The 62,076-nt window shown below is 37.1% G+C and overlaps 2 protein-coding genes across 7 annotated transcripts; one reads left to right on the top strand and one right to left on the bottom strand.

Moving 5' to 3' along the window:
• Nucleotides 1-1,918: 1,918 nt before the first annotated feature.
• LOC104609349 (P-loop containing nucleoside triphosphate hydrolases superfamily protein) lies at nucleotides 1,919-34,171 on the bottom strand. 3 transcript variants are annotated; one of them, XR_016077309.1, is made up of 14 exons: nucleotides 33,905-34,170; nucleotides 31,096-31,180; nucleotides 25,325-25,392; nucleotides 22,956-23,032; nucleotides 21,147-21,327; nucleotides 20,853-20,909; nucleotides 13,697-13,771; nucleotides 12,869-12,988; nucleotides 9,375-9,545; nucleotides 8,953-9,066; nucleotides 8,674-8,844; nucleotides 8,415-8,438; nucleotides 2,280-2,445; nucleotides 1,919-2,151 (listed from the first exon to the last, which is right to left on the bottom strand). XR_016077309.1 is itself a non-coding variant. In XM_088889624.1 (13 exons), the coding sequence occupies exons 2-13, from the start codon at nucleotides 31,163-31,165 to the stop codon at nucleotides 2,350-2,352; spliced, it is 1,224 nt and encodes a 407-aa protein (XP_088745750.1). In that variant the 5' UTR covers nucleotides 31,166-31,180; nucleotides 33,905-34,170; the 3' UTR covers nucleotides 1,919-2,349. The 3 variants fall into 3 exon arrangements, 2 of the variants coding, with proteins under 2 accessions (XP_088745750.1, XP_010273942.1); XM_088889624.1 differs by having other exon boundaries at nucleotides 1,919-2,445; XM_010275640.3 differs by lacking the exon at nucleotides 8,415-8,438 and having other exon boundaries at nucleotides 1,919-2,445; nucleotides 33,905-34,171.
• A 7,860-nt stretch (nucleotides 34,172-42,031) lies between these two features.
• LOC104609347 (mechanosensitive ion channel protein 10) lies at nucleotides 42,032-57,197 on the top strand. 4 transcript variants are annotated; one of them, XM_019199783.2, is made up of 8 exons: nucleotides 42,032-43,311; nucleotides 43,394-44,963; nucleotides 45,050-45,173; nucleotides 49,887-49,946; nucleotides 50,061-50,180; nucleotides 50,260-50,462; nucleotides 52,167-52,482; nucleotides 56,919-57,197. In XM_019199783.2, exons 2-7 carry the CDS (start codon nucleotides 43,429-43,431, stop codon nucleotides 52,435-52,437), a joined length of 2,313 nt encoding a protein of 770 aa, XP_019055328.1. In that variant the 5' UTR covers nucleotides 42,032-43,311; nucleotides 43,394-43,428; the 3' UTR covers nucleotides 52,438-52,482; nucleotides 56,919-57,197. The 4 variants fall into 4 exon arrangements, with proteins under 4 accessions (XP_019055328.1, XP_010273941.1, XP_088745287.1 ...); XM_010275639.3 differs by having other exon boundaries at nucleotides 42,034-43,311; nucleotides 49,887-50,180; nucleotides 56,961-57,197; XM_088889161.1 differs by having other exon boundaries at nucleotides 42,035-43,311; nucleotides 43,400-44,963; nucleotides 49,887-50,180.
• Nucleotides 57,198-62,076: the final 4,879 nt, after the last annotated feature.

Below are 62,076 nucleotides of genomic sequence, written 5' to 3'. Positions count from 1 at the left end.
AGGAATATGGAGATTTCAAGATGGAGACATGAGAATGGCTGGAAATGTCCTCGCCAGACGTCTGCATCTGCTGCACCTATTTGCACTGCACTTGTCGTGAATTTGCATTATTCAGTCTGTGACAGGTTTCTCATTACACGTGTCCAGTTGCTAATTTGTTGTTTTCCCTTCTGGGTTTGGGAGAGGAGGGTCACACAAGAACAGACTCTACACACTGCTAAAAAAATTACCTTCAAACTTTTCTTGATGGCACAACTGTTTTTTTTTTTTTTTCTTACCTCCTTTTTGACAACTCGCCAACTTGTTTTTTTAGATTCGGCTTTGGTCAGGAAAGCGTTCAAATTCAATTATTGGGAATAATTTTAAAACTCAAAATTTTGTTGATCAGGGAGTTTTTTAAAATGGATGCTTTCCCTTCCAAAAAAAAAATTGTAAGTTATGCTCATCTGATATTACATTTTATATTCATGTTAAATTTTTAAATCCTCATAAGTCATAATCACGTTGGTAAAATTCCATGATAAGTTATTATGTGTCATACATAGATAATATGGAGAGGTTAAATGAACAGAGGTCCGATTATGGCACCAAAAAAGGCATGGTACCTAAAAAACGGATAACCGATCAACGGATATCATCCAATTTGTAACCAATCAACTTGAATTCATTCAAGGTCATGTTGGCTTCTGATTGTTTAAAGTTTTTCGGGTACCATGCCTTTTCTAGTCGCATAGGATCAAGAGTAACCATGTTAGGATACTATATATCTGATTAACAATCCCTAGAGCCTTCACTTGTGATTGGGCTACATAGCATGTTGCACATGCTTTCCTTTCTACTAGTAGAAAGACCTAACCTTTGACTTTTTTTGCATAAAAAGTGACCACTCTCAAGCTTGAACCCGTGTTATCATGTTGGCAGTTCAAGATTTTACCACTTGGTAGATATTAAGGCTATGTTTGGTTTGAAGGAAAAGGTAGGGAAAGGAAGGGAAAGACAGGGAAACCAATACAAAGTTTGTAAAGATTTCCCTACCTTTCCCTTTCTTTCCCTACATTTTCCTTCAAACCAAACATAGCCTAAAAGATTAGTTATAAGCAATGGAATTAAACTAGTTAATTGCAATTATATCTTATTATATGACAAAGCCAGTCATTTATTTACAAAAGGGGTGACTTTTTTTAACCCATACAAAGCAAAAGCCACGAGAACACTCTGAAAGTATGGCATCTAGTCACAAATCGGGAATATCTACTATACAATGTTAAATTTTTTGGGAGATGTTTCTGATGCATGGCTGGTTCTTTTCTTTCAGGAGATCCCCATCTCAGTTGCAGGCTTACATAGATCAAGCGTTGCATGGACGCTCAATGGAACTTCCCTCCCAAACCATTTTCATACTTTTTCATTCATTTGCCTTCGGTTCTTCTTCAGAACATTCCTGATTTCCTGTCGTTATCCCTATTCGGTACAATTTTAACGTAGAGATCATCCCAGAGAAGGCTTACTCAGCCTTATCTTATCATCAAAATAAAATAAAAAAAAAAACTCAGCCTCTATCCTATATTCATTCCTATGGTATAGATGTTGCCTTTTAAAAGGTTAACTTCCCCACCCTCTTTGTTGGTAAGTTTTCCGCCTGAGTTCGTAAAAGAAAATTTTTGACCTCTTAAGCCAATAAAGATCCAAATCCCAGAGGGGGCATAAATGAAGTTTACGGTAAAATTGAGTTATCATAGCATACGAGCACTCGGTATGACCGATAGGAGGGCCGGTTAAGAGAAGGAATCAACAAAACCATGCGCATAAAGCGAAGGACCTCCCACACTACGCCTCTGTAGAAGCTGAATACTTATTAAGTATTGACGTTTTCATGGCTTTCATACTGTATACCATTCTAGACTAGACCAGCACATGCAACTCATTTGACAGTTAATACAACAAAAGGATCAACATCAATAATAACATAGGAATAAAGAACTTCACCCCAAACTACACCTCTGTAGAAGCTAGTAGCTGTCTTGAAGGACTCAGTAATAACAATTTCTCTACAAAAATATCATATCTGTAGAAGTTGACTGAAATTCAACCTATTTGATACAACATGTGGACCAAAATATCATATCTGATAGACCCATTTTCCATCTACCCCTACAGAAACACGACTAGATAACCTGAGATGTACTCTTCAGTTTTAATCATTGTCAATCTTGAGATAAGACGGCATATAGCATGCAGGAAAAAGTTGCATGACATTACCCTATGCAAATAAATTATACCTTTTAGCCACTCATATTCTTCTACACCAATCAGAATGCTAGCAATTGCAGACCTCATTAACCGGCGTACTCAAGTCTTCAATGGTGCCTTCTTTTCTCTGTCAGATATTCGTGCTGGGGCTGTTGAATGGGACTTGAACCGACCTCTCCCCCCTTCTTCCTTCTCCTGAAGGATATAAACATTAGCTTTCTTAGTGAGCATAGACATGAATAGGAAATGCCAATCAACAGAACAATAGTTGGATTTCTCCAATAAATAGTTCAAAACTTGCTAGCCTGAAGGAATAACTCTCCTTGTTCCAAGCAAGGCTTCATTCAATATATTGAATGGCATATCTATAATTATCTCATCTTCACTACCCCATTTGATTTGTACACGCTATTACATCACAACTTTTTCCCAGCAATGGTTAGACTACGAATCTAAGATACACTACGGGTTCAGAAGTACAACTTCTGAAGCCTCCCAATCAATAGCAAGTTGATTAGCAGTTTCCAGTCTACACCATGACAGCTTCGTTGGGATTCCAAAAAAAAAAAAAGACTCATGCCCCCTTTATTTGATATTCATTCGTGGGCTAAGAATCAAAAGTCCCAGCTTCCTGGGAGGCCCAAACTATACGTCTTTTTTTGGGCTTTCATTAAATGGAGTCGAATTAAGGTATGTATTACCACACCTACTTTTTCCATCCTTTCCAATGAAGCATCATGTGGAAATTTTAAAATCTCTAGGAACCTAAGCAAGGTGCCCTCATTCCACTTTAATTGTGTTATGGAAGAACAGGCAGTTGAAGGGGGGTTCATTCAGGGCTTTAAAGCATGTGACAATATGGAGCAAGTTCCTATACTTCAATTTGCAGATGATACTATATATTTCCGTGATGGTTCAGCTGACCAACCTGGGTTACAATCTAAGGTGGTTTGAAGCTGTGTCAGGCCCGTAGCTGTCAAGGAAATAAGGCCCTCATGGAGGGTCACCTTGCTTTATCACCAAGATACTTTTTACACAATGCTCTTGGATACTTCTATATTCTTAACTTTTTTGAGATGATAATAATAAAATAGATATTATTAAACTAATTCAGTTTAAGTTAAAATACTAGTTTCTTTTATTATTTTTCTCATTTGTTAGGGTTCAATCAACATGTATACTTGAACCCTCGAAGGACTCAAAACTTATCCAATCAACACATTATCATCATTGTCTTCTTCTTCTTTCACCCTCTCTTTTCTTTTCTTCTTTTCCTAAGACAGAAATAGAAGCACAGCCCCTCTATTTTCTGAATTTCCTCTTCTTTCTTCCATTTTTCCATGAATATGTTGAATTTCTGTGTTTCAAATAAAGCTTATACATTTATGAAGATTATAAACAATTAATAGCAAAAGATGGTTGCTTCTTGCTATAGAACCTAGGGAATTACCCTAGGATTCATGGTTTTATTCAAAAAAATCCCATCATGTAGGCAACTAGGCGATAATTAATAGTGAACGATGGGTTTTTTATTCAATAAAAAAAACCACCACCCACCTAGCCTCACCTCAACACTTTGAAAACTATGCCTCTAGGGTCCATTGCCTTACTTTGACAATTAAGAAATACAAAGATACCTTAACATGTGTAGTAATGAGTTCACATGTGATGGTCACAACACTTTCTTTTGATCCTCTAATAAAGTGTGACATGCCATAAACCAAATCACTCAGTGAGTACCACTGAATGACTACTTACCTGGGTGATTCGATTTCAATGTGTTGACATGGTCACAGCACTTGTGACCCTTTAATAAAGCATAGACATGCTATTAATCAAACGAAAAACCAAACTATCAAATGAGTGCATCCTACTGTTTCTACCCCAGATGACACACTAACAACTCGTTAACATATGAAAAACTAGAGATTGTAGAGTGTATGACCTTACTATGAAAATTTAGAAATATAGAGTGGTTATTTCAAATGACTACAACATTTTCATGCAACCCCACAATAAAACACAAACATGCCATCAATCAAATGAAAAAACAAATCACCCAGCGAGTGCATGCCTGGATGATTTGGTTCCGATGAGTTTACATGGTCACAACACTTTCTTGCAACCCTACAATAAAACACGAAAATCATAACAATCAAATCACCTGATGAGTGCATGCCTTTTCCCACCTCAAATGATACAAAGACAACCTGCTAACATATGAAAAAATAGAGATTACTTCAAAACTAGAACTGGTAACTCAAAATTTTGCCCGATCAACACATATTGATTATTTTCTTCTTATTCTTCCTTTTTCATCCTTTTCTTTTCTTCCTTCCCTAGGCCGAAAATAGAGGCTCAACCCATATTTCTTTTTACATTTCTCCAGAATTTTACCTAATGGCCATCTCCAATCTTAAATCTTACTCTCTTTATAAAAGGGTCGTATGCTTTCCTTATACCCCTCCAAATGGAGCACCACCCACAAGACTGATTTGACACCCCGGGCTCCCAACCCACAGGGTTCTGCCCATATTTGGCAGTTATTACCCTTTTCCATAGGCCTCCTTGGCTCTCACCAAACCTCCAAAACCACTTTCCCAAAAGGGTTGTGTTAACATCCTTCACTCTCCGAACACCCAATCCCCCTTTAAGTTAAGATTTACATACCTTTTTCCAACTTACCAAGTTGTATTTCTTCTCATATCTCCACCCTCCCCATAAAAAATCTCTCATTTTCTTTTCTAATGCATTTGCTACTCCAGTTGGAATTGGATATAAAGATAGCAAATAAATAGTTAGAGAAGACAATACACTCTTCAATAAAGTAACTTTTCCTCCAAAAGAAAGGTATTTGGCTTTCCAAGAGGTCAGCCTCTTATAAAATCTCTCCACAATGGGTTCCCACACTGATTTGGAGTTGCATTTTGTGGCTAGTAGCATCCCTAGATATTTCAAAGGCAGGCTTCCTGATCTACACCCCCACTCGTCTGACCAACTTTTTAAGTTTTGTACCTCCCCCACCATGACCAGCTCGCTTTTGTGCAGATTTATGTGTAAACACGACACAACCTCAAACCACCAAAGAACAGCCATTGCATAGTTAAGCTGCTCGAGAGAAGTATCACAAAATAAAAGTGTATCATCAGCATACTGCAGCACGGAAAACTCTACCCTTTCATCTCCCACTACAAAGCATTCTATAAAACCTCCTGAGGTGGCCCTTTTCATCAATCCCTACCCTTTCATCTCCCACTACAAAGCCTTTTATAAAACCTCCAGAGGTGGCCCTTTTCATCAATCTACTCAAAGCTTCTGTCACACAAATAAAAAAAGGGGGGAAGTGGATCTCCTTGCCTCAGTCCCCTTGTGCTCTTAAAACGTCCACAAGAAGCACCATTCACCAAGACAGAGAAAGATTATAAACAATTAATAGTGAAAGATTGTTACTTGCCATGGAACCTAGGGAATTGTCCTAGGATTCATGGTTTTATTCAAAAAAAAAGGCCATTGCCTTGGCTACTAGGCAATAAGGTACCCCATCACCTATTCTCACCTTGATGCCTTGAAAGGCATGCCTCTAGGGTCTTGTGGCCCTCTAATAAAGCATAACATGCTATCAACCAAATCATCCAATGAGTGCTTGCCTAGGTGATTTGGTTTCAATATGTTCACATGGCCAAAATACATACTTGTGGCCCTCTAATAAAACACAGCCATGCTATAAATCAAACGAAAAACCAAATTATCCAATGAGAGCATCTTCTTATTGTTATCCCAAATGACACACTAACAACCCACTATCATATGAAAAAATAGAGATTGCCTCTAGGGTCTACTACCTTACTATGACAATTTAGAAATACTAAGGCAACCTAACATTTTGAACAATGAGTTCACACGGCCAGAACACTTTCATGTGACCCTCCAATGAAACACAAGCATGCTATCAATGCATGCTATCAATCAAATAAAAAACCAAATCACTAAATGAGTGCATGATTGGGTGGTTTGGTTTCAATGAGTTCATATGGTCACAACACTTTCTTGCATCCTACAGTAAAAGACAGACATGCTAACAATCAAATGAAAAGCCAAATCACCCAACAAGTGCATGCTTTTTCTTATCCCAAATAATACAAAAATGACCCACTAACATGAAAAAATAGAGGCTACTTCTAAGGTCTACTACCTTACTATGACAATCAAGAAGTGCCAAGGTAGCCTAACGTGTGTTATAATGTGTCCACATGGACACAGTACTTTCTTGTGGCCTTCCAATAAAACACTAACATGCCATCAATCAAAAGAAACACCAAATCACCTTAGTGATTGCATGCCTAGGTGATTTGATTTCGATGAGTTTACATGGTTACAACAATTTCTTGTGAGCCTCCAATAAGTCACAAACATGCTAATAATCAAATTTAAAACCAAATCACCTTATGAGTGCATGCCTAGGTAATTTGGTTTCTATTAGTACACATGGTAACAACACCTTTTTGCAATCCTCCAATAAAACACAAGCATTCTATCAATCAAATGAAGGACAAAAATACCTAATGAGTGCATGCTTGTTGTTGCTACCCCAAGTAATACATGAACTACCTGCTACCGTATGATATGGACACTACCTACCTTACTAGGAATATCAACAAATATGAAGGTAGCCTAACATGTTGAGGGATGAGTTCACATAATGATTAACACTTCCTTGTAGCTTCTAAAAAACCTTAACATGCTATAAGTAAAAGGATAAACCAAATCACTCAGTGAATGCATACTTGGGTGATTTGGTTTTCATGAGTTCACATAGTTAAAACAATTTCTTATGACCATCCAATAAAACACAAATGTGTTGCTATCAATCAAATGAAAAACCAAATAACTTGGCAAGGGCATGTCTTCTATTGCTACACCAAATGATGTAACAACAATCCACCATAATATAAAATAAAGACTACCTCTAGGATATACTACATAACTATGACAATCAGATAATACCAAAGTAGATTAACATGTAGAGTGATGCCTAGACAATAAGGAGCTCATGGAGGGTCGCCTCATTTAATTAGAACATTATTAGCTGTTGTTCAAAGAAGAAAAAAGAGGATATTCGATCTATTTTCTTTCTTTCTCTTGAATTTCTCAAACAGTTTGAGTGATTTTTCTGTAAAAATCACTAGAACAGATCTGCTAGACCTGTTCTCCTGCATTAGACCCTGGTCCTGCTTTGTCCCCCATGGGTTGTGCAGTTTGGAGTGATATTCAAAAAGTCCTTACTGATTTTCAAAAAGGAATGATGTATAAGTTGAGAAAATGGCAACATGATCAGAGATGGTGTGGAGATTTCACTCTACAAGAAATATTCCCTTCACCTTTTTTATCAAACCCAAGATAAAGATGCTGTGGTAACTGATAAAGAGTGCTACTGTGAAGTATGAACAGGCAATGATGAGATGATCTAGAGTTTTTCCTTTAGAAGGAAACTAAAAGTTTGGAAATCAATCCAATATCTGGGCTGCTAAATCTGATTCAAAGCAAAAAAAAAAAAAAAAAAACTAATACCAAGGTGGATGATGAAAAGAATTTGGTCATGGGAAAATTTAGGCAAGTTGAGTTCAGTCTTTTTATAACAAATTGACTGTCCAGAAGGAAAATGTTTTTTCCCTTGGGCTAGAATGGACTGCATCCCATCAAAAATAGCTTTCCTAGCATGGACTGCATCTCTTGAAAGGTGCCTGGTAAGAAGAGGGAGCCTATGAATAGTGCTTTATATTCTCTATGCAATGACATCCCAGAATCCCCAAACAATCTATTCATCAATTGCAAATTCACATAGGAAATGACAATGTCTTGTTTTGGAGCACAATTTTTTGAAAAAGGTATAGAAATCAGCACATTCTTTGGGGCAAATACACTGAAATAGAGGAAATATATAGAAATATCAAAGGAATATTTTATTCTTGGTTAGGTGTACAGAGGAACTAAGTCTCCAACTTAGTTCTTTTTTGGAAGTTGGGCCTTTCTTTGGATTGCTCTTCATATGTTTCTTTTTGTATATTCCCAATGTACAACAGTCTCTCAATGTACATTGGATGATGTATTTCCTTATTACCATATTAATATAATACAATATAATATAATGTAATGTAATACTTTACCTTCTTCAAAAAGAAAAATATCACCTGGGAAAAACCCAATAAACAGTGTGAGTATAGGATAGACATGGATTGAAGAAGTAAATGCATGACCAATCCAAAGGATCCCCTATCTGATGGACAGATTGGATTGGTTCCATATCTATCAATGTGGCAGAAATAGGGTATAAGTGTTGCAAAATTAGGTTAAAACAATTTGATCCAAAGTTAACAAGAAAAAGGAAAAACAAGGAAATCAACTGACAAAAACTAGTCCATGTACCTTTTTCTTTACAATCTGAATGACATCCTCATCATGGAGAGAATGAGCAAGACCACAATGTTGTGGGTAGTGCCTTGCACTTGTTCCCCATACCAGCGCATATTTTAAATCCTTCACCAGACTCCTGTGTATGTGATTACACATGGCTTCTATCGTGCAACCACCTCTATCCTAAAACCAGACACCACAGAAAACCAATACCAACAGAAGTAAAGACTCCAAGATGAAATGCTTACCTACCAAATCATAAATACTTAAAAGGACATGACAGGAACCTACCGCAGAAAGAACTGCAGGATCAGTGAAATCAGGTTGCTGCCCCTGAGGCTTTGTATAAACTCTTACAAGCCCCATTTCTTCCCACATTTTTGCAAGAAGTCTGTCTAAATTCAACTGTTAACAGATCAAACAATCGTTTTAATGATACTTAGCTGAAGCACATAGAAAATGGAAAATCCCATCTAGATATGCCAGAAATTTTGAGTTTGAACACCAGAAGAAGATTCATCCCCATCTTGATTAGCACCCCCAAAAGTGATTTGTGTAAGCAAGTAGCAAAGTTACCGGAAACTTCATACAATGGAGTCAACTTGACTCCATAATCACCTTTAGTAATTACCCAAGTCATGCATCAAAACCAAGTTTTAATTCCTTTTGTCTTCGTACACAACTTAAAAGAGAAAAAAAGGTGTAGAACCTGCCTTCAGATTGCAGCTAATGACAACAGAATTTAGCTGACGGGCTAGTCTGTCCACATCGTCAATACCAATAACATCAATTTTGTTGTAGACATATATGCACTTCATATATTTGCGATTGCCCTCAATAACATCTATGAGATCATCCACTGTGGCATCCTCACGAAATAATACCTATAAGAGAATTTATCAGCATATAACTCACTTTATAGTACAAAGAATGAAAAATTGGATTCAAATTATAACATCCAGGATATTGCCAAATTAAATGGAGCAGGTTCAGAATGCCCTTTCATATAGGGATTCCATTTGCTATATCTTCAATATTACGTTTTTATCTTCAAAAGTTCATTTTACCCACAAGACACTTCATAAAAGAAAGACTTATTAAACCTGTGAAAGGGTTTCACATAGCTGTCCCACTGTACTAGTCTACAGCAGTAGCACTATGTCATTTGTTTTCTTTCTTTTTCTTTTTTCTTTCTTTCTTTTTTCCTTTTTTTTTGTATAGTCTTTTATTGATTGTGATAGATTTTTGTTGTCTTTCTATTTTCTTCTTACTTGTCCAAAAGTAAATTCTCGTAATTTTATATATAAGCCTCTCTAAATTAGTTCAATCTTTGGGGATGGAGGTTGATAAATTCTAGACATCCATTTAGCCTTGTTTTCTTTGTTCTTGGTCTGAACTTGGAACCCTAAAGTAGTTTTGATCCACTTATGGTGATATGGTATCGGAACAAGGTTAAAAAGAATTACGGATAGCTTTACTTATGTTTTTGGGTGTCTACTAATTAAATCTGGAGTTTCCTGATGGAGAATCTGTGATATGCATATCCGATAGAAAGGTGAAATTGAAGTTTGCGACAAAGTATTGAAAAAAGTGATTAATATCATGTTTCGTTTGATAGAAAATAAGATAGAAACAAAAAGTTGAGGGGAAGATCTTGAGGATTTTTGTGAAATTCCTTAAGAACTTACCCTTGTCTTTCTGTTTCTCTTTTATTTTCTAGAAAATCAAACATAGCCTAAAGATTAGGTTCTTTGGTTGACTTTTTTTTTAATTGGTAAAGTTCCTTGGTTGATTTCTATGTAATTTTTTTTATAAATGAGAATAGTTTTATAAATTCAAATAATAACAATACAGTCAGCCTTGGAGGAGGCACGAGGTGTTACCACCCCCCTAGGACTGAACCATAACCACTGAACATACACCAGCCTGAAGCATAATTATAAATTGGCCCAAAACAGATCTCCCCTTGACACCCCTTGCTTGGCCAGAGAATCAGCCATTACATTTGCTGATCTGCTGGCACACTGAAACCTGACTGACATGTTTCTTGTCAGCCATTTAACTTTCTTTAACAGATCCCTGTAGCCCCAACAAGCTGTTTCTGGACTTGTCAACCAGCCCACTACTACCTTGGAATCCCCTTCTACTATCAAATTATTCACTCCAAGATGACAATATCTTTTTTTAAACGTTCAGAGAAATTTTAATTCTGTATAATTATCCAAAAAAAAATTTTGTATTGGCCATTTCTAGGTTGTTACAAAGGGCCATTGCCCAATGTTGGTCCCAGGGGTATTGGGAAGGGTGAACTGGATATAGACCTAAGCTTTGACATTATCTTGCACAAAGTGGCCATTCTCAGGCTCAAACTTGCATTGTCATACCAACTGAGTGGTGGCCAGTTGGTATGTTAGCTGGGTAGTCCCAGCGGATATGCGGATTCGAGTCCTGCTATTACCACCTACGGTTGAGAGTTACTTGCATTGTCATGCTTTTCAGCCAGAGATTTTACCAATTCCAGATTGTTGCAATTGTTAAAAATTGTTGAGGCCAGATTTCAATCTGGACCACTGATCTCTTTCAATGTTGGGACATCTATCTTGGTTCCTGAAAACTGAACCACCCAATACTGTTTTCATCACAGAAAAGTTTGATTTGAGATCTAGGTTAGTACTAGAATGTGCTACTTTAGCCAACACATCTATTTGGGATGCCAAAGAGTCCTGTTTTCAATTAGTTTTCTGTAGCAGCACTTTGGAAGTTTGATTAAAATCCCATTTAAGTTCTGGCCTTCTGGGTGGCTGACAATAAAGCACCAAGGGACTCGTGCATTTTGACAAAGAAAACCCTAAGTTCTAGGTTAAATTTTAAAAACACCAAAACCCTTAATAAATAAGATTAAATTTGATACCAAACCATGATAGATCCTTGTATTTAAAAAGACAAATCACTTTAAACCTATTAATTTCAATATTTCGAAGATAATAATACAATATAAATAGTATATAATAGAGAAATTGCATGTTGAAAAACTATTAGCAACTAAAATGGTTATAATTTCCTACTAATAAAATATTAGAGATACAGATAAGGGAGGGAGAGGGAGAGAGAGAGAGAGAATAAATGGGGGAAGGGGAGACTAAGGGACGATAACAAAAAGGACAATGTCAACCCAGGTTACTTGACAAGTTACCACAGATCAGATTGGGTAAACTTAAATGAGGTCCAGATTGGTTCGCTGAGTATAAGTACAATGGTAAAGTCTTAATAGATTCCCATGTGGATGATCAGTTCTCCTAGTCAAATCAGAGCTATGTTCCTTCTTTGAACATTCATTCCTCTGGAGGCCTAGGTGATAGAAATCAACCCAAGGCCAAAAAAAGATGCAGGTTTATAGTCAGGTACCCAACTAAAACACAAGTTTCAGGTTGGTAGTTATGGGACAACATGAGTTGTTTTGCTCTGAGATGGGATTTTGAAGGATTCCTGGACCACAGAGACTTGTTAATGTTGAGCAATAATCAAAGCAGCTCTGGTTATATTTATTGACTCTTTAAAAGGTATTAATCTATTCTTACTAATCATAGGTCAGGTAATAGAAAACATTGGAAAATATACTCTTTCTTTTCGCAAGTTACTTCTAGTAATCTTAGTTTCTTTCTAATCTGTAAAGATCAAAGGCAATACTGTAAATGCATGGTGAATCGTCCCCTCTTATTTCTATGAAGAGGATAAACTGTTACACCAAATTAACGTTATGATTCTTGTCTTCTTCAAAAATACTATCTTGCTTGCTAAAAATTAATATCATACAGTGGTAGCAGCTCCATCAAGGCCTTCAGTTGAAAATTGATGACCTAAAAGACACCTAGGCTGAAGCACTTTAACACTCATTTCTCTTTACCTCTCCTTTAGATAAGACCACACCATTAGGTCAACTACGGATTCGCAGTTAGACTACCTAAAATGATTTTAGCACCATGTTTCATATAGTTGACTGGGCTTTCCTGTGTGACAGCACCTTTGGCTCCACCTCACCCCTTCAATAACTTACTAATCCATCTCAAATGCTGCTCGACTTCATCTTTTTTATGGGTAGCCCACCATAAATAGTTGGGTTTAAGGCAAGTTAAGTATATTCTTATAAGCCATTTTATTAAATTTCAGGCACTTACAAATGTAGCAGAATTCAAATATAGGAGGATACCTCTGCATTGTGAATCTTGTACTCATGTAGAATTTGATAGCAAAGCTTCTCATCTACATGTGTCAGAGGAACTGTGCTGTTAAAAGAAATGCCCCCAGTCTTTTTCTTTTTGAAGTATATCTGCACATGGGAAAAGAAAAATATAAAAGTTAACAGAATTCTCAAGATCCTTACAACCTACAAAGTGATATAATATTTCACATACAGATATCTCTGCTTGGTGTCCAGGAGATTGAACTTGAACCAAAAATTAATTACCAAAATGCCAAGTTTTATCTGTCAAAAATCTAGTAAAAACTCAACAAATGTTGTGTTGAGTGAACTGGAGAAAACCAGTTACTCCCTATTCAACTCCCATATATGATCCAACAGTAGATGGAAAACTAATAGGAACCAAGTGCATCAGGCAAATTGTCTAGAAAACCACCTCCTTAGGTCAAAGAAAATCTGAAGCCCAAACAAAGCCCTCTCCCCCCAAGAAAAATCTTTCCATAAGCTTATTCTTATGGAAGGAGTACACTGACAGATGTATCTTCAAATAGTTTTATACTTTCCCTAGACACATGGGTTAAAAACTGGATAACCAGTGATGGTTAATGGGTGCTCATATGCAGATGCCTGCAAAAAATGTTAAAAAGATATCTGCAAGAATATACAAGTATAAATACAGATAAATAAAGATATGGATATAAATATATATCACCACCACAGAGATGAGATTGCATACGCAAAGGTATAAAATCAGATAAATGAGAACGCTGAAAGCCATGAACATCCCTTATTTTTTATAATTTACAGTCATAAACATCCTTGAAAGAATAGTCTTACTTGAGGAGGCTTCTTGTTCAAACGTAGGCCCACAGCTTCCAGCTCTCTTGTCAATATTTGACGATGACCCTCACTCTGACACATTTTTCAATCAGTATTTATAAGGAATGAAAAAGAAGAAAATACCCAAAGCTTGAAATACTAACACAAAATAAAAGGTCCAAAAATATACTCTCAAGCAACAGCCAACTCTTACACCATCTAAGTTGCTGGGAATAATTGCAAAAAAGGCTAAAGACAAGGATTTGGATTTTGGTTGACATGTAGTGTTACTTGAAATTAAAGAATTTTGAATCATAAAACTCATAAAATTCGGTTGAACTTTGAGAAGTTCAAATCTTCAAAATCTAACTGCTACACTTGCAGTAAAAAAATAATAATAAAAGTTAAGTTTTTTTTTTTATAAGTTCTGGTTAAACATGGAGAATTCACCAATTTTCAATCTCTTCAATGATGCCCTCATTAGAAATCAGGTAGAGCATTCTATTGTTAGTATATAGAAATTATATTCCTCCAAGAATTAAAGCATTTGCTTGTCTTCTATCCTTAGATAGAAACTATAGAGCTTAGATGGTTGATATTCTAAAGAAGACAGCAAGCGAAGACATTATGTGCAACAAGGAAGACGACAATGCCATACACTTAATTCTCAAGTGTCAAGTGGTGATTAGAGCTTAGAACTTTTGTTTCCCAAAGTGACAAGGAAGAAGAGAATGTCATACACTTATTCCTTGGTGCAAATCAGCTTTGGAAATATTAGCCCAAGTTTTCAGGAGGCGCCCAAGCTATGATATTGATAGAATGAAATTCGTTTTGCTATTGTTGGGAACCTGGAAAGGCAGATTAAGCTCCAAATAGCTGGACTGGGAGCAAATCATTGGAGTGCCAAATGTAAAAAGCTCCAAAGTGTCAGTGCATTTATCGAACACATGTTTATATACATTAGTGCCCAGAACTGCCTATAGGAGAGAACGGATTTGAATCACAGATTCACAATTCATGTGATTTTGGCACAATGATTTATATGAATCACAATTAAAAATATCTGAAACATGGTTGTCTAAATAGGGAAAACAATTCAAATTCATTTCATGTTGGTCCATTGTTCATCTTTGTTGATATTAATTCCACTTTTTCTTCCTCATATCATCATTCCCCCTATCCTGCCTTTTTGCACCTTCTCATAATGTGGTACATGGAACAATTATAGCATATTTACCTGCTACCTTTTCTACCTTGAAAAAAAAAAAGATTTATACTATAGATTAAAGGTAGAATGGAATTGTTAATTATAATAATTATATTACCATACTTACTAAAATAATAACAATTATATTGCTAGCTTTCATAAGAAGAAACAATTTTTATTCTTGGCACTTTTGTCCTGTTAGAATCAACTAGTCAGGATTATTTTGGTCTTTTTGTTTTTTTTTTATCATCAAAGGAAACTTTTATTTGAAATTAGATTTAAGAAGTTTTACAACTTTGTGTATGGAACTAGAAGTCCCATACGATTACGTATTTCCGTCCCTTTTACAATGCAGCCCAAAACAATTGTTGCCTCAAAACCCCTTGTTTAGCAAGATGATCAGCTAGCCCATTTGCACTCCTAACCCATTTGAATTCTGCCACTACCTCCCTTGCAACCTTTTCCACTTCTTTTATCACTTGTTTGAAGGTCCACGGAGTAGTTCTATTGTTATTAGCCCAAGAGATGATCACCTTGGAATCCCCTTCAACCTCAATTTGCCTCATTCCAAGTTGCTTGGCTATCTTCAATCCTTGTAGCAAAGCCATTACCTCAGCTTTTAGAGAGTTGCCCATGCCAATAGGTCCAGAGAATAATGCTAATATCCTCCCTTCAGAATTTCTGATTACTCCCCCGATACCTGACAATCCCAGATTTCCAAATGAACTTCCATCAAAATTTAGTTTAATTCTATTACCATCTGGGGGTTTCCATTCCGTCCTTACTCTCTCTTTCACTCTTGAAGATTGTGCTACTTCTGTCCAGGATCTTATAATGTCTGTAGCTGAGAACTCTTGGAAGATATGCAAAGAGCTTACCCGATGGGCTACTTTAATTTTGATTTTTTCAATCACCTCCTCCGTGGTTTTACTCTTTTCTAAGAATATTCTATTATTCCTTTCTTCCCATATCACCCAACAAATAGCTGCCTTTGTTGCTTTCCACACAACCTTCCCTCTTTTCTTTGGTTGCCTCAAAAAATCTCGGTTAAAAAGACCTGCCACATCTTGAGGAGAAACCCACCTACAACCAAAGAGAAGACAAAAAGAATCCCAAACAAGATGCACAAAAGAACAAGATAAAAATAGGTGTGTCAAGGTCTCACCACTTTTTTCCTTACAAAGGGAGCACATGTGAGGAGAAAGGCAAGCAAAAGGCCTTCTTTTCTGCAACATATCACACGTATTAACTTACCAAGGAAAAATTCCCAACAAAAGGCTTGAATTTTTGGGGGGATAGGCTTACTCCAAATTTCTTTTATAGGGAAGTCCCCATCCGGGCTGCTAGGTGAGGCAAGAACATTAAAGAAAGAGGAACAAGAGAATAGGCCATCTGTGAAGCCTTTCCAAATTCTGGAATCTTCCAAGGACGGGTCCAAAAGAATTTGTCCTAGAAGATCCAGCAAGTGAATTAAGGATGCACATTCATTTTCCCTCAGGCCCCTTCTGAAACCCATATTCCAATTGACCCCACTTGGGCTAGGATTACCCAAAAAACTTATTCTTTTCCCTTTGAAGTTTGACAAAGTGTAAAGGTCAAGGAAAAGGTCTTTATGTTCTTATTTATTGAGTTGTGATTTGACCTTTTTATCTTACTTTAAGTTACATGTCCTCATACTTAAGTAGGGGCATGATAGTCATTGTACATGTCTTGCAAACCTATATAATAAATAGGTTGACTGGGTAAGAGATCATTCTCTCCAGTTTTGACTATTCATTCTATCCTCTTTTTTCTCCTTTTTCTTCTTGACCTAGTGTTGCAACTACAAGAAGCCAAACCATTATAACATGGTTACTCATAGTTGCATGGAGTGGACTATATGAAAACCTTCTCTCCTGTTGCCAAAATTGGTTCAATTCATGTATTGATCTCTCTAGCAATTATATATGATTGGCCCTTATTTCAGCTCAGCATCAAAATTGCCTTCTTACATGGTGATCTCCTTAAAGAAGTCTATATGTAGGCTTAAGAAGGCAATTTACGGGCTGAAATAGTCTATGTTTGCTTGGATTGGTAGATTCAATGAAGTGGTAAAAGAATTTGGGATGAAGTAGTGTCAAGTTGATCATTCAATATTCAACCATGACACTAACATTGGGAAAATTCTATTGGTGGTATATGTAGACGACATTGCTATAACTGGCAGTGATAGGCTAGGGATCAACAGATTAAAAGGCTTTCTACAAGATCACTTCCAAACAAAAGATCTTGGCAAACTAAAGTATTTCTTAGGTATAGAAGTTGCTAGATCGAAGCATTGTAGCAATTTGTGTCAAATGAAGTATGTTCTTGACTTATTAAAAGAGATAGGGTTGTTGAGTGCTAAACTAGCTAAAACACCCATAGAGCCTAATGCTAAACTGAGCACTGATGCAGTTGAAGAGTTTGATGGTCATAGCAAGTACAAAATATTAGTGGGAAGGTTAAACTATCTAACTATTACCCAACCAGATATCTTCTTTGCACTTAGTGTGGTTAGCTAGTTTGTCGAGAACCCTTGGGTTCCTCGTTGGAATGTAATTATTAGAATTGTGTGGTACTTGAAGGGAGCACCAAGACAAAGGTTGTTGTATAAGTCTGGAAGGAGCCTTAAAATAGAATGTTATACCGATGCAAATTGGGCTAGCTCGGTATTTGGTAGAAGATACACCACAAGGTACTGCACCTTCCTAGGAGGAAATTTAACATAGAAAAGCAAGAAACAAACAGTTATGGCAAGGAATAGAACTAAAGCTAAGCATAGAGCCATGGCACATTGATCAAAAAAAACAATAGAGCCATGGCACATACTGCCTATGAGCAAGTGTGCTTGAAAAACCTCCTACAAGAGATCGGGTATTCAGTGAACAGTCCTATGAGACTCTATTGTGACAACCAAGCTGCATTTCATATTTCGTCTAATTCAGCCTTTCATGAGAGAACAAAACACATAGAGATTATCTGTCACTTTACAAGAGAAAAGGTTCTTGGTAGATCAGTACAAAACATGTGAGCTCAGAAAATCAATGGACAGATCTGTTTACAAATGGGTTGAGTCAAGGATGAGTGAATTACATAAGTAACAAGCTAGGACTATATGGCATATACTCTCCAACTTGAGGGGGAGTATATGTCTTTATGTTCATATTTTAGTCTTTATGTTCTTATTTATTGAGTTGTGATTAGACCTTTTTATTTTACTTTAAGCTACATATCCCATACTCAAGTACATCATAGTCATTGTACATGTATTGCAAACCTGTATAATAAATAGGTCAATTGGGTGAGAGATCATTCTCTCCAGTTTTGACTATTCTTTCTATTCTCTTTTCTTCTCCTTCTACTTCTCCTTCTCTTCTTCTCCCTTTTCTTCTTGACCTAGAGCTACAACTACAAGAAGTTGAACCATTATAACAAGTCTTTACAAAAATTCTAAATTAATATGGACAGATAGATCAAAAAAACAATTAGTTAATTATCATTACACTAATACCATATATCAGTGTTTTAAAAGCGCAAGGCGAGGCGAGCGCCTTTTTAAGAAAGGCGCAAAATTAAAAAAAAAAAAGCTAAAAAATTTTAAAAAAAAAAGTCAGAAAATTCAAAAAAAAAGCCAAAAATTTTAAAAAATGCAAAAACAATTCAAAAAATATTAAACATAATGTTAATAAAAAATATAAACTTAAATTTTAAAATAAATGTTTTAAAAAACTATTGTCTAAAATTAAAATACATAAACATAACATGTAAAGTGTATTCAAATGAAAATTTAAAAATAAAAGCAAACATATAAAGCATTTTCAAGCATGTAAGAACCGCAATCACTTTTTCCCCTTAATTGCATTGCTTCAAGTAGCTAATGTGATGTAAAACATATTGCATTCTTGATTCTATGAGTCGCCTTTGTACCACGCCCCTCGAGGCAAGCCCGAACAAGTCTATGTTAGGGTCTGAAATTCTTATTTCTCACATAAAAAATAATGATTTTATAAATTTCATTGCCTTTTAAGAAGATATTTTACTGCAATGAATGAATGAACAACATTAGCAAATAGGGGGTTCTTTGCTAATGTTGTTCATTCATTCATTGCAATAAAATATCTTCTTAAAAGGCAATGAAAGTTATAAAATCATTATTTTTTATGTGAGAAATAAGAATTTCAGACCCTAACATAGACTTGTTTGGGCTTGCCTTGAGGGGCGTGGTTGGGGGCTGGGGGCGGAGCCCCCAGCCCAGCCGTTAGACTCAAAAAACAGCAAAAAAGTGCAAAAATTTAAAAAGGTGCACGCCTGGGCTGAGGCGCAAGGCGCATCAGGCGTGCGCCTAGGACCTAGGCGAGGCGCATACCCCAAAATGCGCCTTGCCTGTGTGCCTAAGCACGCCTTTTAAATCTCTGCCATATATAATAGGAGTGTTCATTTGGTCAGCTCGGTTCGGTTCAATTCGGAAATAGAACCTAACCGAGATTTCAGTTAGGTCATTTTCATGAATCAAACCAAACCAAATTAGACTTGAAAACTGAACCGAATTCAAATCAGTTTGGTTTGGTTTTAAATTGGTTAATTTGGTTAATTAAAATATAAATGTATGTTATTTATATATCAACATTTATAATGAAATATATTGTTATTATTATAAATAGTAATATTAATATATATATTAATGTTAATATTAATATTAATATTTATAATTAAAATATAAATATATGTATTTGTTTTGGTTAATTTGGTTTTCAATTCAGTTTGGTTGAATTTTTTTGTCAAACCAAACCAAAAACCAAAAACCGATATTTCCAAAATCATCAAATTGAGCCGAACCAAACACCGAAATAACCAAATCAAATTGGCTTATTCAGTTCTGTTTGGTTTGGTAACCAAATTTGAACATCCCTAATAAGCTCAACACATATAAACACAAGCATTGATATACCCATGTACACCACTATACATATACATATAAAAGTATGTTATTGCAAAAATATAATATAAAAACATATAAGATATTATAATATAAATAGATATGCTGCAATTTTTGGAGTTTTTTCACAATTTGTCACAGCTCCAATGATTCGCTCATGCTCCATGATCCGCTGCATCTCCCACTTCTGGGTGTTAAGATATACACATGTATGTTATACTTGTTAATATACATGTCTATATGTATTTTTTATTTTTATTATTCTTTGTGCCCTTATTGATTTGTACAAGAGTGTTAACCATTGATATGAGTGTATGTTACAGGGTGCCAGATTGCTAAACTAATTAGGGGAATCAAATGTAATTGGTAGAAATATATTGGGGAACTTATTTTTAATTCTATTGATCAAATTTAAAATTATTATATTATATGGGATGAGACTTGAGCGAGAGAGAATTGAGAGAAATTGAGGGAAAATGAAATTGATCGCAATTATTTCGGTCATTTATTTCTCAGCTTTTGATGAGTTGTTGCCTTGTTTTAAACTTGCACTGAGAAAGAAAGAGAACAAAGAGAACAATGAACTGGTACTTGGCTTGCAGTCAATCCATTTGAAATGGCAAGTTAACACATGAACCAGGACTCAAGACGTTGGATGAGACTCAATAAAATGTGAAACATGATCCACGAAAGTCTGAAACACAATTCACTTGTGATTCCACCCCAGAATCACATCAATCATGGATAAGACAAAAAACAATACACCTCTTGGGCGGTTCCAGGCATTAAGGTGATGAAATTAGTTCTTTCATGCTTGGTTGGATCCTCTGCCATAAGGAGTTTGAATTCCATGTGTCAAAACACCAAAAAGAAGAAAGATGGCAATTCATTATCATCTTAGTTATAATAGACAAAACAGCAAAGAAGTACCATAGGTGGTTACAAAACATATCCAAAAATTGGTAAGTTGGTAACAGTAAAGACACTGTAAGTACAAAATCAGGACTCACCTTTGAGGCATCAAGAACCATCAGTACGAGGTCTGATGACTTGGAAACTGCAATAACCTGAGAGATAAAACATTAACTGAACTATTGTTATCCACAATAAGAATCTGCTCCATTTGGAAAATATAACAAATCTTACCAAAACTTGTTGCCTTCTCAGCAAATCATCTTATTTCATTTAGGAGAAAAAGAAAATTAATAGGCATGCATGTTTTACATGCTGATAGTACTATCTATATTTTCAGATAAAAAATTAATACAAAAGCACAGAACAGAAAAACATTCTAGGTGGTTTACCTGCCTACCACGTCCCTTTCCCTCAGAAGCTCCTTCAATGATTCCAGGAAGGTCAAGAAGTTGAATTTTAGTATCATTGTAATGTATAATGCCAGGAATGCAGGTAAGTGTTGTGAATTCATACGAGGCAGCCTCTGAATGTGTTCCCGTTAACAAAGTTAAAAGTGTCGACTTCCCCACACTACCACCAAAAAGACACCAATTATTAATGTAAATCTTTACAATGTAATCTATCATCCAGTTTCTATGACACAAAATAGGTTGCACGTCTTTTTCTTTCTAATAAAACATTGTTTCTCATTAACTAAAGAGAATTATTGACAAGTATCTTATCGCTCTCTACAAGGGTGATCAGTTGTGGTCTTATTCTCATATTATTACATTTATATAGAATCATTTTCTGATAAAATAACCTTCTTTTATATTCTCCCAAGTCATAGTACTAAAGACAATCAGACAGCATGCAACTGCTAACTTTTAAAATTGAATCTTTAACCGATCCACAAATCAAAAGGTAGAAATTATGCCCTCTTCCATTGACATGAGAATTGCATTGCATAAATCAAATAAGGCCATTAGCCAGTTCAGGTCCCCTGATTACCCTCCATCAGTAGGGGTGGAATGGATAGTGGATACAGACCTAACCTCTGGTACTTAAAAGCAAGAAGTGACTACTCTCAAGACTCAAACCTGCGCTTTCTTGCTTATCAGCATCATGGTTTCAAGTGTCGCCAAATGTCGCTAATGTCGCCCGACATATGTCGATGTCAAGGCTCACCGACATGAAAATGGATGGTAATATAAAAATTACATTATTTCGGTCAGAAAATGCAGTTTTTCCTATTATGTTGACTAATGTCAACAGGATGTCAACTAATTTCGACAAGATGTCAACTAATGTACATTAATAATATTTCCATTAATAATTTCTATTTAATATTTCAAACAAAATATTTATAAAAAAGAATTAACAAAATATAAAAACAAAAGAATAAATTAATTACTTTATAATATAAAACATAAAATATTTTTCAAGTAATAAAATATTAACTAGTTAGTATTTTTTAAAATATTTATTAAAATCAGAAAATGTTTATTAAATTTTATAATAAATCATATTCTACATTTAATATAAAAAATCAGAATAAATTTAATAAATTTTATACTAAATCATAATTATTATAAATTTAGTACTAAAAATCATAATAAATTCATTAAGTTTTATAAGAAATCAGAATTTATCATAATCTTAATACTACAAAAAGGAGAATCAGTTTATTAAATTTATAATAAAACATAATGTATTATAACTTTAATATTTAAAAAATCAGAATAAATGTATTTCTATTTACTAGTGTGAAATAAATATATTAGAATTTATAATAAATCAGAATTAAAAATAAGAAAAGAAAATATCTGATAACCTTGTAAAAACATCAAAATGCATAATAAATCAGTAAATCGTCATTTACTAATTTGTTATTGATCTTAGTTTCTTAACTTTATATAATGGTTGGGAATAAGATAATAGTCTAGAAATATGCATTCATGCTTCTTTTATCATTTTACAAAATATCTTTGCATATTTTCACATATTTCATAATATTTCCACAATGTCTCTAATTTTGACAATATTTCTCCTCGACATTTCCGACATATGTCCTATAATTTGGTAAGCGACATTTCCATCGACATCGACATTTTAAACCTCGATCAGCATGAGGTTTTACCCTTGCACCAAACAATAGCCCCCAACATTGTATAAATCAAATCACATTGCTAATTCCAACTAAGTGACAGACCACAGACCTTGGAAATCCTATCAGTGCAACACGTCCATGGCCATATTTTGTAACTTCAAAACCTTCTCCACCACCACTAGAACCCTGCTTCATAATTTTTTGACATCAAAAAACCAAGTGAATCATATTAATGGGCAAAGCACAGTATGCAGGATGATAGTGTAAGTGTTGATATAAAAGTAACTCAAAAAAAAAGAGGAAAGAAATCATTCAACCACATAGCTTATTCCAGTAGAGAAAAAATCAAATATATAGAGGTGCATCCTTCACAAGGCATGGTTGGAGTTATGGAGTTGTGAAAAATGGAGAAAACAAAGGGCAGGAAAGGAGAAGATTATTACTAGGGAGTACAAGACCTTCACAAGCACTTACATGACTGCACCTTCTAGAAGATGGCTCCTAAGGCCATAAAAGAGATCAGGAAGGTTGCACAGAAATCCATGGGAACAAAGGATGTGAGGGTCAATTTAAAGCTATACAAGCACATCTGGGGTAGGGGCACCCAAAATTCTCCAAGAAGGGTCACAATTTGCATTGCCAGGAAATGGAATGCTGAAGAAGATTTAAAAAGAAAGGAAGAAAAAAAAAAAGACCACTATTTGTTTGTCATGGTAGCAAAGTTCCCATACTAAGGGCTTAAAGGATTTGGCAGAGAGATCATGGGTGCCAGTAAAAAGCCACTCTTCTCTAAGCTGATACCTATAGACTATAGTTACTACTAGACCTAACTTAAATATAACTGGATCTACCTTGATTATCCATTTTGTTTTCAAGGTCTAGATGCACCTAAGCTGCTACTTAACCAACCCTAAAATCTTTGATTTTTGTGCTTCTTAAACCTCAATTAAAACTTCAAGTCTAGATTCCATCTTTAATTTTAGAACCTTTAGATCCCAATCTCATATGGATAGATTGTCCAGCATCTATTAACTTTTTTACAGTTTAGACTAAGAAACTACTCAGACAGTTCTTATCCTGACTTACTGACTTAATTGAGGACATACTATGACTTAATTGGGGAAGGAGGTCAAAAAGGTCATATTATAACTGATTCAAGTTCTGCAGTGGGTAATGGGGAGAGGTGGTATTTTATGATGATAGTGGTATAAAATGGACAGATTATGTGACTTTTGTTCAAGATTGTATCACCTAAGCTCTAAAAATGTCACTCTTAGCCAGTGTTTGGAGTCAGAGGAGGCAATTCAGTCTCCTACCTTTGTGCCTTTGTCTTATGTATGATGAATTTTATTCAAAAGAGGGAGAGATTCCTTCAAACACATTGAAGAGAGACATCATCAAGAAAGGACCTGTAAATAAACATGTAGGGAGAAGGTATAGGTCCTTTCCTACAATATAAAAGGAGGAATCAAAAATCAAGTCCCATTGTCTTCTAAGATGATCTGATGTGATTCCCTCAAACTCCTTGAGGAAGGCAACCCACTAGCTGAGGGTGCCCTCTACTTCACCTATGATGGACTCCTACCTTTAGGCCATTGCTTGACAGGAAATAATGAGTGTGTCCCCCTTTTCAAGAGACTAAAGAAAGCCTCCACTTCCTCATCCAAACCATATGCCTGATGGTGGAAGGAGTGCTTCAGTTTTCTATTTACTATGCAATCCTTTCATCATGCATTGAGTACCGAGCATAAGTTATTCAGATTTGTGGTATTTGGGAAAAGAGACAGCTCCCCAGGGTGGATGCACTTTTTTCGTTCTTGGCACTATTATTGAGTATTGACAATCTCAAGAGGCATTTCTGAATGTGGTAAGTGGGCTGCACGAGAAAAATGTGAGGTGACTTTTCATTCATTACCAAATGGCATCTTTCTTATCGTCCTGCTCTTCCTTTTTCATTCAAATATGGAGGTTCAACACAACAAATCTTCAAAAGATCTTTGGAAACTGACCTCACATCTCAGGTGAATCCAAAGCAAAAAGAAAAAAAAAATGAGTATTTTGAAGCATCATCTTTTTTGTTGTTTGTTCGGGTGTGCATGATAGGAGAGAAATCTTCAAGAATCTTTGTTGTCAAAGATAAGCCCATCATGTAGTTTTAGATGAATTTCCCCTTTTTTCTTGTATTTGGGTGCCACTAGAGTTTCCTAACTTGAAGTTTTTGGGGAGGAAATTTTTGGGCTATCTAGGCCTTATGTAAAATGCTGCTCAGGTTCTTATCTTATTGTATCAATACTAATCTTTCTATTTTATTTGGGGATTCTTTTGTATGTTGGTGTTATCCCTATACCTTCTCGTGTTTTGTTTTCTTCTTAAACCATTGAAAAATCTTTTTTCCTCTTTTATTAAAACAATTTTCTGCCTGTGATTAGGAAAAATTTGAAAATCAACCATGAAATTAAGGTTCAGAAATTTGCATACCTTCGGAGGCTCCAACAACTGTGTCCTTAACTTTGCAATCTTTGCCTTGAGTTGTCCAAGGTGGTATTCTGTATCCAGTGAAATCAATTAAATCTTGCAGTGCTGAAGAGCAACTTAATGGGAAAAAGAGTTTGACCACTATCTAGAGAAATCAGGAAGAAATATATGATACTTGATAAATATACCCATGTGGAAATCTACCAGAGGCAGTACTATTAATGCAGTAAAGTGATACTACTCGCTTTGCCCTCACTTGGTGATACAGCAACTAGTTGGTGGTTAGGTGCTAACTAGTCAACCACCAAACAAAATATGTTCCAAATATAAGATAATGACACAATCTGGTATATAAATGTAAGTTAATAAAGACCAAGGCACAACTTTAATATTGATGAATGTTTTTCCATGTAGAAATGGGAAAAAGAGTTTGACTACTATCTAGAGAAATCAGATGAACTGTTTTCTCTTCTAAACTAAGTGTTTCTAGATCAGTCTTGTCTTGATAGTAGAATACTAGAATGTGATCAAAGTCCTCTTCAGGTTGTTTTTCTTGTTCTTCGTTTTTCAATGCTCTTTGCAATCTACTAACTTGGCTATCTCTTTTCCTGTTAAAGAAGTGCGATATGCTCCTGTACCTCCAAAAGTTAGAGCTTTCTATTGGGAAGTGGTTCTCAAAAAAATCAATACTATGGATGTGCTTCAAAGAAAGAGACCAAACTGGTGCTTATCCCCTCATGCCTATAGCCTTTGCTTAAATAGTGGTGAGATGGTGAATCAACTATTAATCTCCTATCCTTTTGTTACTCATATTTGGGATTCGTTCTCCTCTCTCTTTGATTACAGGCAGACTACTCCCTCGAGTGTGGTGGACCTTTTTGACTCTAGCTTCTTCTAACAACGAAAGAAGAAGGGAACAGTGATATAGGACCAATTCAGTTCTAGTCCTTAGAGAATGTTGAATGGTCTTCTTGATCAGAATTTTATGGCTGTTGATGGCTGTAATGGCTTCTTGAAGGAATAAGAGAGAAAATAGGAAGAGAAAGAAGAGAAAATACCTGGAATCACTCACAGGGTGCCTAGAATCACTCTAGGGCATGGGAATTACTCGCCATAGTTAGCATAAGCTGAAGAGAACTCAATATATTTCATTGCCTTTGTGTAAAACGTCCATCATATTTATAGACCCTAAACTCATAATAATTCTAGGAGTCAAACTGTTAGACACATAATAGTCTTAGGAGTCAAATTGTTAGACTCAATAATCCTAGTAGGACTCAAACTAAGCTGTCATATCCTATTTCAATTCAAAGAAGACTCAATAACTCTAATCCTACTTATGCAATGACTGAAATTTTAAACATAAACAAACTATAGCTAGACAAATTAAACCCTATCATTGGACCCCATAGAAAATTGCAAAATGACAAAAAATACCCCTACTGTCCAAAAATACAGAAATACATTAATTTTCATAAAATTCCAATTTTGCCTCTTCAACTCCTGCATCATTCTCCCCCAGTTCAAAAAAAAACTCATCCTTAAGTTTTGAAGAACTTGAGGATGAAAAATTGATATGTACGACTTTCCACAGCTACATGCTTGGACTATAGAGTAGAGGCCATACACAAAACTAGAGAAGGATTTTGAAAGAAGTGTATTTCTGAAACACTGCATTCCCTAACCTTCTTTGTTAAATCATCGATAACATTAGTTTCTTGAACACTTAATTCATCAATCAACCATTGTGATGAATCTTCCCCTCGCTTATCCAAACTCTCAACTGCAACATTTGGAACCTATCCTTCAACCTCTAGCTTAGGAGTCACCATCTCTATGTGTTCTTCTATCCTTGGTTCTTCAACAAACTCTAGGACTCCTTCCACTGTTGATGTTGGTGGAACTGTGCTACGTCAGGTTGTAATTCTTGAATTAGTTCTAGTTGAACTTGAAGGGTAAAGCCACTTACTTCCTTACTAGGATCTACTACAATCAGCACATTTGTATCTTGCACTTGAACTTCTTTAACTTGCCCCACTTCTATTTCTTCTTAATCATTAACCTCAAGTTGATCATGGGTGTTGGAAACTCCAACAATTTCTATTTTTTATTGGTCTGCACCCTCTTGATTTTTAATATCTACAATTTCTATAGCTTGAAATTCTTCTTCTTTAACTTCATCCTCAACTTCAGCTCTAGGGTAGGCATCAACATGCAAGGAATCATCTACTTTATTTTCAACTTTGTACCTTCTTCCCAATGACTTCAAGTTCTTTGTTGTAATTTTCTGCTGCTTCTTTTGCTTGAAATTAGTCAACTCCATATATAGATCGTCATGGAAGTATAGTGGGATGTAATTTTCTTACAAACGCCTCTTCATCTCTGCCCATGTACTAATTGGATCATCGCCTCTATTTTCTAGTTGTTGCTCAAGAGTTCTCCACCATACTTTAGCATGACCCTCCAGCTTCATGCATGCAAATCTAATCCTTTGTTTGTCAAACATATCATGCCAATCAAAATATTCTTCTAGTTCAGCAACCCAATCAAAGAATTCTTGTGGATCATGATCTCCTTTAAAATCCGGTATTTCCCTTTCTCTTCTAACATGTTTGAAAACCTTACTCCCGTAGCTAACACTATTAGATATGTTTTCTTCCACCATCTTCTCAAATAAGGCAACCAAAGAACCTTCATATGGTTCAGAAACCCAATCACATTGATTTTAGACATGTAAGATTGTTTAGAAGATACCCTAGGCCTATAGAATTGACCACTTTGTGAGAACATAGTGAATAAACCATTAGCTCTAATGCCAACTGATGTAGGACCAGCTCAGTTCTAGTCCTTAGAGAATGTTGAATGGTCTTCTTGATCAGAATTTTATGGCTGTAATGGCTTCTTGAAGGAATAAGAGAGAAAATAGGAAAATAAAGAAGAGAGAAAATACCTGGAATCACTCACAAGGTGCCTAGAATCACTCTAGGGCATGGGAATCACTCACCGTAGTTAGCATAAGCTGAAGAGAACTCAATATATTTCATTGCCTTTGTGTAAAACGTCCATTCATATTTATAGACTCTAAACTCATAATAATCATAGGAGTCTTAGACTCAATAATCCTAATAGGACTCAAACTAAGCTGGCATATCCTATTTCAATTCAAGGAAGACTCAAAAACTCTAATCCTACTTATGCAATGACTCTGAAATTTTAAACATAAACAAACTATAACTAGACAAATTAAACCCTATCATTGGACCCCACAAGAAATTGTAAAATGACGAAAATACCCCTGCTATCCAAAAATACAGAAACACATAAATTTTCATAAAATTCCAATTTTGCCTCTTCAGCTCCTGCATCAAACGGTGATGTGGAGGTCAACAAATGGTTTGGCTGTTGCATTAGCAAGGCAATGAGTTAATGGGGAAACTTTGTCTTGGGCATGTTTATAAGATGTTTGTGATATGAGGGGTCACCTTACTTTTTGAAGGTGACAGTTGTAATTTTCTTCCTAAAAGTTAATGAAAGTTATTGTTTCCTATCAAAAAAAAAGTTATTGTTTTCTATCAAAAATAAATAAATAAATAAAACCATGTGGAACTGTACCAAAGGTGTTGACTAGTTGTTTTGCCCTCACTTGGTGGTACAGCAACTAGTTGGTGGTTATGTGTTGACTAGTCAACCACCAAACAAAATATTTTCTATATTTAAGAATAATGACACAATCTTGTATGTAAGTTAATAAAAACCAAGGCACAACTTTAATATTGAAAAACATTTTTCCACGTAGAAATGGGGAAACTCTGGGATATTTTTTAATTTTATTAAGATATTTGGGAAAAAAAACTAAAGAAATTAGGGGAATTTACTAAAAACATAAAATTTGTTACGAGACATCATAGATTATTAGAAATATAATTGTACATTTAAGACTCAAAAAAACCATAGCAAACTACCATATCAAATAAAAGAAGATTAAGAGACTCAAGTAGACATCTCTGTCCCCCATTTATTTTTCTTGTTTTCTATATGTAGGTCATTTACTTGACATTTTGATTTCTATCTTTTTTGTACCATATGCTTTGAATGTTTTGATCAGATTGAGAATCCTCTTACCAATTGTTCATCATTTTTTTAAAGTATAGTTACATAATAAGTGAATCACATTAGATTAGAATAGTAAGTCAGTCATCCAAACACATAATCCCCATTGTTCTTTCAAGAAAAGATTTCCAAAATCTTTCATTGGCTTTAATGAAATGTCAGAAATTTTCATTAATATGCTAAAATCTTAAATTTTAGATGTTTAATTTATCAACAACGTTTAAAATATCCCCAACATATCAGTAATATGAAGGAAAAAACACTATTGAAATAGTTTGTACCACTCCCCAGTGAAATGGGAGAATTTGTAAAATCTTACTGATAGTGTGAACCATGATAAATATTACAAAATTGTAATAAATGATATGGTATAAAACAACTATTACATAGTTTCTCCTTTGCAAAAATAGAAGGCTCGAAAGGTTCCTTTGTTTATGTTGACTGAATAGCAGCACTTAGTGATTAGAAGAAAAAATAAAAGCATTCCTCCACCACTTCTCTTTTATTTTAGGCCTTGTTTCTATTTTATATACCTTCCCTGTTCCCTCAATGACAAACCATAACAGATGCTTAAAGCAAGTTGTGTGCAGACAATGATATAAAGGAATATATGATACCATTTTAAAAATTAGAAGTAAATACAAACAACTAAAACTTTAAATGGCTTTGTGGTCAACCAGGCAAACTAGTCATTAGCCAACCTGGTTAATGCTTAGTCATTGGCCTTTGCAGTGACCATATCATGCATATTGACCAACTGACTGGGGCAGCTAATTGTGGAGTATTTGGAAGAGAGAAATGTCAGTTTCCTCTCTAATAAGGAGCAACCTTGAAAAGTGATCATTAACTTAATCATCATCGGAGTGATTTTGGATCCTGAGCTAAGAGAGAGTATAGGGACATGTCTGAGGATCCTTTTGTTAGGACTTAGGAGTTGGCAAAGTAATAGCAAGGTCCTGTACTTGCAAGCAATCAATGAGGCGGGGTCCCCCTCCCAAGATGTAACCAAGTTAAACTTAGATGAATGTTCTTTTGGGATACCAGGTGCTCCAATGTCTAAGGCGGTGAGCTGACTAATGAGTTTCTTGTATATTCAAGACCATAGGTTCTGAAGATTCTCTTGAAGCAGAGAAATTGGCAGCACTTCAGGGACATGGACTGGTGTTCTTTCTGGGATTGCACATGGTGAAGGTAGATGGTGATTCACAAGTACTCATTAGTTGGACAAAGGAAATATCAGAAGGGTCATGGTTGCTACATCATCATACAAGAGATACAAGAGTTTTGACATTTAGAGTGAACAATTCATTCAAATGAATCAAGGTAAGTGAACTCCATGGTGGATGGTTTATCCAAGAATGGGCTGGAAAGGAGTGAGCTATACAGGAAATCACCCTCTCAGGATCATTTCCAGGCTCATTCTTTTTGTTTATCCCTACTGCTGTGAATTTCCTGGTGGCCTCTATTATATTTCCCCTTTTCTGGGGTATACAGTCGCATTTCACTTTCCACACTCTCATTAATAAAATATTACTATTTTTTATCAGTTCAATAAAACATAATTATTAACAATCAAAAAGAGAAAAAAAAAAACACCACATAAGATGCATGAGAGATTTAGAATAGAACTTCGAGGAAGATCAAATTTTCAAAACAAAAGGAACCTGTGGCTTTGTTTTTCTGCGTCCGTGCCATTTCAGCTTCAATTTCTTTAATCTTTTCTATGATACCCATCTTCCCTGGATATACCTGCTAACAGAGAAGATAGATTAAATTTTCACTTCTATAACAGCACAGAATCAAACTGCCAATCAAGTAGAAAAACAAAAAATTAGCATTAGACATCCATAAATGAGAAACTGATATACATGAAATAAAAGCTGTTTACTTGTGACAGAAACTCAACATGGAAATTGATGAATGAAACATCAAGACAAAAGATATAGCACTACATGTCTACATTGAATACAGAAGCCATAGATACGAGTAAACCAACAAGAGATTATGATCATGCACAAATGACTTGATATGTGGCAGAGATTATAGTGCCTTGGGCTACATGGGTAAAGCTTGGCCAATTATTAGATATATCTAAATGATGTATACAATAGTGACAAAGAAACAAACAAAACAAAGCAACCACTAATAGTTAAGTGAAATATTAAATGAGTGATGCTCAAGTGTAAAGCAATCATCACTCAAATTTCATAATATCTTCTTTTTTAACTTATTAAAATATATCAAACTTCCACTTTGACAGAAGAGCATTTCTAATTAAATGTTAAGAGTGGGATTTGAAATCGTTAAATCTCCATCAAACTCCAAAAGAAAGACATGGGCACTGGGCAGCATAGCAATATGGAAGTGCCTTTTATATGAAAAAATGTATAAAAACAAAAATCCATACTCATGAAGAACCAACTTATCAAATCAAACCATTTAACAATAGCCACATCTCTTGCATGCACCATAACCCAAAAACCATGCTATTTTAACAATTAAACTAGAATATAAAAATTTCAACAAAATATTTAAAATTCTGAGATTTCATTCTGGTTTCAAGAGTGACTGAAACCAAATATATGGAGAATAACAACCCCATACAATTTCAGTCTAAATGGACACAAAATAGGAGAATAGATAATTATTTAAGATAAGGTGTGTTGAATAAGAGATGAGATGAGAAAGAGGTGGCAAAAGACAATGGAAAATGAAAAGAAGTCGAAAGAACAAAAAATGCAATTGATATTTTGCTTGAAATTCTGAACTGACTTCTTTGAAAGCCAAGCCAAACTCAACACAATACCAAAATTTAAACTTTGGTTCCCCACTCTCCTTTCTGCCACTTGCAAAATATGCCCACTTTTATAGGTAATTCTTATACTATAAAACTAAAACTTTGAATGGCTACTTTTTTTGCCATTACCCTATATGTGCCCCAACTATATGGGGTATTGATAGGGGTAGACTAGATATGGACCTAACCTTTGGCATCTTTCCACACAAAGTGTCCACTCTCAAACCCAAACTGACATTCTCATGCTTGTCAGCCTGAGATTTTACCATTACACCAAGCAATGCCCCCTTCTGAAAAAATGTAAACATAATGGCTGATATACCAATACAAACTATGAATGGATAACATTAATTACAAATATCACCAACACAGTGTTGGTCATATGACTGATATGAACTATGTGGATTGAACATGTGGTTACTCCAGTGGATCCCCTATCCAATAAATGTCCTGGGTCAACCACAACATCCCATCAATGGCAGAAACAAGGTTGGACAAGCAGGGAATCTCCATGCTTGAGGCTCTCTAGTCAGGTCAAGCATGGAGCTATCCTGTATGGCCAACCCTGTTTCTGCTGATGGTGAGGGTTGGGTGGGGGGATCATGAAACCAATCCACTATCCATTTAGCAGTAGACCCTCTGGATAGGTCACCTACTCAATCTACAGTCACATAAGCCTTGTACCCTACTTCTTGTTAGCTTCTTCCACAAGTAATATTGGCTATTGAATGTTTGAATATTTTAATGCTAAACTTACCCAAAAATAGGGCTTTATTGTGACCAAGTAGCAGGGATTATGGGGCTCAAATTTGGTCCGCCAATAAATGATAGTGAGTAGAATGTATGGAGCCATTCTGAGCTGAAAATTATTTTCCACATGTTAGATACTTGGTTATTCATCCTTCTCTACTAAATTATCCGAATGGCAGGCCCCCTCCCATTTACATAATGTATTAGTAATTAATCACAATTTTGTCGGAATGCCATGTCTAAAAGACCTGATTGAGCAACCTTGTCAAGAACTTGAGTCTGTGTATCAACATTACTCCGTGCATCAACTTTTTCTGGTATGTGACTTAGGAGAACTTGCCCCTAAAAGCTAGTTGTTAGAGGGAGGGAACCAAAGCACATATATATCACACAATAGCATCCCATACTACCGATGTGGGATATCTCACATTAGCATCCCATACTACCAATGTGGGACAAAGGGATCGTAACACTTTGCTTCTGATAAGTATGTCTAAAACACCAGATTGAGCAGTAACTGAATGGCGAAACGGATTCGTGTAGCCCACCCCATATAGTTGGGGAAAGGCTTAGATGGTGATGATTAAGTATAGGCAGCATAGTTCTCCATAGACACATGAAACATCATGTATGGATTCTCACCATTAATGTATTCATCTCATCATTATATTCTATCTACTTTTTAAAGCAGGACTTTTCGATAAGGTAGTGGATGATTAATGAATTCAGGTGGACAATCAACATAATTCCCCAAAAATCAAAGTGTCTTTTTCGTTTCAATTGCAAAACGATGAAAAATATCAACACTTTTAGTTAATGTCGCAATAGATTGAGAAATCCAAATCTGAAGGGTGTATAATTAATCAGAAATTTGGGTTCGATGGCATAATAAAGGAAAAGAAAGCGGAAAACAATATTATAAAAACCTTTCAATCCGGAAGACAGCTCTGCTCGCCGGAGAAACGACCTTCGTTTACAGGAACCCCCTTCGGTGGTTAATGGAAAATTGGAAATCCCGTTTTGAGCAGTAGACGATGGTATGGCCGGAATGCAGAGTTAGAGAAACGCACATAAATCCTCAGTTAATAACTCCGTGGTGTCAGTAGTGTGATAGAGAAAACACGACAGTGTTATGAGGATTATCGAGGAAGATGCTCCTTGCATGATCATGCAGCAAATGAAAGGGTAAATTAAATGATTAATCAGGTTCACGTAATTTAGGTTTTTCGTGTGTGACACTGTAGCCATAAGACCCCACGGTAAAGCCGTTAAGGTGATCATTTCTAGCCCGGCCCGCAACTTTTTTTTGGAGGCCCAAAATTTTTGAGCTTCGGCCGTCTGCATTCAGCCCGTTTTGATGGCAACTCTGCAGAGTGGGGTCGAGTTTTACATATCACGTTCTGGTTCCATACTCCAATGGGGTTAGAAATCACAACTTCATCCCCAGCGAGGCCCACCCCTTCTGTGTCACCACTCACCCGTGTTTTAAGCTTCCTTGGAACGTGCCCCCAACCCAATCAGTGTTCAAAAACCCTACCCTAATCGGGTCAGGGTGGGGTGACATAGGCCCAAGCCAACTCGAGTTCCACTTAAACCTAATCTTTGGCTTCTATTTTAGACCTGAGGTTTGGGCCAAATCGGACTATAACCCTTATCGTAGGCGCTAAGTCAGCCTGACCCGATCCATGATCATCCCTACCCGAAGACACCTATGAAATGAGAGAAATGAAAAAGCTAAATGATAACATATACATTAGTTGTCCATTATATAGGTGTGGCATGAGAGCCCTACTGTCCTAAAAGGTACCAAGTGGCTTAGTTGGTTGTAACAAAGACTTGGGATTGCATGAACATGCAACAAATGAAAAGTAGATTAATCACATTCATGCTATTTAGATTTCTCGTTTATAAGACCCCAAAATTAAGTTGAACATTTCTAGTTTGGCCCGCAAACTTTTGGACTTTGACCATTAGTGGCCCGTAGTATATATCTATATACATAGCATATATTTGCCTTGGAGTTGGTGTAATCAATCAAGTTAAATTTGATAACAAAATGTTTACTTATATTTTTATCTATTACTGTATTACTGTATAGTATAGTAGGTGTCCTTACACTTGTATTATTAAATGGTACATATATTATATTACATATAATATTTTTATTAATAATTTTATAACATATTTTATGCATATAAATTATATGTAATGAATGTCTATTATTATATAAAAATGATATTGACCTTTTTTTAGTACATGCCATTACACTAGTATTAATCAACAAAATTTATAGGAGATTTTGATTGGTCAAAGCTCTTCTAATATCATGTTTTTAATAACATAATTTTTCACATATATATATATATATATATATAATGTAATGTGTTTGATGATATAGGCCTAAAACCCCATTCAGATCCACCTTAACCTTGCCCTAATTGTATATTTTAAGCTTGAGATTTGGACCAAACTGGGCATGGTCCCGAACTATAACCCTTATCATAGGTGCAAAGCCCAACTTGTGACCCATGATCAGCCCTACTCCCTAACCCGTGAAATGAAATAAATAATAGCATATACATAAACCATCCCATTATATAGGTGGCATGAGAACCCTTCTCCCCTTGAGGTACCAATTGGCTCGGTTGTATCAAATACTTGAGATTGAATCCCACCTTCATCATGGCTGATTATGGCCTTATGGGTTTAGGGGATGGGGCACCCTTGTTTGTGCAGCCTGGGCCAAGAATTATTGAGGAAGATGCTCCTTGCATGATCATGCAACAAATGAAAAAGTAGGTTAATCACTTCTACATAATTCTAGTTTTTTGCTCTATAACTACAAGATCTCACAATTAAGGTGGCCTTTCTAGCCCAGTTGGCAAAACTTCAAACTTCCACCTTCAGCCCATAGTGTATATCATAAAATTAGATTTGGTAGCATAATGTTAACCTATATTTTTACTCAATACTTGCACATGTAAAATAGCAGTGTTTTTAATCCGTCGTTGATTCGGGTAGTTGAACCGTTTAAACCGTCACTCAGTTAGGATTATGGATCCAGTTTTGTTAAAACCTGTCAGTCGGTCAAAAAGCGTTGACTTGGTCAAAACCTGTCCGACCCACCAGTCCATTTGACCTGGTCACTAAGTCGCAAGTTGCACACTCAATGCATGCAAATTTTCAGAGGCCATAACTTTGCACTTTGATATCCAATTGGGGTGACTTTTTTTATAACTAAAAAATTAAAAACTGAATTAAAATACATAAATTAAATATAAAATAACACATATAACATATATAAAACATAATTATGCATTATTTATGGATAAAATATGTATTTATGCATATATACATACATACATACATACATACATATATATATATATACCTTAAATACATATATGTTGATGTGACATGGTCTGATTCATTCGACTCGAACGACTAAACCGGTGACCCATGACTTGAAGACAAAAACGGTTCAACCTCAAGGTCAATTTTTAAAACATTGGTAAATAGCACGAACCAACTATGATACTAGAAAAAAAATTGCATCAAATCAACCAATATCATAGGAGTAATAAGCAATCAAGTGGTAGATATCAAAATACCACATATTTTAATTGGTCAAAACTCTTGCGATATTAAGTCTTTCTAGCAACATAGTTTTTTCTTTTATATATATATTTGGGTATTTGCAAAAGACTTTGAATTGAGTCCCGACTTCATCATGGTGGGCCACCCTTGTGTAGCTAGCCCGCCCTCTCCAAGAGAGAAAAGCCCCACTACCCCTACCCCAATAGGGGTTGATCCAGCCCCAAGGCCCCCAACTCAATTCAAATTCAACTATAATTTTCTTCTCAACATGTAAGACTTATGTGCAAAATCAATACATGGGCGTAAAGCCTTCCTTTTAACTTGTATTTGGTTTGATAGAATAAGAAAAAAAGAAAAAAAAAAAGGTAAAGTGCTTAGCTTGTGATGCGAATAATGAACCAAACTAATGGAAATATGCATTTTGGATAAGTTTTATGTCTGTTAGTTTGAGATACAAATTTCCCTTGAAAAAAAGATGTCAACATGCATTGAAGTTTGTCTTCTCTGAAAATATGTACACAAGCTTTTGCATCATCCCATCATTGATGTAAATAATCAAATAACTTTAAACCTTCTTATTAAAATCTTGACTTTCTTGTGGTTATTTCCCTTATCCAAACAAATGGGTGGAAAAACGTACCTACATTTTGCTCCCTAAAACATACAATATGAGTACAAACACCAGTGTATAATTGAACCAGATTTGCAGTCATGGTTTTTGTACCCCTTTGCATTTACTACAATGCACTGGTACTTTACACTCTTACCAATTCCACAGCCTTTAGTTCTTTAATCCTTAGTCATACCACTACTCCAGTCACCACACTTATTACTGGCGTGGTTCTCCCACCACGATAAGACCTTATTCTCCTGCTTTTTTTCCTTGTTAATTTCTTCTTTTTTTTTCTTATTTTTTTCCCGGTCAGTTGTTGAGATACCCCCAACAATATCACCACCGTCGATTTAGAGAGCAGTTCTGATCACGAAGATATTTTCTTGTATCCGAAAAGTGAAGGCTATCGTTTCAGTGAAGACTATTGCTTCAGAAGTCGTAAAAATAGGATTTCCTTTTTGGAATTTCAATTCAACCAAATATTTTGCCTATCCATAGATGTTTCTCCTGAAACTTTGAATTTTGTTGGGGTTGAGAAATGAGAAGCTTTATTGTATGGTAATGTTTTAAAAATTGACTCGGAAATGGAACCATTATGGCCACCGGTTCCTAGGTTAATGGTTCGATCATTTGGTTTGAATGGACGGTCCATTCTGATAAAAAAATAAAAATAATTAAAATTAAAAAATGGACAAAAACCGTTGAACGAGTTGAATGAGTCAATGGTTCGATCGCTCGAGTCGATGGCTTGTTGACCAATTCAATGGTTTTTGACCATGGGCCGGGCTTGGGGTAAAACAAAACCAATTGGTTGGACAGTTTTTAGTCTGAATGGTCCAACCGTCCGAGTCAATGGCGATTCAAAAACATTGCTGCATGGTTTTGATTTTCAATTTATTTTACAGTTGTAACTTACTTAGGCTCAGTTTGGAAGGAGTACAAACACAAATATATATATATATATATATAATGTATGTACAGTGCAAATACATACAAAATATTAGGTTTTGCACCTTACATATTTGTATTTGTACTCCTTTCAAACTGAGCCTTAGGCTGTATTTGGTTGTAGTGCAATTTTATTTACACTAGTACAAATGGATGAGAGTGCAATAAAGAAAATGCAAATTCTCATTTAATTTTGTTTTGTATTTTACTTCATTCTACTTCCATGTGTTAATTTACTTCATTTTTACTGCAATCAAACAAAACAAGCTAAAATTTGAAACAAAAATAGGTCAGAATTTACACTCAAACCATTTGCACTGCCATAATTTTGCATCAGTGCAAATTTATTTACATTGCAAATACAAATATGTACAGTGCAAAACTTGTATCTGTAGGTTTTGCACTCTACATATTTGCATTTATATTCCTTTCAAACTGAACCATATTGACAATACAATTTAGAGATGACTGTTGGGTTCGCCATTACCTAATGTTGGTTCCAGTTACACGAGGCTCTGGGAGTTGTAAATTGGATATGGTTTTAACATTTTAAGTGATCACTCTCAGATTTTGAATTCATGTTTTCACACTTGCCAATTAGAGATTTGTCATACCAAGTAATATGATAGATGAACTAATCAAGTTAGTTAGGGACCTCTTAGAAGAGAAAGGTCCATCCATGACAATAGCATCATTGGAAACAGGTAGAGATGATGGATTACCTAACCCACCTTTACTTGATTACATGGCAATGGTCCCTCCCATTCCTTCAGCCAATATAGTAAGCAGGTAAACGGGGCACCAAGCTGGCTTTTTTTATTGGGTATAACTTTGATTAAAACAAAAACACAACAACAACCACAAAACAATACATAGGAAACACCAAACAACAACATAGCATCAAGCTGGCTCAGAACTGGATTAATGAGCCACTCTGGTGCAACCTACCGATCAACTATTATCTTATATATAGATACATACAGAGAGATGAAAAAGAAGAAGAAGAACGATTGATTATGTTCAGGTTCAATCATACTGATCAACAATCATTCATGAACCCAAGGAATTCTAAAATCATTTATCCTAGCTACTGTCAATTTTATCAAAACAGAATGACTAAACAATAAAACCTAGAAAAGTTGACACTCCCATCTCACATCTCACATCAAGACATATGGGAAAAGGGGGAATTAAATATTAAATGACCCACATTAGAAATTAAAGAACAAGAAAATGAAAAAGGTAAAACAATATTTTGACTTTTGAGACATTTTAAAGTTATAGATAGAGTTACAAAGTTACAATGGCATCATTTCACTTAAATCTGTCTTTTTCAGAATGAAGTGTTATATTATTGAAGGTTGGGGCAAACATCATTTCACCATATTTGACACATCCATCACGTTGCTTTAGATTTTAAAAATATTGCCAGATTGAATGCCAGATAAGTAATTCATTGAGAATTTGAGATGGTTTTTTTAGATGACTTTAGTCTTCCATCCAACGGTCAAACTTAGAACTGTTAGATGCTGACCCGTTGCTTTCCATCCAACGGTCAATAAGTATTAGTAAGCCTAGTTTATCATTTGGTCTGGTTTGAAAAAGATTTCATACTAAATCAATAAATTATGGTTTTAGAAATTCTCAAATCAAACAAAAAAACAATATGGTTTTGACTTTTGAGTCTTTTAATCATTTAATTGGACTTGAACCAATTAGAAAGTCCAAATAAGATGAATATCTATATAAATAACAAATATAATTCAAATATTAAATTGAATATTATCAAGTGCCACTTGATTAAATGTTGAATAAATATATACATACACACATATGTTGAAATATATGTATTATATAATTTGGTTTAATACAGCTTATGGTTTGATTTGATTTCTAAAATTTAATTAAAATTAAACTAAATAAAAAAATTAAGATTAATTTAAAAAAGTCTCAGACCAAACCAAACTATTTTAAGGTTAAATATTAGATAGCGACAAATTGTGAAAAAGAAAAATATGATGGAAGTTCATTGCTCATCTCAGCAAATGAGTTGACAAGCACGGACGAGTGGAGTAAGTAAGAGTTGTCAAAGAGATTAGATTATACTATTTAATTGCTGAATTGGCCGAAGCTTAACTTGTTTGCCCTTTTGTGGATATAAATAATATTCATAATATTAAAAGTATTTAAAATCACCCCAACAGTGGATATGGGAACCATTTATTTCAATGTACAAGGGATTAATGTTTTTTCTTTGGTTCAAACTGAAATGTTTCGGCCATTATTTCAGTTCATTTTGCCTTTTCACCATTTCAACCTTGCTTCAATGTAAATGAAATAATTAAGTTAAATATATATGTTTCTGAACTCTGATTTTTTTATTTTGTTTTTCATAAGGCTCCATTTGATTTGTGAGAAGATTTGAGTGGAATGGGAAAAGATGGGATAGGATGAGAAAGTGTAAAAATTTATCTTTTCATTGTTTGATTTTATAAATAAAAAAATAATAAAAAAAACACTGTAACGGGCTGGTTCTTCGTTGGAGCTCTCCATGAGTTGCAGCGGCGAGAGTTGCCGAGAGTTGAAGAATAGAGCTCCATGAGTTGCAGCGGTGAGAGTTGAGAAAGCAGATATGGTGAAGACGAGAAGAATATGAATGTTGAAAAAGCATATCACTGCTGCTGAGAGTTGCAACAACAATTAAGGAAATGGAGGAAGACGGGAAGAATAAGAAGAAGAAGAAGGTGAGGGAGAAGAGAGAAGAAGAAGATGGAGGGAAATCGCCGCATATCCCTCGTTGATTGCCGCTGCCCCTTGCACTAGTTCCTTGCCAGCATCTGGTGAAGAAGAAAGCCAGTAACAATGGTTCTTTCAATGATAATAGTGGTTTCTCAAGTTTTTTCACACGCTCAAATTTAAGATTTTAAGATTTGACATCCCATATTTTTTTCATTCCATCCCTTTATTTCTCTCAAAACAAATAAAAAATATATATTTAAAATATTCCATTTTTCTCATCCCATCCTACGAGCCTAAAGTAATGTACATATTTAACACAGGAGTACTGAATCACTGAACCCAATGCCGACATACTTCCTTTTCATGTATGGATAATGACGTTTATATTTATCCTTTCTTGCACAGTATCCGTACAACGGATAAGAAAGACCAACATTTGCCCACAAAAGGGGTAAGTTACATATCTTTATAAAACTTTCGTAATTTCGTTTACAAAAGTGACCCCTTTGAATTTTAGATTTCAATATTTTCCCCTTATTCATATTCCATCAGTTATCTTTGAAAAAGATTGTTACCTTAATGGCACGTAGGGATGAAAACGGATTGGGTAGGATTCGAATTAGGGTGTTTTCCAAATCCGAATTGTTCGTGGTGGATCCGATCTGATCCGAATTGCTGGTATCTAGATGTTCAAACTTCAAACATCTTTGGCTGAACTGTCTATTTTCGCTCAAGCCGCAATCTACATGTTAAACATTTGGAAATCTCGTTGCAAAACTGTTATGGAAGGTGAGACTTTTAACCATGGTTTTTAAAATCGGATTTTCTATAAAAATCGTTGATTTTGGTTAACAAACTACTGACCTGGGTGATTAATCATTTGAATCGTTTGCCTGATTTTCATTTTTTATTTTTTTCTAAATCTTTTTACTTTTTTGTCAGAATGGACTGACCATTCGAATTGAACGGTCAAGCCATTCGACCCAGTAATCAGACTCTTGATCAGTTCGATCTCCGGGTTGATTTTAAAGTTTTAACCCTCTTTCAATGGTTTTGGCCTCTCAATCCCAAATAAACTTTATCTCGTCCAATCTCCCTTATGCCTTGGGTATTGTGTCTCTTCGACTCTCTACAGTTCATTCAAGGTGTTGGGAAGCTTCTCCCCCAAACTTTCTCGAGCTTAATTTTGATGGGACTTCTAATCATTTGGTGTGGGTGGAGCTGGTTTCATTTTACAGAACGTGCATAACAAAAGCTTAACTTGCCTCTTGGAGTTGGAGACCCACTTCTGCTCGAAGCTCAGGCAGCCCGCTTAGCTCTCCTTTTTGCAGTAGAATTGGGAGTCTCTTTTATCATTCTCGAGCGAGGGAGATTCTTCGTCTCAGACATCTTTAAAGATTGCAAACTCCTTATGTCGAGCATCCCTCACTGTTCGGTTCATTGGATCTCTCGTGGCCGTGGGGCTAACCATGCAGCGCACAAATTGGCCACTCTTCTCTTTTTACTTGGTCTTTGCCCCCTGAATTTCTTATTGATACTTTTGTCTTCGTATTGTAATACCGAGCAGTTTTCTTAATGAAGTAAGCTGTCATCACTCTGATGACAGGCTTGCTTGCCTTCAAAAAATATATTTAACCAGCATATAACGGTCGTTTCGTTTGTTAAGTTAACCGATGGTATGCTAATTGGTCGACCAATGGAGGGGCAAAGTATTGGAATATGAGAATTCAAGGGGCTTTGTGTCGCTGCCCCAAATTACGGAGAGTGAAGGTTTGTAAATTAATTTCTTAAAGCGCGGTATTTACTGTTCAGGACAAATACAGCGGCATTTTCGTCAACATAAATGAGGCCCGCCGTTTTATATTGTTTAAACTTTAAGCAAAGCTCTCCCGTCGGTTTTTCATCGTAGCCTCGAAACGACCGAGACAGCAAAACGTTTCTCTCTGTCTGTCAACAATGGCGTCCCACACTTGACACTCTCCTGCGTCCATAGCTCATACTCATCTATTGGGACTCTGTATCTTTCACATTGTCTTGACCCTAATAATTAGCCGGAAAAGTGAAAACTCCTATCTCCATTTCTCAAAATCCGACTTGTTTCTCTGACATTTTAGTTTTCCTTCTTCCTTGCGGGTTTCATGGCAGTTCTGTAGTCTCTGTTCCCAACGTGTTCTTACGAACTCTGTGTTCTGCAAGCCAATTCATCACGGGAGGAGGCAACATTTCCAACGTGACATACAGTTGTTCCGGCCGCTGACACCTCAAACTAGCCTAAAATCTTTTTTTTTTTTTTTTTTCTTGAAAGAATAGAAGAACGGTGAACTTATGAGATGAAGAACTGCTTTTGACTTTTGTTAGAAGATAAAAGTAGTGTTTTTCTTTTAAGTGATTCTTCTGTACTTGTCTTGCATTCAAAGCTATCGCAGCTTTGCTCAGGTAACTACTGGCCGGAATTGTACCAAAAACTCGATTTTTCACTGAAAAATGGGGATGTAACAGTGGGTTTTTCCTTGTTCAGCTGCAGTGATTGAGAGAGAAAGTCAGTGGTTTTCCATGGACGTTAACGGAAAAGCTACTCTGAACACTGACAAAACGGTCGCAAAGAGGAACGCTAATGATGGGGTTGAAGTGGTTGTAATGATCTCAGGCGAAGGAGAAGCTTCGGAAGCGAACAGAGAAGCTAAAACACGCATATCAAAAGATGCAGGAGCTTGTTACTCCTATTTGAAGGATTCAGAAGCTTTAGCTCGGAAGAATACTAGCTTGGGATCTCCAGCTTCAAATGCAGGACCCTCGGAGCTGGACGGACTTAAATCCGAAATGCAACTGTCAACACTCATGAGCTGCCCTTATCCAGATATGCCAGAGGTTGTTCCAAGTGCAAACAAGCCTCCCAAAATCTCAACAGAAGGCTTAGTTCAGAGAAAGTCGATGTCGAGGTCTGTTTTTTCCAAACCCAAATCTAGATTTGTTGATTTGTCTGGTCCTACTACAGTGAATCTGGTTGAAGAGAACACCTTACCGAACCAAGCTTCCAAACCGCCGTACCTGTCATCGCCTAAAAGGGCTTCTCCGACTAATAGTATCACTTCCACAACTCCCAGAGAAAATTTACGGACAGCTCCTGTGACACCAAAAACGCCATTGATGGCGTCACCTGGGCGAATAGGAGAAGATGATGATGACGAAGATATTTACAAAAACGTTCCAGTGGAGAAAAAACCACGCAAGAAACTGAAAATTAGGCTTCTAATTGAGTGGATTCCTTTTATATGCCTTATGAGTTTCCTAGTTGCGAGCTTAACCGTCCACAAGTTGGAAAACACCATGATTTGGGGTTTGGGAATTTGGAAATGGTGTGTACTGGTAATGGTTATATTCTGTGGTAGATTGGTTACGGAGTGGTTTATTAATGTTTTGGTTTTCTTGATTGAAAAGAACTTCTTGCTTAGGAAGAAGGTTCTTTATTTTGTCTATGGGTTGAAAAAAAGTGTTCAGGTCTGCATTTGGTTGGGTTTGGTTCTTCTTACTTGGGCTTTGTTGATCAACCGTGGTGTCAAACGATCGGCGCACACTACAAAGATTCTGAATTATGTCTCTAGAGCTTTAGCATCTTCTCTGATCGGAGCAGTTATATGGATGATAAAGACTTTGTTGCTAAAGATATTAGCTTCTTCTTTCCATGTTACTACATTCTTTGATCGGATTCAAGAATCAATCTTCCATCAATATGTCCTTCAGATCCTCTCTGGGCCTCCATTGATGGAGTTAGCAGAGAGGGTTGGAAGCTCAGATAGTACGGGGCAATTGAATTTCAGGAATGCAAAGAAAGGAAAAGAGGGGGAAGGACAAGAAGTCATTGATGTTGTGAAGCTTCAAAAAATGAAGCAAGAGAAGGTTTCTGCTTGGACCATGAGGGGGCTTATTGATGTGATAAGGACTTCAGGATTGTCAACAATCTCAAATACACTTGATGAGAGCATTGATGATGAAGGAGGTCAGCAGAAAGACAAGGAAATCACCAGTGAGTGGGAAGCAAAAGTTGCTGCTTATCAGATTTTCAGGAACGTTGCAAAGCCTGGTAGCAAGTGAGGAGATCTTTTAAATGTGCTATTCAAGTTCTGATGATGGTTTATTATTGACTTGTCTCACCATTTCCTGTTTTATGGACTAGATATATTGAGGAAGAGGACCTCCAGAGATTCTTGAAAAAGGAGGAAGTAGGTAATGTACTGCAATTGTTTGAAGGAGCTGCTGAGACCAGAAAGATTAAGAAATCAGCTTTAAGGAACTGGGTGGTAAGATATTGTGTATCCCTTTAACTTTTTCATAAGTTCTTATTCTCCATTCTCTTAAACCATACAAATGTTCAACAGATTGTTAGGCATATTCCACACTTAGTCATGGTTCACATGGTGACAGATTGCAACATAACTGTGAAACTATATAAATGGTGTTTGAAGAAACAGCATTGTTGGGATGTTGCTTGAATTCCAAGGCAACCCCCAATTGCATGCTTAACGAGTGGTTTCTGTTTTGGAAACTGACTCCACTGTGTATTGATAAAAAAGAAAAGAAAAAAGGAAAAAAAAACCGACTCCGCTGTAGTTTCTATTTTGGTAGTCATGGTTTTCTGTTGTCAGGGTATCAAGCTTTTATCAGAATTTCTTTGAATCTTGATTTTCTACAATTAGAAACTAAACCAAAATAAGTATCATGGATATCCGTTAGTGTTTTCTCGTGAGAGAAGGGCTCAACTTGAGAAATCTATAAATACATGTTATGTTTTTTTGGTTATTGAGGGAGAGTCTTTGAGTTCTCCACCCTATTTGAGGTTTGACATTCCACATGATATTATGCTCCATTGATGGAGAGGAAACATCAGTATTTAGTGGCTGTTTAGAAGGGCTTACATGCAGTGCCTTTTGGCTTTACAAGGTGGGTCCCACCAAGACAGCCTATAAGCAATGTTTGGTAAAAACTGAAAACCCAAAAAGCCCAAAATAGTTATCATACAGGCAAGAATATGGTATTCTGCTGTAGCTTCTTTTAGTGGTTTCAGCATGTTAGCTCAGTGGAAGCATCTGAATCAAAACTTGTCCTAATTGGATCTGGTTACAGATGGAGAGGAAACATCAGTATTTAGTGACTGTTTAGAAGGGCTTACACGCAGTGCCTTTTGGCTTTACAAGGTGGATCCCACCAAGACAGCCTATAAGCAATGTTTGGTAAAAACTGAAAACCCAAAAAGCCCAAAATAGTTATCATACAGACAAGAATATGGTATTCTGCTGTAGCTTCTTTTAGTGGTTTCAGCATGTTAGCTCAGTGGAAGCATCTGAATCAAAACTTGTCCTAATTGGATCTGGTTACAATTAGAACAAGTTTTTCCTGATCAAATCAAGTTTGCACAAAATTGCTAAAAAGTGAAAAAAAAAACAAAAACAAAAGATCTTTAGTGTTCTCTTTTGTATCTCTATATTATGAATAAATAAATATGAAGATATCTTCGATAAAATGGTAGAGATGACTATTAACCAAGGAGCAATGAAAAAAGAAAGGAAAACTGAGAACAAAAAATAAGTTAAATATGCCAAGAAAGGAAGCAAGCAGAGAAAAAATTAGGAAAAACTGGAGAAAAGGAACCTAATAGATATTTTATTAAATTTCCAATGGAGCTCTATATATTTGATAAATATGGAGCTCTGAAATCTTTGCAACCTATTCATCTTTATCAGATAGAAAATCTTGGCAGTGATTCTTATGTTCTTTTTCCTCTTTCCTCTCTTCTTTTTTCTCCTTCATTAATTTTTGAATTTAGCCATTATAAGTCATCAAAGACCTGGAGGAGTTTATTTGTTCTGCACTGAGGACTGATTTTCCTAAACTAGGGTGATTTCTTACAAATATTCAGATAGAATCCTAGATTTCTTGCACTTTTCCTCAAGAGAAATCTCTATTAATATATCACCTAGCCTTAAACTCAATGGAAGTCCATTTCAAAATGAGCTAACCATCCAAAACATCCCTCTAGAACCATTTGAAAAAAAATTACACTCTAACTTCATGATATTATTGAATTTTCTAGTTTTTCTCTCTCGAGATAATTTTGCACATTGCTCTTCCGAATGGTTTGGAGGCTAGCATGGGACAGAGATAAGTTGTGGGCTAAAGTAATACTGAGTATCCATAGGCAAGCAGATGACGGCTGGGACTCTGGACTGGTGACAAGGTCTACTAGAGGCTCTCCCTAGAGGCTATACACACCATCCTTCCCTCCTTGCAGCACATCAGGTATGATCTTTGTTCTGGAAACTAGATGAAGTTCTAGGAAGATCTTTTAATTTCCCTCCTTATTCTGTCTCCCTCTCTCTCTTGGTACAAAGGGGAACCTGTGTCTTCTTTTTTGGTCCCTTCTGAGTCCTTTTTTGGTGTTGATTGGGATTTGGGCTTTAGAAGAGGCCTTAGGGAGTTGGAATTTGAAAATGCTTTGGAGTTAATTCAAATCTTGAATGGGGTAGTTTTGGACTTTTGAAAGAGTGATAGTAGAATTTGGACTCTATCCCCCTCTGGTGTTTTCTCCTGTTCCTCTTTCTTTAATTCTTTAGCTCAACCTGCTAATAATGTTGTCCAAGCTTTCCTGGTAAAGGAAGTATGGGGTAAACCGATTCCTACGAGGATTGGAGCTTGTTGTTGGGAGGCCTGCTTGGAAAGATGCAATACTTGCAACTTACTCCAAAGGAAAAGGCCCAATCGGTGCTTGTCTCCAAACTGGTGCATCCTATGCAAGGCTAATGGTAAAAGTCCCTACCACTTGTTAATTTCTTGCCTGTTTGGTTCTGATATTTGGGAATGGTTTATGGCTCTTTTTGGCTTCAGGTGGATCCCTCCTCCAAGTATACAAGGCTTGTTTTCTGCTTCATTCTTTAGGTGGTCTAAGAAAAGAGGTAAAATCATGTGGAGATGTGTGAGAGCTGCCATATGCTGGATTCTGTGGGAGGAAAGGAACCTAAGGACCTTTTCTGACAAAGAAAGGAAGAAAGAAGAAATGATTGAAGTTATAACAGTTAGGGTGGTGCAGTGGCTAAAATCTTTGGAGCTATTTGCTGATGTTTCTACGGGTATGTTGCTTAATAGTTGGAAGGAAGTGGCATCCTCCGAATCAGCTCACTCATAAGTGTGTCCCCTTTGGTCTCCACCAACCCAAGGATTTGTGAAGTTAAACTTTGACGGGAGCAGTGAGGCTAACCCAGAACTTTCAGGTGTAGGAGGAGTATTCAGAGATAAAAATGGGAATGTGGTTGCATTGTTCTCAGGTTCCATTGGGAGCGGTGACTCTCTTAGAGCTGAAATGTTAGCCTTAATAGAAGGTTTAAGGAAGGCAAAAGAGCTAAATGTTCAAAAGCTGATTGTTGAAGGAGATTCCCAACTAGTATTAAACTGGTTAAGGAAGGATTGTGGACTTTGGATGTATGCTAATGAGGTGAGAGAGGATAAGTGGTTAACTAGGGGCTTGGAAATTTAATTTCAATGGGTTAAGAGAACTGTTAATGCCTTTGCAGATGACTTGGCAAAGCAGGGGGTGGGAAGGAGTCAATTGTTCTGGGCTATTCTGTAATTTCTCTTCGGGTTCTGTTATGGGCCCGCGAATAGGATCTCGTCACGGGTCGGTCCACGGGGAAAACCCTCTGTTTTCCCTTGTTCCTCCCTGCTCTTGATGGACCTATCTAAGCGCCCTAATGGTGATTTGTTCAAGAGATCATCTAACTCTCCTTTACTCTCTTTCTTGACTGAATATTCGATATCCTCATTCAATAATGGTGTCTCCTTAAATAGGAAATTACAAGAGTCCTAATCTTAGGGAGTCTCCTTGCTGAATAGGGAGACTTCTAATTCTATCTTGCTAAGGATAAGATAAGCTAATCCTAATCTGATAATAAGATAAGCTAATCCTAATCTGATAACAAGATAAACTAATCATAATCTGATAACAAGATAAACTAATCCTAATCTGATAATAAGATAAACTAATCCTAATCTGATAACTTACTAACAAGATAAGATAAGAGCAATAGAATAAGATAAGAACAAGCAAGATGATCTAGTCTAATCTGGCGGTGGGTCAAGTTCTTGTTGCTGCCGGTGGCGATGGTACGTCTTTCCGAGGAATGCGTCCATAACAGGTTCTCTGGGGGGAGCTAAATCATTTTATCTCCCTTGGAGATCTGTATGCAATCCTGATTATTTTATTAATATAAGATTCTGTTATTGATAAAAAAATAATAATTTTGCATATTTGCAGGAATTCCAGATCCATCCCTACACTCAAATTGTTCAGCCCCATGGCCCAATATAAACTTGTATCCACTTTCCATAAACTTACCAGTTATCCCTATCCTTAAAAACCTAAACTCTAGATCCAAACCCTAGTTATGATTGAAATTAAACCAAATTTTCTTATTGTTTCACATCAGTTCAGGCCCAAAGCATACTGGCCCTACATTGCCTTTGTTTTGGGGTTCTTGTTTCTTTTGGTGTGGGGATTGTTTTGTAATGGAAAATCATCTGTTGCCTCTTAGGAAGAGTCTCTTGGGAAGACTGTTGATTTGGGGAGAAAGTGTTGTTCTTGGGAAAAATGACTTTTTTTTTTGTATTTTTAATGATTCGTGTACTCTTGGCATTATTAGTGGATTAATTTGATCGTCTCTGCCCATGGATGTAGGCATCTTGCCGATAAATTTTATCTTCCTGTGTGCTGATTTCTCTATTTTTCTGATTCCATCAGATTCCATGATTGCTTCTGCACATGGTACCAAATCTTGGGGCTGCTCACGACAAACATTATCATACTTAAGCATCTCCTTTTGCTTTTACATGAAACAACTTCTTTACCAGGTTACCGAAGAAGGTTCTAACCTGGTAAATAAGCCGTTTCATGAAAAAACCAAAAGTATATTCTGCTTTGTGTAATAAAAGTTTATTCCATAACGGTAGTTCTTTCTTTCATGCAGGTAAAAGTTTACCTTGAACGCAAGTCACTAGCACATTCCTTAAATGATACAAATACAGCTGTAAGACAGTTGAATAAAGTAGTCTCTGCAGTTGTCATTGTGGTGATTATTATTGCGTGGCTTCTTTTGATGGGAATTGTTACTACCCAAGTGCTTGTCTTCATCTCATCTCAGCTTTTTCTGGTGGTTTTCATGTTTGGAAACACCTGCAAGACAGTATTTGAAGCTATCATATTTGTGTTTGTGATGCACCCATTTGATGTTGGTGACCGTTGTGTCATTGATGGGGTTCAGGTAAATGCCTGCATAACATGTTTTTTTAGTAGTACTAGTTCAATGTTGTTACATGTTCTTGATAAGCTATAAATTGCAGATGATTGTTGAAGAGATGAACATTCTAACCACAGTCTTCTTGAGATATGACAATGAAAAGATATACTATCCAAATTCAGTCTTGGCTACAAAACCAATCAGCAATTTCTATAGAAGCCCAGAAATGAGTGACTCTGTTGAGTTCTCTGTTGATTTTTCAACTTCAGTGGAAAGTCTTGGAGCTCTAAAAACTAGAATAAAAGCGTATGTGGTCAACTCTAGCCTTTCCTTTTTCTCTTATGCATGGTATTATGCGACTTGTAGTTACACCAAGTTTGTTGGCTGATTTAAAACAATATATTTATATTTTGGGGTTATTGTAGTTCAAATATTGAGATATCATGATCAGGACAATCTTCAGACCACATGGATACTATAGCTTGTGATTTGGACATGTGACAGGCTTATTGTTCTCCCATCACTTGTGAATTCTAATGTATATCTATCAAATTGGAAAATGACTCTTGTTGGACATTATGTGGATAAATGGACTGGAAATTGAACTGTATATTTGGTTCTATAAATGGGGTGATGTGAAGAGATGTTATTGCCTTGGGCAATAAAGGTAATTGCTACTTTTTTATAAGATTAATATCTACTGTAATTGACCTCTGTTGTTAGAATGATTTGTTAATTGTTTCTGCTGTTATAGTTTATGCTGTCAGTCTTAGAGTGCTGTCAGATTGTTACTACTTTTTTTATTAGGGTGTGCCGCCAGGGGCAAGATTGTAATTCCTCATCTTTTATTTTTCATCTCATTAATATAAATAGAAGGCTGGGTGCCGCCAGCCTAAGTTTTTGCTCCCAAACAGCTGCTCTTCTCTTCTCTTCTTCTTCTCTTCCTTCTTCTCTTTTCCTCTTCCTTTCTTCTCTTCTTCCTAGAAGAAAACAACCTCAATAGAGGACCTGAAAAATCCGGCCATGGCTTGTTGGTGTAAAATATTCTTAATGGAGCTTCAGAGGTCACTTTATAAGTAAATACTATCAAAGATCTCTGTCATTTGTAACCATATATCTCTTAACTAGTCTCCTTTTAAAATCTGGGCTGCATAATTCTTACAGATCTAGGGAAGAACAACCTCTTGGGCTGACAAGCATGAAAACACAGCCACACAGGTTTGAGTCTCAGAGTTGCCACATTGTGCAAGAAAATGCCAAAGCTTATCTATGTATCCCATCCACCCCTCCCATGATCTGGATTTTCTGGGACCAACATTGAGTAGTTGGATAATGATCTTTTTTCTAGGGAATAGGAAAGTTTTCAGAGAAACTGCTACTTTCTGCATTTTTCTAGTCTGTATGGAAAGAGAAAATCTCCCGGATTTTTGTTTGAAGGGGGGAAGTAACATATAGATTGAGATCATTTCTCTACAACTGTCCTAAATGGTGGTGTCAAGGATGCCGAATTTTATCGTGTGCAGGCCTAGGATGAATGAATCATCCTAGACTCCTTTTGCTCATTCTCTTTTTTTTTCTTCTTTTTTTTCCTTATGTGGTTGAAATCTTAACCCCTGCTTTGTATTAGGTGCATAAAGTTACACACTGTGTAGCATGCTTGTAGGGTAGGGATCTCTCCAGTCAATATCTGTTCATATTTTTTAAGTCATATTGTCGGCTGCAATCTCCGGCCTTTGTTCAACCACTATATGTATGTGAATGAGGATTGAGTGAGGTCATCTCCCAGATAAACCAACGCTAAGGCAATCTGTGATGTCTTTTATTGATTTTCATGGTAAATCATATGCATTTTGCTTTCAGATTGTCATTGCTATTTATTATTATTTGTTTAAACTTATTAAGTACAGGATCTAACCTTGTTAGCTAGTTGGATCTTTAATGCCTTCATAGCATTTATTTTTGTTATTTGAATTATGTTGAGGGGATAAATTTGCTCTTGTTTGGCTTCAGGTATATAGATAACAAACCACAGCACTGGCATCCTAACCATAGTGTGGTGGTGAAGGAGATTGAGGATGTGAACAAGATGAAGATGGCTCTCTATGTTCTTCATACCATGAACCATCAGAATTATGGGGAGAAGACCAAAAGGAGATCTGAACTAGTTGTTGAGCTGAAGAAAATATTTGAAGAGCTTGACATTAAGTATCATCTTCTACCTCAAGAAGTTCACCTGAACTATATAGGGTCTTCAACAACTCCAGCAGCTATTGGACGGTGATGATGGCGAGAGCTATGGTGTATGATTCCAGTTATTTTGCTACATGTATGCTCCTTCCTCTGGTCATTTCCTTTCTGATTATGCATCCTTTCACAATTGCATTCAGAGGTTCAAATCTCTCTTACAACAAATATAACATGATAAAAGATCCCTTTGGTGTTAATATTTCTGTTGCACCCTTAGAAGTTGATATTGGCAACATTACCATATGTATTAGCCTATCAATATTAACTACCACAAATCTCAAGTCTTGATTAGAAACTCAAGTGATATTTCCAACAATGTTTTTTTTTTTTTTTCTTTTTGATTGTTATTAGATCAGGGATATTATTAGTATAACAATTACTGAATAAGAAAAAACTCATCAGAGATGTGAGTGAGCCTATACCTCCCAGAAACGTTACATCAATAGCTTACCCCCCAAGATTACAAATCCCCAATTGCCTACCCTAGAAGGGTATGGTCCATCTGAACACAACAAGATGTTTTGTACCTTAATCCAGCATTTCTTCCTTCATGGATGGACTAAGCATGATTGAACACTACTAATCTGTAGGGCAAGGTTCCAGATTAGCTCAACCTGGACCAATCCGAACACAGTCACCTCTATCAATATCACATTTCCAACATGATTCCCGAATGCCCCTCCTATTACTGATATCCCTGGGGTCTCTGTACAGCATCCATCAAAATTGAGTTTAATTACATCCATCAGAGTGGGGACCCAGATATTGATGGCGGTCCTCTACTTATAGATAACACACCAAAATTAAACCAGCTTCTAATGATACTAGCGGTGATCCGTGTGATGACGGGATGCTGTTTAAAAATATACTTTTAAGGGAGAAAATGAAGTAACAGTGATTCACCAAAGTTTTTCATATATTTCTACTTTTTTATAGGTAAAATAGTAGAAAAAATAATTTCTTTTCTTTTTTAGTTAGTGGGCTTCGAACTTTCTTTTTTATATAGTTTATATATTATGAGAAGCACATAGACCTATTGATGGTGGCTCAGTTGATACATTATCTAGCTAGTTGTAGCAAAGACTTGGGTTGGGGAGATGGGCTTACCCCCATTGTGTAGCCCTATAAAGCCAAAAATGTGCTTAGCATGAGATTAATAACCAAGTTAAAAAAACAATTTCAAAATTGAACTAATGAAGATAACCAAAAAACTCATGTTAAGTTCTTTCTTACTACATTTTATTATTGAACCAGAACAATCCATGAAATAAATCTACATTAAATTAAATTAATAAAAACAGAGGGAAATACCTGATAACCCAATGGGTAAGGAGATCAGCAAACTCTGTGGCAGATAGCTTGGCAAAACAGGGGGCATTCAGGGAAAACTTTTTTTGGGTTGTAATGTAACTCTCGATGTTATTTTGGGGTCAACACTCTTTGTCTGAGTGGTTGACAGTGTAAGATGTTTATTTGATATCCTTAATGAAAGTTATTGTTTCAAATAAAAAAAAAAAAAAAAAAACTGATAACCCAAGTAAAGGAGCAATGATTTCTTTAGATTGGTTCAACCCATGTACTGGTGGGCAAATTTGGGTCCAAGCTAAGGTTCATATTTAGGTTGACCCTTAACCTAACCCAACCCATCTAATTTACACCCCTACTTTATTAGAGTGAGCCAAAAGGGATTAAGAGGTATTTAAGAGGAAAATAGGGATTTAATGGGAGGGGAGATGTTACAGACATTGACTATTAAGGTTAGAGAGAGAGAGAGAGAGAGAGAGAGAGATTTAAGAATAGTCTTATTAGAGAGTAAATATGGATTTTATGAGAGACAATAAAGACCCATGAGGTTTTAACTTTGACTTGTTATATTTTTAATGTTTTAATTTAAAAATAAGTATGCACATTTATTTTAAAAAATGTGACCTATGCGATGCACAGGTTGCTTCTTAAAAATGTATTTTTAAGAGAAAATGAAGTAGCATTGATTCACCAAAGTTTTTACATATACAGTAGTAAAATATTTCTTTTCTTTTTCAGTTATATATATCAGTTATCTATATATATATATTGAGAAGTACACAAATAAAACTACCTAGGTGGCATTTGATAAATCTGAAAAGTTAAAAAGATAGTATGTCTGAAATCTGAAAAGAAGCGTAGGTGCTTTTCCACTTTTTAGAGGCTCTGAACGATAAGTTTGTTTGTATTGGATTAACCCTTTACCATCTAAAATTCATTGATTTTACTATTTTACCCCTAGAACATACTATTTGGAAATGTTGAGTTCAATTCACATTATCTCATAAAAAATAATTTTCAACTTCAAAATAATATTGAAACAATACGAATAAAAAATAATAAATTAGTAGTAAAAATTACTAATTAATAAATGAAACGATTAAAATTAAAAAATAATTAATGACTATAAAAATATTAAAATAATTAATAATTAATAATTTACACAAATAAAAATTACTAATTAATAAAAATAATTAATAATTAATAAATAACACAAGTAAAATTAATAAAAAAAAATTAATGTTTAATAAAAATTTAAAATAATTAATAATTAATAATTAGTGAAAATAACTTATAATTAATAATTATTATTAATTATTGATCCCTCATCCTCTTGAAAGCAAGCGTCGCTGATGAGAAAGAGAGAAAGCTGCCACTGTTGAGAGTTGCAGTGGCGATGGCAGGAAGATGTGTGTTGTTTGTGTGTGTGTGTGTGTGTGTGTGTGTGTGTGTGTGAGAGAGAGAGAGAGAGAGAGAGAGAGAGAGATCAAATGGGGTAGGGGTATTTTCGACTTTAGGCAACATCTGAAACATGTCTGAGCGCGTTAAGTGATGGGCCTAGGTCTTACAATTTCAGATCTGAAAGAACTTTTCAGATCATATTTCAAATGCAAAACCAAATAAGCATTGCATCTGAAAAGCAGATATTTCAGACTTTAGACATTTGAAAAGTGTTATCAAACGCTACCTTAGCATGAGAACCAAATGATGGCGACTTAGTTGATAGGTTCTTTGAGTAGTTGTAGTAGATACCTAGGATCAAATCCCCCTGCCACTAAGGTTAGGGGGTTAAGGGTTTGGGGAATGGGCTACCCTCACAGTTGTGTAGCCCTATAAATCCGAACAAATGTGCTTAACATGAGATCAATAACCAAGCTAAAAAACAATTTTAAAATTGAATTGATGAAAAGACTCATGTTAAGTGCTTTCTTACTACATTTTATTGTTGAACCAGAAAAATCCATCAAACAAATCTACATTAAATTAATAAAAAATAGAAAAAACTAATAACCCATGAAAAGGAGAAATGGTTTTTTTACACTTTTATATAAGAAGAAAATCAGTTGACCCCATGCATTGGATATTAGTTTGGGTCCAAGCTAGGGTTCATATTTTAGGTTGGCCCATAACCTAACCCAATCATGCCCCTACTTTAGAGAGAGAAAAAAGGGACTAAAAGAGATTTAAGAGGAAAAGAGGGATTTAATGGGGAGGGGAGATGTTACAAACATTGACTATTAAGGTGAGAGAGAGAGAGAGAGAGAGTTAAGAACAGTCTTATTAGAGAGTAAATGTGGATTTTATAAGAGACAATGAAACTCCATGAGGGGTTTAACTTTCCTTGTTATATTTTCAATGATTTCATTTAAAATAAATACACACATGTGAGCTCTGTGGTGAGAGGACCCCTCACCTCCCCTCTTTTCTTTTTCTATTATATATATAGATTATGTATATAGATATAGATTATCCATACTGAAGTCCACAAATTCATCTATGATTTTAAGCAATGAGTCATCGACTGTAATTAAATCAATCAAGGCCACGGGAAGAGGTCTTTCCTTGTGGAAGAACATTTTAACGTTTCTGGGCTACAAGAGTATAAAATCTGTGGGTATGAGGCTTGAAATGTGTTGCCTAACATAAATTGATGGTTTGGTCTATCCAAATCCAAGAATTCATAATTTGAATCTAAAGGCATATTTTCATTCTACTTTCTTAAGAAAAACGTTGATTGTTTACCAATTAAGTCAGAGTAAGGAAAAAAAAAAGATTCTGATCAGATGACTATTTGTACAAATTTTGTGGATAATCAGCGGTTTTGAATTTCTTAAGTGATGTTGGCTGCCTCCTGTACATACTCAAGGAGACTGATGCACATCTGCAAACATTGTCCGTGTGGTCTAAGTTCCTGACAAAATTGATGACCCCATTTGTTTTTACATTCTTTGTTTTTCTTATTAGCCAGTTAATCAAATTAAAAAACGGCACCTTGTGAAATTAAGTGGTCTTGCATATCAGCACATGTTCCACCGTAGACTGTAGAAATATGCAATTTATTACCTGAACTACCAATTGACCTTGCTATTAAAAAGAAAAAGTACTAATTTTACCTCAGTCCAAAACAACTTTGTATGTGTTTTGTTTCTTATGTGGAAAGGCTATTGGTTTCTGATGTTATTTTGGGAATTGGATATGCTTGATGAACAGGTGTGATGAGAGTACATGACTATCTCAGATTATGTAAAACAGGTTTTAACAGAGTGGGAGGTGACTTGGTGGTTGAGGAAATGTTCAAGTGAGACTGGACTTATCGACTTCAGTTTCTGATTTGGAAATCAAGCATTCACGTGGATTTTTGTATCTGTAGAAATACAAAGTTTGCGTTTATTATTTCATTTTTTTCATGTCATTCTTTCAATCTTTGAATGTTACCTCTACTGCTTGTGCCCTGAGTGAGGACTTGATTTAATATAGCTTTGCGTTCAATTGTCAGCTGGTACCTTTAATTGGGCCCTGATTGAGGAAATGTTCAGCTTGTGCCCTGAGCTTTGGAGTTTGATTTCCAACTTTCCACCCTAAATCTTTTTTTCTTGGCTGGTAAACTTGGGATGGGTGTAGGTGGCTGAGCCAGATGGTACCTTTAATTTCCACTCTAATTAAAAAAAAAAAAATTGATAGCACAGTCCAGTTCACTAATTGTGATTTCCTCCCCCCCCCCCCTCCTCTTACCGTGCGATGCATGAAGTGACGAGGGACCCTCGCGTTCAGCACTCGGTCAGTTTTGGAAACCGGAAAGCATCCCATGCATAAAGTGATCCAATTTGTGACCAAATGACCATCCAATCCAATGATATTATCATTAAAGTATACTTACGTTTTAAATTTTAGTGTAAAAAAATTCTTATATATCCTTGTTGCAGCTCGGATTGGCCGAGGGCAACGAAATAAATTCACTCTCAAGTTTCAAAGGCTGGCCGAAAGCTTTGAGGATTCCGAAGGGAGGTAAACCGAGGCCAAGGACTGTAGGTTGAGGTGAGGTGCTCCCTTCTGAGTACGGTAGGAGCCGAAGACTACAGGTCGTCATCTCGATAATGAGGTTTCTGGAGATCCGAGGTTCTGCAAAACAAGAGGTGTCAGAGGCCTCGGGTGGAGATCCGAGGCGAAAGCTCCAATGCTCAAGTTGGTATGAGGTGTGAGGTATGAGGAGGTGCAAACAAGGCCTTGACGGTAGTCCTCGAATGCACTGGGTCCCCAGGAGTAAATGCTAGGGAAGCAAGGTAGGTGCTAGGAGTAAATGAGAGAGTTGTATCAGAATTCTGGGATTTGGATCCCTTGTCAAGGAAGATTTACCTCATATTGATACTTGAGCGAGCTGGAGGCAGGTGGAGATGAATGCACTAGATGAGGGCCGTACGAAGTCAGGCGACAGGTCCTTGTGAGTACGCCTAACTGCTCCGTGGTTGGCTCCGTACGAAGGCAACAGGGCTTCCCCCCTTGTTGTGGCTGGTGCTGTCAGGCGTTAGTGGGCTGGGCCTCCCAATCCGTAATGGGTTGGGCCTAGCTAGCCCACATCACTTGCCCCCCACTCCCGTAGGCCGAAGCGAGGTCTTGGCTTCGGCTAGTAATGGAAATGATAGTCGGGGTAAGGCCTCAGATTTGGTCGTCGGGAATAGCGATCGCTAAGCCTTCGGATTCGTCAGCTGAGGGGTATCCTACAGTGGCGTCGCTTTCACTTCGTGTGCGTCTTCCCTCTTCATCGGTTCGGAGATGCGTGTGGCGTGGATGCCTCGGGTTAGCGGGGATGGTCCATATCACATACGGTCAGACCACGTCAGGGGTCCACCATATGGAGGACGGTCACCCAGATAGGCATGCGTTTGCCGGGTTGAGCAGTCTGCCTGGTAGGTCACGATGGGTAGGCCCTGCGGTTCACCCTATGAGTGAGCCTCGCAATTCACCCAGCGTCGTTTCGTCTTCCGAGGGCACGCACTGGGAGGTGTGGTATAGTTGGTTCGTAGAAGTAGAGGGTTCCCATCACCATCGAATCCATAGTGATCTGAGTCGTTTCTTGGGCGTCGTTTCGTCTTCCGAGGATGAGCGCCGAGTGGCACATCATGGTTGGATGGTGGAAGCGGAGGTGCTTTAGCCGTCGGATCTAGCGAGATCTGGGTCATCCATTTTCCTTTAAATAAGGGCCCTGGTGGTGACTTTCCCCGTCATTTGAACTTAGGCGCCCTTGTTTTCGAGTGAACTCAACTCCCAAGCTCTCGATCCTTCAAGACTTTCCTAGGTTCTCCATCCTTCAGGACACCCCATCTTCACCTTCTTCATAGTCTAGGTAATTCACTATGTCGTTCTCAGACTCTGGCCCTGAATGCCATGAACTCCCGAACACCTCGAGAGGGAGCTCTCCTGAAACCCCTTCCCCCCTCTCCTCCTTAGGCTCTTTGGTCATAGCTCCTCTTCGACGGGAGGTAGTCGTACTAAGAGAGATGGTAGCCTCGGGGGACGCTGAGGACTGCCGTCGGGGCAATAACTCTCCCCATGAAAGCGCCACTTCAGTGTCGCCGAGAGAGCCCGAAGGGTCTCCACTCTTTGAGGAGGAAGACATTGTAGAGATCGCCGCTGGACCGGTGGGAGGGAGTGCTGCCCGAAGGGTAGCTGATGTTGGTGTCCCACGCTCGAAGTTTGACAACTCCTTGGATGTGGGGCAGGTCAAATCCCTGGCGAGGAGATTCCACATACCCTAGTCCTATGACCTTAGGGTCCCCAATGTAGGTGATCAACCGTGGACCCCTAAGGAGGGGAAAATCTATGTCTACTAGCATTTTTTAGAGTCTGGCCTTAGGTTTCCCCTCCCTTCCTTAATCTCTAAGTCACTGGAGTGGTACGATATCACTATCAGTCAACTCGTCCCTAATGCCCTTAGGTCCATCATAGCAATGCTAGTGTGGGCTTGGCTTCGGGGTGTAGAGCTGACATTGAAGATGTTCCGTGCCATGTTCACACCAAGGAAGCACGCTTCCGAGGCCAACATGTATTACTTCCACCCTCAGAGAGGGAAGCCGGTGCACAACCCCTCGTCCGTCCATGGGTGGTAGGACAAGTTCTTTTACGTCTCCTACCCCGAAGGCTGGAGGTTCAAGCCTGATTAGGGGGAGGCCTATGTAGTCATCGAGAGATGTCCCCCTCTGCTCCGAGATGAAGAGGCTGCAGCCATAGCTCATCTGCTTGTGATGAGCACATTCCAGGCGAAGTCATTGGTGGAGGAGGAGATCCCCCCAGTGTTCGTTGGGATTAGCCCTACCCCTCTGAGGTTTTATAGTTACGTAGCACACCTTCCACGTCTTTGCCTTGTTATACTGATCGTTTTCTTTTGTTGTTCGCAGAAGTGCCAATGGACACCAAGCAACGCTTGCTCGAGAAGGACTGGGCGAAGCAGGCCGGAAGACAAACGCCAAAGTGGCTCAACGAAGAGGTTGTCTCCCTGTCTCGATGAAGGGGGGAAATCAGCAGGTCCCCGCCAAGGGGAAGCAACCAATGGTGGCACCCCAAGAGCTTGCCAGTGGGGTGAAGAGGCCCTCGGAGGGGGCCAAGGTGCCGAAGAGGTCCACGGAGGGGGCCGAGGCGGGTCGGAAGAGGCCCGCCATAGATACGCCGAGGGAGGAGCCGCCACAAAAGGTGGCCAATGCGGAGTGCCAGGCAGAGGAGGTGGCGAGGAGGTCCACGCCCGGGGAGTGTCCATCCAGGCCATCTTTAGCTCCGCTATCAGTACAGAAGCTCCCCGAGAGAGCCAAGGGGGCCAATAAAATCTTCTATTCACAGTGGCAGCTCCGAAAAGGGGACTCCATCTAGGACGAGGGGGTCAATCAGGCCCTGGTGAGCGAGGCGATCTTGCCAAGGGACCGCTACCGTTTGCTACAAAGTGACCCCAAGGCTATCTACAACGAGGGCCTGTACCACCTAGCCGAGGTAAGACACATACATTTTTGCTTTATGTATTTCCTTCTCTTCCTACTCTTTCATTCACTAACTGGTTCTGTTGCAGGCCTACCTGCACTTCATCGGTTTGGGGGACCGAATGAGACTGACGATGTCCTGCATCGATAAGGTGGAGAAGGAGAAGAAGTCCGCTGAAGAGAAGCTCTAGAAGGAACGAGAAAAGTTCCAGAAGAGCCATCACCAAGGAGAAATACCAAAAGTTTAGGAAGGCGTTCTTGGACAAGCAGTCAGTTCGGGAGCGCCTCGAAATTCAGTTGAAGGAGGCGCAACAAGGTCCTTCCAAGGAACAAGTGGAAAGAGTTCGTCTGGAGAGCATTGTCTCCAAGGCAGAGAGAGGCAGCCAAGGATGATGGAAGGGTTGTTAAGGCAGAGAAGAAGGCTACCGAGGCTATGGCGTTAGCAGAGCAGTCCAAGAAGGTAGCGGCCGAAGCGGTGGAGGCATACAAGAAGTCCTCCGACTATTAGAATGCACTTGCAAAGTACACTTCATCATCCTACCTTGATGGGATTGAGGAAACGAAGAAGGAACTCCTACTGGTGATGTCATATTTCAACGTCGAGGGGCTGCAGGTGATCCTCGATGCTCCCAACGAAGCCCAGCCTACTGACGACTCCGTTCCTCCTGCCGGTGGTAAGGCCTAGGCGTGGATCTCCCCCCCCCCCCCCCCCCCCCGCCTTCTTTTTGTTTAGCTATTGTTTTTGTTCTTCTTTTTTTTTGTGAATTTACATATACTTGGCCTACGAGGCCTTCAAAAACTTTTTGTAAAGGCAACATAGAAAATTAATGATGAATGAAGCCATTTTTTGCATGCGTTTGTGCCTTGTGTATGTTGTGTCTTTTTCCTTCTTTCTCTTCTTTCTTCTTCTTTGAGAGGTCCTTGCCCCTCTGAATAACAGGACCACAACACACAAAACACGCACGGTTCGCTCATAGTACACGTAGTTGGTTTGCACGCTCACTTTAAGTAATTAGGGCATTGGGAGTCGAGGCGGGGCCACACGTACAGAGTGAGACTTGCCCGGCTCCAAAATTCCTTCAGTGTCAACTTAGGCAAGGCCGAGGTGACTTGGCATCGTAGCCGAGGTCGTTGGTCGAGGTATATCGCCGAAGTACTTGGGAGGATGAGGAGCCGAGGTGGGACAGCACTATAGGGGTGTAGTTCACCTAGCTTGTTTCTCGCCAAGTGTTTCCTTAGGGGAGGCCGAAGCTTTCCCTCGACGAAGTCGAGGGCTTGAGCCGAAGTGAACCGTCAAGGTAGTTGGTGTCACAATTTTTATTGCGCTAAGTATAGGTAGTCGAGGGGGTCACCATACTCTACAGAGGTGATGAGGCGTGTAGGGCCTCTTTTGCCCTAGCATGCCG

The sequence above is a fragment of the Nelumbo nucifera genome, chromosome 6 (assembly GCF_055504915.1).
Source record: "Nelumbo nucifera cultivar China Antique chromosome 6, China Antique-T2T, whole genome shotgun sequence".
Lineage (NCBI taxonomy): Eukaryota > Viridiplantae > Streptophyta > Magnoliopsida > Proteales > Nelumbonaceae > Nelumbo > Nelumbo nucifera.
The sequence above is the reverse complement of the archived record's forward strand: the minus strand, read 5'-3'. Positions and strand labels throughout refer to the sequence as shown.

Bases quoted from the DNA above. Each gene is read 5' to 3' on its own strand.
- LOC104609349 (XM_088889624.1), bottom strand. From the start codon at position 31,165: ATGGGTATCATAGAAAAGATTAAAGAAATTGAAGCTGAAATGGCACGG. The intron at 8,845-8,952 runs GTAGGTTCCTGT...GTCTGGTTTTAG, and splicing joins ATCCTGCAGTTCTTTCTGCG to GATAGAGGTGGTTGCACGAT. The intron at 8,439-8,673 runs GTACATGGACTA...GGTTTTTCCCAG, and splicing joins TTCAGATTGTAAAGAAAAAG to GTGATATTTTTCTTTTTGAA.
- LOC104609347 (XM_010275639.3), top strand. From the start codon at position 43,429: ATGGACGTTAACGGAAAAGCTACTCTGAACACTGACAAAACGGTCGCA. The intron at 44,964-45,049 runs GTGAGGAGATCT...TTTATGGACTAG, and splicing joins GTTGCAAAGCCTGGTAGCAA to ATATATTGAGGAAGAGGACC. The intron at 50,463-52,166 runs GTATGTGGTCAA...GTTTGGCTTCAG, and splicing joins CTAAAAACTAGAATAAAAGC to GTATATAGATAACAAACCAC.